Below are 70,193 nucleotides of genomic sequence, written 5' to 3' on the forward strand. Positions count from 1 at the left end.
TGTCGGGTTTTCCTCACCACCCTATCTGGATCGGCTCAACGTTGGTTTCAGAGGTTGCTGGACGGATCCATCACCAGCTTCAAGGACTTCCGGACGGCCTTCCTCCATCATTTTGCAAGCAGTCGGCGCTATCAAAAAACCAGCGTTAGTATGTTCGCCATCAAACAAGAAGCCCGTGAATCGCTCCGAGCTTACATCCAGCGATTCAACAAAGTGGCCATGGATATTCCAACGGCCACCTCGGAGACCATGATGAATGCCTTCACACAAGGCCTTATGGATGGGGATTTCTTCCGATCGCTCATTCGGAAGCCGCCCCGAGACTATGACCACACACTACACCGGGCCAACGAATACATCAACGTGGAGGAAGCGCAAGCGGCCAGGAAAAGTGAAACTCCAACCGAGCGGGCTCCTCCTGCCGAGCGGAAATAGCACGCTGCTCATCAGCCGCCCAGAGGACCGAGGGCCGAAGCAATCCGCTCCCCCCATGCCAGGTCTCATGTGCAAGAAGTAGATGCCGCCCGACCCAAGCCAAAGAAGAAATGAACCCCGATGTTCTGCTCCTTCCACCGGACGGATACGCACAACACAAGGGATTGTCGAAGTCTTCCCTTCGTGGCTCATCCCGTTCCCCGGAATGGCGACCGACGGTCTCCCTCAGTCGACAGGCGACAAAGAACTCATGAAGCCGACCGGACGCGAGCTGATAGGCGACAGCAACAGACTCCCGATCGACATCGCTCTCCAAGGCAGGAGAATCGTCGAACGTCAAGAGAACGGTCTCGACCATCCGCTCGGGAGGAAGAAAATAGAAGTAATACTTCCCGAGGCGAGATCAACATTATCGCTGGCGGGCCGACCGGAGGAGACTCCAACCGAGCAAGAAAGGCGAGCGTCCGGCAACTCCAGATCCATGCAGTCGGCTGTAGCCGAGAGCGGGCGAGTGGACCCGAAATTAGTTTTGGGCCTGGGGACTTGGAAGGAGTTGAAGTACCCCACGACGACGCTCTGCTCATCAAAGCGGTAATAGCCAACTACACTATTCACCGCATTTTTGTTGACACAGGAAGCTCGGTCAACATAATATTCAAAAAGGCGTTCGATCAACTATAAATTGACCGTGCCGAGCTGCTGCCCATGACAACCCCCTCTACGGGTTTACGAGCAATGAAGTCCTTCCGGTCGGACAAATCCGGATGGCTATTTCATTGGGAGAAGAGCCGCTCAGAAGGACGCGTACAGCAAACTTCGTGGTGGTCGACTCTCCCTCATCATACAACGTCATTCTGGGACGACCGGCGCTCGGCCGTCTCTACCTTCCACCAGAAGATCAAGTTCCCCGTCGAAGACAAAGTGGGAGAAGTACAGGGAGATCAACTGGCAGCTCGGCGATGCTACGTCGAAATGGTCCGAGCCGAAGCAAATTCCGCTCGGAAGTCGCCACGGATCGAGGTGAATGCTATAACTGAAAAACCTCCCTCTCTAGTTTATGAAGAAAAAGAGGAAGTGCAGATACACCCGGCCCGATCGGAGGCCACGACATTCATCGCATCCGACCTGGAGGCGAATCAGAAGGAGGAGGTGATCCAATGCCTCCAGAGAAACCATGATGTCTTCGTCTGGTCGACACATGAGCTGCCCGAAATTTCACCAAGTATAGCGCAGCATGAGCTACACGTCCGACCGGACGCACGACCAGTAAAGCAAAGAAAAAGGGACTTCAGCGCCGAGCAGAATTCCATCATCCGAGTGGAGGTGGAAAAACTCTTGGAGGCCGGCCATATCCGCGAGGTGTAGTTCCCGAGCTGGCTGGCGAACGTAGTATTAGTCTCCAAGCCGGGCAACAAGTGGAGAGTATGCATAGATTTTCGGGATCTCAACAAAGCTTGCCTGAAAGACTTTTATCCTCTGCCCCGGATAGATCAGCTAGTGAACTCTACGGCCGGCTACGAATTAATATGTATGCTCGACGCTTACCAAGGCTATCATCAAGTGCCGCTCGCCCGTGAAGATCAAGAAAAAGTCAGCTTCGTGACGGCCGACGGCACCTACTGCTATAATGTGATGCCGTTCGGATTAAAGAACGCGGGAGCCACTTATCAACGCTTGATGAACAAAGTGTTCAAAGAGCAGATCGGGCGAAATCTGGAAGTTTATGTGGACGACATTCTTATCAAGTCCGTCCGAGCGGCCGATCTCTTCAAAGACATGGAGGAAACCTTCCGAACGCTACGCAAATATGGAGTCAAGCTAAATCCCCAGAAGTGCTTGTTCGGAGCGAAAGGAGGGTGTTTCTTGGGGTACATAGTGACCGAGCGGGGCATCGAAGCAAATCCTAGCAAGGTGAAAGCTCTACAAGACATGTCGCCTCCAAGAAATACAAGGGAAGTGCAGCGTTTGACCGGTCGGATAACTGCTCTGTCCAGATTCATCTCCAAAACCGCCGACCGGAGCCTTCCTTTTTTCAAAATCTTGCGCAAGGCCAATAAGTTTCATTGGGACGAAAAATGCGATCGGGCGTTCGAAGATTTGAAGGCATATCTGAGCTCTCTCCCGGTATTAGCCAAGCCGACTGCGGGTGAGCCACTTTATATTTACTTGTCTTCAACCGAGCAAGCAATCGGCTCGGCACTGGTGAGGGCAAGCGGAGAGGAACCTGTTACACTGGGCTCGAGAAGTTGGCTTTCGCTCTGGTCCTCGCCGCTCGGCGCCTCCGCCCCTACTTCCTGGCGCATACCATCATTGTCAAAACCAATAGCCTGATCGGCCGTGTATTATTGAATCCAGAAGCGTCCGGGCGGCTCATCAAATGGACGACGGAGTTAAGCAAATTTGACATCCAGTACCAGCCCTGCTCGGCAATCAAAGCGCAGTCCTTGGCAGATTTTGTGACTGAGGTGCAGAATTCAGAGCCAGAAGCTATGTGGAAAATATTTGTGGACGGATCATCCACTCGGCTCGGAAGCGGGATTGGAATACTGTTGCTCTCCCCACAAGAAGAAAAGATGCACTTATCCGTCCGGCTGGATTATAAAGCTACAAACAACGAAGCAGAATATGAGGCCCTCATAGCTTCATTCGGATTCCCAGTTGGCTGCTCAGCAGCTCTCTGGCACCTTTGAAATCAATAGCACTCGGCTCAAGGTTTACGCTGAAGCCTTTGAGAAGCTCAAAGCCAATTTTAGAGAAGTCATTGTTCGGAAGATACCCCGATCGGAGAACCAAGCGGCCGATGAGTTGGCCAGACTTGCAAGCTCAATAAAGCCGGTCGCCATTCAGCAGCCGATTGAACAAGTATTGTTGGTAGCGCACGTCGACCGTATGGAAGGCCTTACATTTCCGAGCGACTGGAGGACACCCATCACGGAGTTTCTGCGCTCGGGCGCCACACCGTCCAATCAGAATGAAGCTCAGCTGCTAAGGAGGAGAGCCGGTCGGTCGACCGCTGTTGAAGTGCGTGAGCTCGGAGGACTCGGCTTACATCCTCCAAGAAGTACATCAAGGATCCTGCGGAGGACATCCGGGCGGACGATCGCTGGCTAAGAAGATCCTGTTGGCCGGGTACTTCTGGCCAACCTTACAAGCAGACGCCGCTCGAACCGTGTCGACGTGCCTTTCGTGCCAGAAATACCACAACTTCTATCACCGACCAGCAGAGGAAATGAAGGCATCAACAGTCTCATGTCCGTTCGACCAGTGGGGAATGGATATCGTTGGTCCATTTCCTATGGCGACCGGACAGCGGAAATTTCTACTAGTGGCGGTCGATTATTTTTCCAAGTGGGTGGAGGCCGAGCCGCTAGCCAGGATCACTGAACAAATGGTCAAAAAGTTCATATGGCAGCACATCATCTGTCGGTTCCGCATCCCTCGCCGACTGATTTCCGACAACGGACGGCAGTTCACAGGAAAATTGCTTGAAGATTGGTGCAAAAGCTATGGCATCGAGCAACACTTCACATCTGTAGCCTATCCCCAAAGCAACGGTCAAGCCGAAGTAGCCAATCGGGAAATTCTTCGCGTTCTGCGCGCTCGGCTCGACCATTTGGGAGGAAGTTGGGTGGATGAAGTGTCAGACGTCTTATGGGCCATCCGAATGACTCCAAAGGAAGGGACGGGCGTCACGCCTTTCCACCTGGTGTATGGCGGTGAAGCGGTCATTCCTGTTGAAGTCGGCGTCGAGTCCATCCGGATCCAGAGTTATGATGCTGACAACGCCGAACGGAGAAACATGGAGTTGGATTTGGTCGACGAGGAGCGAGCCAAGGTGTCCGTTCGGCTGATGGCGCACCGGCAGCGGATAAAGCAGAACTACAACCGCCCCATAATCCCCAGATCGTTCCAGGTCGACGACCTTGTCTGGAAGAAAGTCACGCCGGTCGGTGACGTCGGCAAGCTTGAAGCTCCGTGGGCGGGTCCCTTCAAAATCATCGAAAAGCTCCGCTTGGGTGCTTACTATTTGGAGGATGAAGACGGACGACAGCTGGACCGACCTTGGAGCGCAAATCATCTCCAGCCTTATCGAGCTGGGTGAAAGGTGCACTGATGTAATTCATTTTTGTATATATTCTAGTCGCCCATGTCCTTGTAATGCAAGAAGCAGAAATGAATTAAAAGGATGGCTAGTATGCCCGCCGAGCGGCTGTGTTAAAGATTAGCCGTTAAAGCCGTCGAGCTCCGACATTAAAAATCGAGAGACGAGCCGGCGTCTATAAGCCCTCCGAGCGGAAGACCGTCGAGCTCCGACGTTAAAAATCGAGAGACGAGCCGGCGTCTATAAACCCTCCGAGCGGAAGACCGTCGAGCTCCGACGTTAAAAATCGAGAGACGAGCCGGCGTCTATAAACCCTCCGAGCGGAAGACCGCCGAGCTCGTAAAAATCGAGACGAGCCGGCGTCTATAAACCCTCCGAGCGGAAGACCGTCGAGCTCCGACGTTAAAAATCGAGAGACGAGCCGGCGTCTATAAACCCTCCGAGCGGAAGACCGTCGAGCTCCGACGTTAAAAATCGAGAGACGAGCCGGCGTCTATAAACCCTCCGAGCGGAAGACCGTCGAGCTCCGACGTTAAAAATCGAGAGACGAGCCGGCGTCTGTAAATAATCCGAGCGGATTAAAGCATCTAATGTCCCGAGGCACGTGATTTCGATACCGTTCGATCGTCTCTATGCTCCGATTGGCCCAGTATCCAAAAGTACTTGGCATTTGGTAAACGAGCTCTACCATCAGAGAACACGGTATATTTCGCCGAGCGGGGAGATCACAACGATTACTTTGTTAAAATCCCTTGTGGGGGAGCACGAGAAGTAATAATGGGCGAGCGGATAAACACACATTTTGGTTATGAAAGGAGACAGCAAATACAAGGAAAACATTGCATTAAAGGTAAAACTTTAGGTCGAGCGGCCCAATTACAAAAAAGGATGATATCCAGGCGGGTGGCCGAATTACAGAAAACTACTCAATATAATCATAGAGGTCCCTGGGAATGTTATTCAGAAGCTCCACTTGATCGCCGGCCGGAATAGTAGTAGACTCCGGAAGAAGACCCTTAGACTTCAGATAAGTGGTGGTGGCGGTCATAGCCAAGTCGAAGGCTGTGTACATCCGCTCGCATATTTTCTCCGAGAATTCGGGCGAGCGGATGTAGCTCTGTCTTAAGGCAGTGATTCGACTCGGCTTGGCATCTTGATATTCTTTGAAAGTCGCCTAGGAGCTAGCAAGGGCCTCATTCAGACTCTGAAGCTTGTCTGCGTCGGCTGAGCGACCCACCTTCTCCCTGTCGAGCTGCTCTGTCAACTCCTTTATCTTCAGCTCCAGGCCCCGAGCCTCCACGTTCTTTTTCTCCAGATCGGAGATAGCTATATTTTTCCGAGTGGTGGCCAAGGTTATTTTTGTGTCGAGCGACTTGACTTGTCGCTCGGACTCGGCCAGGGCATGGGCCTGATCGGCTGTCTTCTTCTGCTCGGCCGCCAGCAGATTTTGAGTTTTCTTCAGCTCCTTTTGCAGCTCGGAATAGGAAGGGCCCTGAAGGCCGGACGGACCAACTGCGGCCTTCAGTTGTCGTAGCTCTTCATCCACCAAGGCCAAGCGGTTGGAAACCGCAATTTCCTCCACCCATCTCTGGCAAAAGAAAATTATAGTTGTTAGCGGCCGATCGGAAAGAATGCATACAAAACTTCGTAGAGAGCGAACTTACCCCCGTGGCCTCCCGCATGTGGCTATTGGCCAAGTTTCGGAGGGGGATCAGCGCTGTGCGTGCCCGAGCATCGGCCCACATCTCAGCTAGGGGCCCTTTCAAGGTAATGGTGTGCTCGGGCGCGGTTGGGCGGTCGGCCTCTGGCAGCAGCTCTTCAGTCGGTAGATGAAGAGTGACCCGAATCGTGCGGCCATGACCGGGGGTCGTCCGACCGGCGGTCGGAAGGGGATCAGAAGCCGGCGCAGAAAACTGGGAATGAATGGTCGAGCGCTGGACTGAGTGACGAGCGGGCGGGAGGGTGCTGATCGGAGTAGCCTCAACTGGAGCAGCTGGCTCGTCCCAGTCAGAAGGCGTCCGGTCGGACGAAATGGTTTCGGCCTCAGGCGCCTTGCCTCGAGCGATTGCGGTGGCCCGGTCGGAGGGTTGGACCGCGGAGGTAGCAGAGCGCAGCGGAGTCTCCACCCGGCGCCTCTTTTGTAGAGGCTGCTCCTCCTCCCGAGCGGAACCTTCCTCGGGGGCAGTTGGTTCTCCGGGGGGGTGGCTCCGCTGGCCACGTTCTGTTGAGAAGCTTGAGCGGCCGACTCAGCTTGAGTCCCGCTCTCTCCTTCATGGGAGCCGACCGGCTGAATACCCAGCGCTTCCATTTCCTTGGCGCCGCGGCCTCTAGCGCCGCCGCCTTTCTCTTCAGAACGCCGGCCATCACCGAATCCATGACGATGTCAGCTACAGGAGAAAGAAAAGAAATCAGTTAGCAATTAAAGCAAATGCCCAAGCAAAATTCTTACCGAATCCGGTCGGAAGAGGAGTTCGTATAGGACTCAGGCCGAAGATGTACATCACTCCTTCGTGAAGAAGCTTGTTGATGTCAAGTCGCAGACCGACTAGTATATTTGCAGCGTGGAGATAGTCCGGTCGGGTCTTGAATTTCTTCAGCTCGGGAGTGGGAGGTAGGCTAACCTGCCACTGGGTCGGGAAGTTGGCCCGATCGGGCATACGGATGTAGAAAAAATAATCCTTCCAATGTTTATTGGAAGTAGGTAGCTTGTTGAAGAAGACTAAGCCGGGTCGAGCTTGGAACATGAAGGTGCCCGACTCGGCTTGCTTAGGGTAGTAGAAATAAAAGAAGACCTCCGGTCGGAGGGGGATGTTGTGAATCTTGAACAAAACAACAACACCGCAGAGGAGACGAAAGGTGTTGGGTACTAGACTGCCGAGCGGCACACAAAAAAATTACAAACATCTACGATGAAAGGATGTACAGGGAACCGCAGACCGGCGGTAAATTGGTCGCGGAAGACACAGAAGGCTCCGCGCGGCGGCTTGTGCGGCCGAGCGGAAGGATCGGCTAAAAGAAGTTCAAAATCGTCGGGAATATCAAAATTATCAGTCAGGATATCAAAGTCACGCCGGTCGAAGCGTGACTGCATGGTGGTGTACCATGGCCCAAGGGACTGGTCTTCCGGATGAGAAGAACTAGCCATGGTCCGTTCGGAAGGAATCGAAAAGGCAAAAAGGCAAAAGGAGGAAGACAGCGAACGAAAAGATATCCCGAGGATGAAAATATGGAAAAGGAATGTAAGGAAAGCACCGGAAACAAGGAAAGATGGCCTTACGATGAGAAGGAGCGGAAAGAAGGCGCCGGAGGTCGTGGGAAAGCAGAAGCGGAATCGCCGGAGCTCCAAAGCGCTGGGGGCAGGGGTCGAAATCGCAAAGGAAGATGCGAGAGAGAAGGAAACGAAGGATTTATAGGGTGGAGTTCGGGCGGTCTCCATCGTCGGATCCAGGTCACGGGAATCAAAGCGTGCATCGAGCCGTCCATTTCGAATCGCTTCGATCACATCAAAGCACCATGCCACCGCCGCCGTACGATGATGGCATTGCGCCACGTGGCATTCGACCATTCGAAGCATTTAATGAACGCATGCTCAGCCTTAATGTCGAAGATTGGCGTAGATTACGAGGAGATCCGATGAAGGCCGATCGGAGGATACTAGCCGCCCGGACAGACTCGCAGTCCAGTCAGTCGGACTAATCGCCTCCTTCGACTAGACTTGAAGGGGAGGCAAGTGATCCGGCGATAAGAACAGGGGACCCTCGTTGTAAGGGGTCAATGCCACGTGGAAGTCAAAGAGCTGGGCGGTCCATCGAAGAAGGTCGGACCAGCTAGGCCGACCGGAGAAAGGGGGCTGACCGACTGGGCGGCCGCCCGGTGTTTAGCCGAGGGCAAAAGGCACCCCTATGGAAGTCGGGGTTCCGGCGCTCATTGGGCATGATCGTAAGGTCGAGCGGACAGCACGCTTGACCGAAGACATGAAGCATACTGCTAATAGTCGCCACAAAACACATTACCGATAATTTCCCAAGTGGACCATCATACATGACCGGTCGGACCGAAGGCGGACGTGGGTCGGTCGGACGTACGGCAAGAGTTCGGGGAAAAAGACAAAGGACATCTTCTGACAGATGACATGCTTCGTGATATGGGCATACTCCAAATCACGTGACGTGGGGTTCCGCTGTCCCATCGAGGACATGCTTGGACTGTAGCAGTATGGGTCAGGTAAGCTCACTGACAAGCTCTTACTGGGGTATGGGCCACGGACACGTGTACACCTAGATATGTGTGCACTCGCTTCTCCGCTGCCCTATATAAAGGCCCTCATCCTTCGCCGGAGGTACGCGTTCTAATATTTGGAGAGCCACATTTCACTGCTTGCTTGCCTGACTTGAGCGTCGGAGGGTCGCCGCCGGGAACCCCTTCCCGACCCGACTTTTGTGCAGGTTCGCCGGAGCTTCGTGCAGCCAGTCAAAGATCCACACCAGCAGCCGGGGAGCACCACGTGCCCAGCGTCCGTTGGTTCAGCATTCGGACAGGATCATGTACCAACAAGTCATGGTTGACTAGATGTTGGTTTAGGGGGCTTGGGACTTGGTTTGGGGCAAAAACCAAGATTTGGATTGATCAGCCGATTGATCCAACAGATCTGAATTGATCAACCGATTGATCCAGCAGATTTGGATTGATCAGCCGATTGATCCAGCAGATCTGGATCGATCAGTGGATCGATCCAATAGATCTGGATCGATCAGTGGATCGATCCAGCAGATCTGGATCGATCAGCCGATCGATCCGGTGAGTCCCCACGAACAGAACCCCTCTGGATCGATCGGTGGATCGATCCAGAGGTCCCAATCGATCAGTGGATCGATTGGGAGCTGCTGTTTATGCGCGATAAGCCCTGGATCGATCCACCGATCGATCCAGGCTATTCCAGAAAGCACAGAGGCGCTCTGGATCGATCCGTGGATCGATCCAAAGCCTCCCCGATCGATTGGGAGCAATCCAATCGATCGGGATCCGACCATTGGCGTCGATTTAAGCCGCAGGCGTTCATTTCCTTCTGTAGAACTTTACCGATTCATCTCAGATCTTCACCAGCGACTCCACAGAGCTCTCCACGCCAGTTTTTGAAGGATCTTGGAGTTTCTTCCAAGTCAAGAGGCGGCTCTATTGCAAGAAGAAGAAATCTAGGGTTAGGGTTTTTACTACATTTCTTGTAAGCTTTTGCTTATTCTTTACTACCCTTTCGTTCTTCTTGTATTGAGAGTCTTGTAGGGCTTCTCCGCCTTCGGTAGTTACCGAAAAGGAGTGTTTACATAGTGGAGGGTGTGTGAGTGTGTGGATCCTTGGACTAGTCACCTCCTTTGGAGGTGGATACCAAGTAAATCTACCTTGTTAGCGTTGTATGCATTTGTTTCTTATATTTCCGCTGCATATCTCTAAAGAAACGAGCAACGCCGACGACGAGCACATGAAGAGCTATTCACCCCCCCTCTAGCTACTTTTCGGTTCCAACAAGTGGTATCAGAGCAAGGTTGCTCTTCACCGGAATCATCGTCGGAAGGGGCAAACAAAACAAGCAAAGTTAGAGGGTGAAGAAGTTGGAGCAATTCTACAAGTCGAAGACTTCATCACAAGAAGCTCAACTTCAAATGGAATTCCGAGATGGAATCGGATTCGACACGAGGGTGTCTCCACCATACACATCTACAAGCTTCGATCTTTGGAAATCAAGGATCGAAAACTTCTTAATGGTGGAGATAGAGCAATGGTTTGCTCTCATGGAAGGTTTTGAAGCTCCCACAAATTCCAAGGGCAAAGTACTCAAGAGGAGCAAGTGGAGCCAAGACCAAATCCAAAGATGTGAGGCCAATGACAAAGTGATCAAGCTTTTGGTCAATTTATTGCCAAGCAACATCCTGGAGCAAATTGGAGAGTTTGAAGATGCCAAGGAGCTTTGGAGCAAATTGGCAAGGATTCATGAGATCCCCTCCACTGTACCAAATCAAGGAGAATCCAAAGAGGGCGACTCAATGGATCAAAACCAAGAAGAGGAGGACTCCGAGGTTGAGAGATGCTCAACCTCCGAAGAGGAGGTCCAAGAAGCTTCATCCTCAAAGGAGAGCAATCAAAAGAGCAAGGAAGGAGTATATTCCTTGTTTTATGTACAAGAGGATGAATATGAAGAAGAAGGTGAAGCCTCCACCTCTAGGATTGAGGGGGAGCAATCTTCATTGACACCGGAACAAGAGCAAGAAGAATCCTCCACATCCGGGTCAAGAGAAGAAGAGGATGAAGAAGCTTCCATCTCCACAAGTCAAGCAAAATCAAATGGAGGAATATCATCTTCGGATCAAGAGGAAGTTTCTACCTCCGGATCCAAAGGAGAAAGTGTCATCCCTACACAAAAAGGTATAAACATTTCAATTAATAATAAAAATCATATTATATGCTTTGAATGTAGGGAACATGGGCATTACAAGAGCAAATGCCCTAAATTGGCCAAGAAGAAGGGCCAAGTGGCATTAAAGGGCAAGGAGAAGCCCAAGGAGACCATCCCTGGAACAAAGAAGAGCAAGGAGCACATTGTGTGCTTCTCTTGCAATCAAAAGGGGCATTACCGAAGTCAATGCCCTAATGGGAAGAAGGTGGTCAAGGCTCATAGAGGAAGCTCAACTCAAGGGGGAGCCTCCAAGGTAAAAAAGAAGGTATCTTTTATTGAGCCTATTTCCTTGCAAAATGGTAAAAAGCATGATAGTTCTAATTTTTATCATTTTAATGCAATTTACCATAAGAATAGAAAGCATGAGGGCATTAAGGAAAAACATGTGGCCCTACATGCCAAGACTACCCAACCTAAGGTTAGGAAGATAGATAGACATTTGGGCAAGAACACTAAGGATAATAGATACAAGCCCAAGGATAAAAAAGCTCATGGATCAAATGAAAAATCAAATACTAAGGACTTCGTAAGGGAAAATCAAGTCTTGAGGTCAAGACTTGATAAATTAGAAAAGACCCTAAAAAGATTGGAAAATATCCTATTAGGGCGAAATGAGCAAAATCTAGGTTTAGGAAAACAAGGGTCATCCAAGGGTCATAGAGGTTTGGGATACAAACCTAAAATAAAAAAGGACGCACCTACTTACCATAGAGTTCCATATAGCTATGGAACCAACCCTAAGTTTAGAGGTCAAGTCAAGGATACAAGGGAAGTTATCCCTAGAAGTATCTTTGCAACGACAAACGTGACTAAGACTTCTAAGAAGTCTAACAAAGCTACTAAAAAGGTCACAAGGGAAGTAATCCCTAGGGTTGACCTAGAAATTGTGACCAAGGCTTCTAAAAAGCCAAACAAGGTCACTAGGAAGGTATTCAGGGAAGTTATCCCTAGTGAATACCTAGAGCATCCAAGGAGCACCAATAGGTTTTGGGTTCCTAGGAGCATCTTCTCTACCCCATAAATGGGTTAGAGAGTGTCAACTCTAAGAAGAAGGGTAGTCAACCCAACTTTGAAGAAACTGACACTCAAGGAGCATTTTCAAGGTTATTATTAACCTTTGAAAATGAAATGGGTCTATCATTTACTCTTTGAAAGAGTAAAATGTGCCAAATTTGAGAAGTATTGATTTTAATCCTAATTGGCACAATTTAGGAATCATAAGAACTACTAAGTTGGGGGTTTTTGGTATGTTCTTAGGAAAATAAAGGCAATTTGAGCCTTAATTAAGAGTGCTACTCTTGTGGAAAAATGAAATATGCCAACATTTAAGGAATAAGCTTAATTTCAATTGGCATAAGTGAATCAAGAGAATTAGAAATGCCAATTTAGGTTTTAGAAATTTCTTGAAGCACTTTTGGGCAATCTAGGTTTAAAATTTTAAGATTAGCTAAGGATTAAGGATACTTAGATAGATAATCTAGGTATTTTATTTATGCTAAACCTTGTCATGATTGTTTGCCTATGATATGCCATGACATCGTGTTTAGTTTTATATTTTTCATTCATGACTTATTATGAAAAATACAAAAATACCATGTCATGTCATACATACATCATGTAATTATAGGAATCTTTCTTTTGAAAGTTATTTCATTTTGATGTATGCCATAACATTATCATGCATTATGTTTAATTCTTTAAAAGCAAGGACAAATGACATTTATCAACAAGTGTTGTCAACAAGTGGCATTTATCAACAAGTGTTTTCAACAAGTTTTATTTTCTTTAAATTAAGAACAAATGGCATTAGTCCAACAAGTGACATTTGTTTAACAAGTGGAATAGACAAGTGGCAGTTGTTTAACAAGTGAATCAACAAGTAACATCCTTGGTGGATGTTTACCACTCAAAATGCCCAGATAGATATGCATGATCCCTAGATTAGGGCAAAATCAAATTTTACATCTCACAAAGACACATAAAATGACTTGTATGTGTTTTAGTGCACGTTAGATATAAGTGAGATGTTAGAAAGATGCATAAAACTCAAGATGTTGATTTAGTGCATTTTTTTGAGTTTTAGGTTCATCAAAACACATAGTTATGTGTTTTTCCATCATTGGGAAAGCTAATGTACAAGTCATGTGCATTAAGCCCAAGGAATGTGATGGGATATTGGTTTTAAAAATTATTTTAAAAGGCTTTTGGAAAACCTTGGTGAAGGCTATCTTTTGATAGTAATCACCATTGAATAGTTAGACACAAACTTAAAGAAAATACTAAAGTTTTTGCAAGTTCTCAAGTTTGTGTCAATCTTTGAAAATATGATGTATTTTCATAGAAAACTATTTTTCCATGATAAATTATATCCTAAATAATGTCTACACAAATTTTTACGATTTTTGGAATTTTGTAGAATTTTCTAGGGGTTTCTGAAATTGGCTGAAATTGAATTTCAGTAATTTCAGGCCTTCAATCGATCCGTGGATCGATTGGAGTGCCTCAATCGATCAGCCGATCGATTGAGAAGGCATTTCTCGCGAGCAGAAGCTCGCTGGATCGATCAGCCGATCGATCCAAGAAGACTGCATCGATCAGTGGATCGATTCAGCAGGGTTCAATCGATTGGAACTCAACTCCAATCGATCGAAGATGCTGATTTTGGCTGGGAAGGTCTGATTCCAGCATCTTTGAACCTATTTTAGTCTAGGTAACCATTCCAAACCCCTCAAAATACATTTGTATACATAAAAAGGGAGTTTTCATGTTGAAAACAAGGATGGATTGGTTAAGGAAGACTATGTTGAAGTTTAGGTTGAGGTTTGTTTCAAATTTTGAATATTTGAACCTCACAACTTCGAAATTTGGGTTTCCTAAAGGTTTAGGGATTCCAAGTCATTGTTGGTGCAATGGCAGAAGTTATCACCATGTCTTTAGGGGGAGGGATTCTTTAAAGACATGAAAATTATTTTTCATGAACTTTGGAAGGTGGTTAACCTTCCGTTAAGAACATGCTCAAGGTTGAGCGTTTGAACTTTAATGGGGAGTGGATATCCTCATTGTTCAAGTGGCTTTAAGTGGATAATGCTCTAGGATGAGCATTTGCCTACATTCGGGGAGAATGTAGGGTTAAGGATAATGAAGGGTATGGGACCTTCATTATCGTGTTGATCACAACGAGTGAAGTTGTGAACAATGATGAGCAACTCTTCAGGGGGAGAGTTTTCAACAAGTGAGTTTGTTGATGTGTGCCCAAAAATAGGGCATGGTTTGATGTGTGCCAATAGGGGGAGAATTTAAGGAAGTAAGTTAGGATTTCATTACCTAGAGGGAGTTTGCCCTCTTAGGGGGAGAATGAAGGGCTTAACTTATGGATTCATATATTAGCATGAAGGGAGTTGAGGCTATGGGAGTAGCCTAATTTCCTAACTTAACAAGAGGTATTGTCAAACATCAAAAAGGGAGAGATTGTTGGTGCAATATTCCCTAGGTCAAGGTTGACCTAGTTAACCAAGCCTGAGTCTTGGTTTGGGTTTCGATGTTTGACAATATATTGGGTTTAGATGATATTGACAATGCAGGTGCAGTTGTTCATTTGGGGAGATTGTTGATACAATTTCCGTTTGGTCAAAGTTGACCAGTTAAGATTGTGAAGGAAAGTCAAGTAGGTCAAGGTTGACTGGATACTTGACTGAAAGTCCTGGTGAGTGAAGCCAGGCAGAAGGAAGTCCTGGTGAGTGAAGCCAGGCAGAAGGAAGTCCTAGTGAGTGAAGCTAGGCAGAAGGAAAATCCTAGTGAGTGAAGCTAGGTGAAAGTCCTGGTGAGTGAAGCTAGGCAGGAGGAAAATCCTGGTGAGTGAAGCCAGGTGAAAGACCTAGTGACTGAAGCTAGGCAATTGGGAAAGTCCTGGTGAGTGAAGCCAGGCAGGAGAAATCCAGATGGGTCAAGGTTGACCAGACATCTGGTGAGAGTCCAAGTAGGTCAAAGGGATTGACCGGATACTTGGCAAGAAGAGAAAAGTCCAAGTAGGTCAGAGGGATTGACAGGATACTTGGCAAGAAGAGAAAAGTCCAAGTGGGTCAAAGGGATTGACCAGACACTTGGTGAGAGAGCCCTAGCTGGTCAAGGGTGACCGGATGCTAGGTCTTATGTACCAACAAGTCATGGTTGACTAGATGTTGGTTTAGAGGGCTTTGGACTTGGTTTTGGGCAAAAACCAAGATCTGGATTGATCAGCCGATTGATCCAGCAGATCTGAATTGATCAGCCGATTGATCCAGCAGATCTGGATCGATCGATGGATCGATCGATCCTGGATCGATCGATGGATCGATCCAGCGATCTGGATCGATCGGCCGATCGATCCGGTGACCGAACAGAACCCCTCTGGATCGATCGGTGGATCGATTCAGAGTCCCAATCGATCGATGGATCGATTGGGGGTTATTTATCGCGATAAGCCTGGATCGATCCACCGATCGATCCGGCTATTCGCGAAGGCGCCGGATCGATCCGTGGATCGATCCAAAGCCTCCCCGATCGATTGGGAGCAATCCAATCGATCGGGATCCGATCGTTGGCGTCGATTTAAGCCGCAGGCGTTCATTTCCTTCGGTAGAACTTCACCGATTCATCTCAGATCTTCACCAGCGACTCCACAGAGCTCTCCACGCCAGTTCTTGAAGGATCTTGGAGTTTCTTCCAAGTCAAGAGGCGGCTCTATTGCAAGAAGAAGAAATCTAGGGTTAGGGTTTTTACTGCATTTCTTGTAAGCTTTTGCTTATTCTTTACTACCCTTTCGTTCTTCTTGTATTGAGAGTCTTGTAGGGCTTCTCCGCCTTCGGTAGTTACCGAAAAGGAGTATTTACATAGTGGAGGGTGTGTGAGTGTGTGGATCCTTGGACTAGTCACCTCCTTTGGAGGTGGATACCAAGTAAATCTACCTTGTTAGCGTTGTATGCATTTGTTTCTTATATTTCCGCTGCATATCTCTGAAGAAACGAGCAACGCCGACGACGAGCACGCGAAGAGCTATTCACCCCCCCTCTAGCTACTTTTCGGTCCCAACAGGCACTACTACAGCTCGGATTAATCCCGAGCTTCCAACGCTCATGGCATATAGGGAGGAAATTTGCCGAGCGGGCGTCTCCCCGGTTATGTAGCTGGGGCATATGGCAGACCCGGTATGCATCAGGGCCGAGCGGACATCGCGCTCGGCCCGACCAGGCTGCCAGTTAGGATAGCAGGCGGCTCCCCCGCGCGGCCCCGGAAAGGGTCAAGGGGAGCAGTTGGCGATATCTTCTTGGAGAGCAGCGTCGCCAACAGGCGATAGGGTCGACAGCAGAGTCAGACAGAGAATCGTACGGTGGAAGTTTCCACTGTTGCGTCAGAGATATGCTCATACTATTGAGGTATGGTGTCAAGCACGCTTTTTTAACACACTCATTCCAAGTATGCTTCGAGGGGCGTGTACATCTCGGGGAGCGTGCACGCGCCTCTGGGAAGCCCTATATAAGGACCCCTAGGCTTCGACGGAGGTATGCTTGTTGGAGCAATCCCAATGGTCCGCGGGACCATGTGTTTTGGTGTTTGGGCAAAGGGTTTATGTTATGATTACCCTCGTTATTTGATATGTGTACTTGAGTTGTGCAGGACTGCAGGTGACACATGTGACTCAGGTTGACGGCTTCGGGTCCGGTGAAGGATGGGGCATCCGAGGGACCGTGGACTAGGCAGCAAGGACAAGGGCCGAGGGAAGCGACTTCGAGGCATACGCGAAGGATGTCATTGGGGACGAGCCGCGGGCTTGGATGCATCTGAGGGACGAAAGCCAAAGGAAGTATGCTTGAAGGCAAGAGGTCAAAGCTGCAAAGAAAGCGTCAAATGAGTCATAAGGGTGAGGGTACGAGTGCATGAGAGATTGTACTCGGAGTAAAATCCTAGTTTTAGGGGTTTACTGTAGAGGTAATGTAGAAGCTACTGTAGCGTACTGTAGCAGTTACTGTAGCGCACTGTAGCAGTCGACTGGTGATGGATCAGTCGACTGATGCATTGTAGGCAAGGACCAGTCGACTGGTAACGGGCAAATCAGGTTCTGATTTGTTCCAAGCTCTATAAGAAGGAGCTTGGTATGGCCGGCCAAGGTGACGAAATTAGACTTGGTTAAAGCCTAATTAGTAGTCACCAAAGTGCTCAAGGTTCTCTTGTGTCCAAGTGTTATTGGTTGGAGTTGTGGTGAAGTTTCTCCACCCACAAGGAGGTTGAGCTAGCCGGAGTTTGCCGGGGACTAATCCACCGACGGATTGAGGGATCGTCCACCTTACGGACACGCCGTGAAGTAGGAGCAAGTTATTTCCGAACTACGTAAACGAACGTGTTAGGGGTTTGCATTTCCATTCTTGTATTTAGTGTTTAGCTTTCTATTTGTGTTTGTTTGTATTCCGCTGCGCTAACATCATAGGAAGCAAGGATTTAGGGGTGCCGTCTATCCAACCCCCCTTCAAGCCGGCCACCGATCCTCCAACAATGCTTACATCTCTACTGTATCTACAATTCTCGCTTCTGCTCTTCTTCTTTCTTTTTTTCCTTTCTGCCGGAGATTTGACTTGAGCGTCGGAAGGTCATCGCCGGGAACCCCTCCTCGGCTCGGCACTGTGCTTGTAGGTCCACGGCGGCACGAGATCTACATTTTTGGAGTCTTCAATCCGTCAACCGGAGCGCCACATCCCCAGCGTCCATCGACTCACCACTCGGACAGGATGAGAATCTATTAATTTCAGCAGATTTTGTCTCAGGTTAATCAAATTACCAATTTTAATGACATTATTCATTTTCATTTGCTTGTTAGATTTGGTTGTCAAGTGATTTATTAATGTCAAAGACAACGGCGCATTAAATTTGATCAACTGCAATTCTAATTGTGTGTTAATTATGATTAGATATTCTAGAGATAAAACTTGGAATCCTATATAATTAGTTGATGTAACTACTATGTTAATTAACCACCTTCCAATTAATAATATCATTACATAAATTTAAACTCCTAATTATATATATAGAGAGATAGATAGATAGATATAGATAATGCAACACAAAATTATAATATAAATCTAAATAATTTGATTTTAAGTGCTACCAACCATAATAATTTATTAAAATTTTAAATTGACTGTTAATATGATGGTATATTTTATAAAATTATTCAAGGATATATATAAATGAGGTATATTTATAAAATCAATTTGAATAAAAAATTAACATACGGAAGTGTTTGACATATCCCTTCAGTTTTAAATTAATCTGTAAACCAAGAAAAAGGTTTAATATATATCTACATAATTACAAGTGGTGAGCATTTTATATATGTTTGTGCATAAAAATATAGCAATATCATTCTTCTTCATTGCTTGCTTAATTGAGAGATTATAAAACTAGCAGTATCACCCAAAAAATACAAATATATGATAATAATATGTAAATAAACTGAAAAATAATATATTTCTTACAATTTTTAAAAATTACAGGAAGGGATCTTATATTTTAATTAAGCAGCAGTAGTTAATATAATTCAAGGGCAGATTGATTATGTATTAACTAAGCAGCCGGCGCAGTGCCTAGGTTGTCGGAAAGAATCCTCAAGACTTGCACTTGCAGCCTCAGCCGCCGGATATAGTCCGCCGTGCGCAGGAGGAGCTGCGCCGCCGTCAGATCCCGGCCTCCGGGCACCAGCCTCTGCAGCTCCTTCACCCTCCTGCTCACCCTCGCCGGCGCCTCTTTAACTCGTCTGCCTCCGCAGCAGCTCTTCGCGGTTTGGTTCCGCCGTCCCCTCGCCGCCTCCTGCTGCCACCGGTGATCCCTTCGCGGCGAGTTCATCGCGGACTAGTGATCTGCAGTGGAGAAATTCGAAGAGGAGGAAGGAGAGGAGGTTGTTGAGTCGGCAAGGAGGAGATGAGTTTCTTATATAAGCAAGAGCCAGGGGCGAAGTAAATTTCCAATTCGCCCCCCATATTCTCAAAAATTAAATTTTCACCCGCAAAACTTTACCGATTGCCCTCCTAAAACCGAAGAGATTCAATACAATTGACATTTCTGAAACATCGCGGGGCGAACAGGAGCGTCCGCCGAAGGCCGATCCATTCATGGGGAGCATCTGTCGCGTTGCGGCGGTGGGGGCCACGGCATGGACGCCACGTCATGTCATGTGCACGTGTCTGACAGCGTTGTCGCACGTGTAGGACAGCGTGTGTGAATATATACTTGTTTATGGACACACACGAGGGTTTATTTAATCTAATTAAATGATTCAGAGTAAATATCAATTAAACCTGAATGCGAAATCTGACCTAATTGGGATGGTATAGAAAGAGCAATTCACCAATGTAATATTAATTAATCTAATAAAAAAAAGTGACTTGATTTGAACACTCATATTAATGGGTCAAATGGAGGATAAGAGCCGTGTAGTTGGAAAATTTAGATTTAATAGTGGATGATGGCCCTCCATGCATTCTAAGTAAGGACATATATTAATTAATCTATGTATTTATATATATAAAGTGTGCATGTGCTCGCATGTGCTACGGCCATTCCTCAACAGCTAAGCAAGAAAGGAGCAAGTCAATGATTAATAGCTAGGGTCGCGATTCAGATCGAGTCGTATCATTTTGACTCGTGATAGATTTAGTTTTGACTCTAAAATAACCATTTAATTAGTAATTAAATATTATAAATTTTTTATATGGGTCGATTTGAGCTTACGCTCATTAATTATATTTCTAAATGAATAACAAAAGCATAATAATTAATTAATTAATTGATCACCCACTTCAACTATATGAGATTCAAAGGCAATGAATCAAAGGTAATTAGGGTTGGTTGTCTACACTCTTAATGCACAGAGAACGTTGTCGCATAGCCTCATCGTTCCTCAGCGCACAACAAGTGACCGCATAAACGAGTATGAGGAAGCAAAGCAGTGCGATATTGGCGACGGTGAGCTTCCTCCATCCGCCCTTGAGCGTTATGATAACTCCAGTCTTGCACGAGTCGCACGCGTAGCAAAGCTTGTCCTCGTCGTTGCTCCACGCCGAGCAATCAGGCGGCGACGAAGCAGCGTCGAAGCTCGGGCTTACCCACGTTGTCGTGTTCACGTACATGAACTTGCAGTACCTCGGCGGCTTGCAACAACCGGACTAAAAAATATATAAAAAAATAAAAAATATTTAAAGTTGTGGTGGTGTTTTGCAAAATTGATAAAGGGTGAGTGAGGGTGATGTGGATGTTAATCATATATTAGCGGAGTCTGGGAGCAAAATGACATTATCTCAAATTTCGCGGAGGGATTGGTAAATGTTGATCGGACCTGAATCGGCGACAGCTTCTCGTAGAAGTCGACGTCGGTCGGGCTGGCCGTGACGCCGGTGGCGCGAAGGCACACGCCGCTCTCCTTCAGGCACGACTCGATCACGATCCAGTTCTTCCACTCGCGCACTATCTTCGCCAGCCAGTGCGGGAAGTCCGTCAGGCGGTGCTCCTTAAGGTGCCCCGCCGGCTGTAGATTCCGGCCCACGGCGCCCCTGTGCGTCACCACCAGCAACGCCACCGTGAGCGCCACTGCCGCCACGATCACCACGAAGAGCAGCGCGAGGTACGCCCACAGGAACGCTCGCCGCCGGAAGCAGGCGCCGACGAGGCCCAGCGCCGAGGCCACGAGCGTCGCCGCACCCAGAGCCAGCGCAAGCGGGAACAGGACCCGCTCGCACTCCGTCGTGGAGCCGCGCAGGCGGAGCCACAGCGCCACCCCGATCGCCGCCAGCGACGCCAGCAGCGTCAGGAGGTTGAGGGCGCCCACCACGCCGTTGCTGATCCTTGTCATTGCTGGAGTTGTCTCTGCCCTATCGTTTTGTCCATGGCAGGGGAGATGGAGATCGGCGGGGATTAAATGAATCGCTCGCCACAAATTCCATGAGAGGTGAGTTGGAATCGGTAGAGAAACGGAGGAAGAATGATTTGGAATCGGTTTTTCTTAGCCATGATCGGGTGAAAGATCGTCTCCTCTATAATTGGAAAAAAAAAGAAAGGTATTTTTCCTAATTTTATATAAAATATTTAATTAATAAAACTTGTCTGGTAATTCGATAATAAATTATTAATATTTTTGCAAAGAAAATGCGATGAAAAATAGCTGAAAATGATCACAATTACTCAATATGTACAATGTAACGGGCGGATCTGTACAATATAACGCACATCGTAACGGACTTGACCGTTCCAGTCCTGAGCATTTTATAACGACCGTTACAATGTTAAATATTCCTTTTTCTTCGAATCATCCAGAAACGGCAAGGCTTCGCGATGGCCGGCAGTAACACCGGAAGCGTCAAGGTCAGTGCCATTGATCTCGACTTACTGCTAGATCCCATCGTTTGTTCATTGTTCATCTCTCCGATGGTCGGTTGGATCACTTGCCTGCTTGATTGCCCTAGATCGCTGGAGGAATCGATCGGCTCCTTCCTTTGGATCTATCTTTTGATCTCGCACTGAGTTGGTAGTATGAATGTTCATAATCTCATTGTGGTTTTGATTTCCATCAAGTTTAGTTTGAAACATTGATCAGGTGTCTGACATGGAGAAAGTGATCTGTCAGTGTATTGATTTTGGCGGGTTTCTTCCAGAAAAATCTTGGATTAAAAGGACGAACCAAGTTCGATACAGAACAAAGTCTTGTCAAAAGGGCTGGGTAATTGGAAAGCAAAACTGGCAAATTTCTACTGGATCTATAGATAAACTCCTCTTGATTTCATGTTTATCCGAATTGATTATCATCAACTTGCTTGGATAATGGATAGTGCTCATATTTGAAGAATTTTGTCACTGTTAAGTGTTGCATTTGGGTACCTTATAGCCATAGCATCATATATAGTGGCATTAGTGAAGTATCATCACGAAGAATAGTTCAGAATCATGATTCACTGTTCATTTACTTGGTTATGTCGGCTGCTTTGCGTCACACAACAGCAAGGTCCAGATCGGCTTCAACGATATTACAGTCTTCTCATTGTCTTAACACTGTAATCCATGACTTTTTATATTTGTTTTTCTCTACTCTAAATAACCTGATGATAATGATAATTTTGTCTGATTAATTAGTTTCATAATCAAAATTTTAATTATCAATCTCGATTTTCAGAGGCATGTTCATCGTAGATGGTTTGTAACATTACTAATATTTTCCTGCTTGATCTGACTTTTTAAAGTCGGTATTATATATCATTCACCTTTCTTAATGAATATCGTCATGAGTTGTCACTACTACTACTATGCGGGATGAAACACAACCCCAATTTTTTAAATGATATCTTCTACATATCTTTGACTTAAACACGTTCTTTTTCATTTTCAGGCTGACCAAGATTCAGAGTACCCAACACAAAGCACTGCTGACATGACTGCATTTGTGAGTCTATCAGTTTGTCTGTCTTGAAATTTCACAGGGATTGTCGTCTTGCCGACAAACATAGTCATACGTTCCAATTTTGATAATGCAGCAAGTCAATCTCTATTAAACCTTTCTATTGAAATGGTTGTTTGAATTTAACTTCTTCATATACTATTAGTATAATTTACATAAACAAGGTACTTCATTAACCCATTTCTTTTGGTTGCAGGTCCAAAACCTTCTAGTGCAGATGGTATGATATTTTTTCTTCATTCAGCAATAGTTTTGCTCACTTAACAGTTATTTTTGTTCTATTATATTTGATGCTTAAAACGTAAATATCCTTTTGCAGCAAAGTAGGTTCCAGGCAACGTCTGAGGGCATCCTCTTGAAGAATATCCTTTCTGTACACGGGCAATAAGTATACTTTTAAGAAGCTCCTTTTTTGGCCTTTTGTAGAACTATTGAAGGCAAAAACACCATGAACATATAGTTTACACCAATACTCTCTTTATAATTTACATAGCTAAAATGCAAACCTATTGAATCGATTTTCAATTGCAAATTGATATCTATACGTCTAGATGGACTAAAGGAGTTGTTAGTATTAACCCTAAGAGCCAATTATGAGATGATTAGACTTATTGGGTTAATGAATACGGATTGATTGATTGTGTTAATGATTAATTCAATATACTAAAATCTAACCCATTAAAGATGATTAATGGAGATTAATTATGCATTGAAGAAGGAAGATCAGTTAGATTCAAATGGATTCAATCATTAGATTGAGTTCAATTCAAATTAGACTCATGGAATTAGTTCGGATTGATGAGGATCAATGAGTTAGACTCATTGGGTGAACTCGAATTCATCAAGGAAGAGGAAAGGTTAATTTTGAATTAATCATGCATTGGATTGGATGAAAACCAAAAGATTTAATTAGATAATTAATGTCAATTAAGACAATTGATTGAATAAATACAAAAGGGGGTTTTGATTCATTTGATGTATAACACTTGTGTTCTTCCTCCTGTTTGTCTCCTTCCTCTTTGGCCGAAACCTCCTTGTTTGGTTGCTAGCACAAACTTAGCTGGTTTTTCTTCTCCGAGTTTGTGAGTTCGTAAGACGGATGGAACATGTTTGTGTGGATACCAAAAGAGGCGTGAACACTTGATCGCGCTGAGATCCAACGAGGACAAAGTTGCTGTCGGGAGTTCGTGTTTACACAACAAAGGTATAACCCTTATCATAACTAGTATATGGTTTTCTTGGCATGGATCTTCTGGAACAATCTTGTATTTATTCCGCTGCGTTTGTATTGTTTTTGTGCTCAAGACCCTTACAGGAGCATAACCTGATGGAATTGAGACTTCTAAATTTAGTAGTACAATTTTCACCAGATTTCTGCTATATGTTGTTGGCATCCTGTGCTTTGTCTTTGATCTACTGCACCATCTGGTACATTTTATAACTGATAGGTCTTGTATACGATATAGGTTGACTCTACCTCTCTATTTAGGGGGTGTTTGGTTGATGAGTTTGGAAATCAGGGAATGGAATGATAGTAAAAGATAGTGTTTGGATTGTGTGTTTGGGAATGACATTTTGGGAATGATTACTAGATTTATGGGAATCAGCCAAACCCATATAACTTGATGGGTTTCATTTCCATTCCTATTCCCATTCCACCTTACTATCAAACCCATATCCATAGTGATTCTCATCATTTAACCAAACGTCCCCTAAACGCCCCCTTAATGACTAATCTTCGAATTTCTAACTTGATAACATAAATTTGGAAAGAAGATTACAGAACTGATAGAAACAACTTTACCTATCTATACCTGACATTATATTGTTCATGTATTATTTTATAAGGGCGGAGAAAGATTCTAATATAAATGTTGTAACAAGCTTCCTACTTAGAATATTTCGATTTTATGAATCAAAATTTTTTGTTTTACCTATACACAATACAAAATTTTTAGTTAATGTTTTTTTTACCACTACTTATTTTCATCTCCAATTGTGTTCCTCTCTTTAACATCAGTACACTAGATGAAATGGGAAGCAAGATTGACGAACTGGAGCAGAGCATCAATGATCTCAAAGCTGAGATTGGGGTGGAGGATCAGCCAAACCTCGTGATACTGCATGAGGTAATCAGTCAAATCCCGAAGTGTTTAAAGAGTTGATTTTGTGATTAAATATGGCCTATTGCGCCTGATATAGATTTTTTGAATCCTTTTACGGGTGTTTCTGAAAGAATAATATAATCATTTCTTTATCAATTAATTTAATTACATTATGGTTTTCTTACGACTATAATTCTAAGTTCCAGAAATTGGATTTTAAAATAAATAAATAAATAAAATAATAATAAAGAAAAAAAATCGTTATGTACTTCCTTTCCAAAGTCCACTCCCTCCAGTCCATCTCCCTCGTCCAAGTCGTAGATTCTCGGCAATAACGACGTTGGTGTTCCTGGCGGGGCCGCAGGGGAAGGTTCTGGCTGGGAGGGTGGTGGGGCTACTCACGGACGGCGGCTAGTACGGTGGCGTTCTCCGGTGTCACCTTCCATCGCCTGGCGGTGGAAGACAGCATCTCAGTGGAGGCCAAGCAGCGGAGGTCCGACGTCATGCCGCTCCGACGTCTATGATGCCGGCCATTGATTGGCCGCCCACTGCTGCCGCCGCCGCCGCTTAACTGTGAGTAGCAGGATTAAATTCTCCCCAAATTAATCGTAATTTTCCTTAAATATATTTTTTCGATCGGGATGATATTTTTCATCGAGTAAGAAATATAATGAATAAAGAGTAAAAAAAAATTCCATTCTAAATTTAACTAAATCAAGAATATGCAGTTCATAAATGGCCTCCAGCTAATTCATGGCGCGGAGAATGTGGCCTCGATGTTAACGACGACTTTCTTCTTCGGCCACATCCACAAATCTTGGAACCAGTTCTTCCGTTGGTATTATAAAGCGACCTCGCTACACCATGAGCACCCAATGAAATGAGGCCACGAAGCCAAAACTCGACTCTGAGCGGTTATTATTTCGTTCTTGTTGTCTCGATGAAAACAGTAGATCTTCCTTCTGTGCCACCGCTGGAGCTGTTAAAAAAAGCCCCGTCCATTGGATTTCTTCGTCGACGAAGCGCTCTTTCTTCTATTTAGTTCGTTCTCCTCCGCGAGCGTTTCGCGATCGCTGCGATTGGCGCTGGATCTTCTCCTCCCATGGCTTCTTTGCTTGGGGTCCCTCTCGATTTCCCGGCAGTGGATTCTTCGTCTTCCTCCTCTTCTTCGGAATTTTCCTATCGGTTCAGCGAGACCAGGAAGGTGAGGCCTTTTAGCTGTCCTCGGTGTGCTTTCTCGTCTTCGATGGTTTCTTTGCGGTTTTGTTTTGAAATTGAGTGGTTTCCGTTTCAGATCGGAGGTTCGCTGCTGAATTTGGGTACAGTGAACGCTGCGCGACTGAGAATCCGGCTGTCCATCGAGTAAGATCATCCTTTTGAACTATTGCGGCAATTTGATCGATGCGATGAAAGTTGTCATCATTTTTTGTTGATTTGGCGATCTTCTTCGTCTTATTAATCTTGGCGAGAAGAACACTGCGATTTCCAAATTCTTTCATTGTGCTTTGGATTCGCAAACTCTTCGGCTGTTGAATCTGAACCCAATTTGGAAAAATGGTAGCGACGATGACGTCATTCCACCCTTTTATTTTGTTATTATGCCTGCAACCTGTTAGATCATATGCCTGCCTGAACTCTACAGGTCTTATGATGTCTATTATCATAGAAGATTACGATTGACCCAAGCAAAATGCATCCTTCGCTCCTTTAGCAATGGATAAATACATATATCTTCTCATTCATTCAGTTTTACTGGATCATGATAATCGACTCACATCTTATTTACAGGGAAAAACACATTTCGATCAGGAAAGTTTCCAAAGATCATATTCAATTGCCTAGAGAACATACAGAAAATGAAAGACATGTCGGATCAGATCCATTTAAAGAATTGGAATTCAGATTCAGGGGTTTCAAACAACAGAATTACGTGTCAGTAGAAATTCATACATAGTTTCTCGATCCAATTTTTAGTTTGGGCAACTAATGATGTTATGCAATGAATAGGGAGAACCTCGGTCACTATCAAAATCTAGCTGAAGGCCAATCACCTAAGGTTCTTGCAATATATTCACTTCGGTTGAAATGTTTTATTCTACTACGATCTAGCATAGGGTATTGATCGATCGGTAGTTTTCCATGCAGTTCATGGTAATTGCTTGTGCCGACTCGAGAGTCTGCCCCTCAAACATATTGGGGTTTCAGCCCGGCGAAGCATTCACGGTCAGAAATGTGGCAAATTTAGTTCCTCCCTTTCAGGTAAACCACACAAATGATTTCGATACACAGATTTTCGGAACTTCTAACCTATCATTTTTTGGTTTGCAGCATGGTGGTTCAGAAACTAGTGCAGCCCTTGAGTTTGCTGTGAACTCTCTTGAGGTAAGTAAATTCCATAAAGCAGATTCAAATGCTATTTAACACAGAAAGTTTGCTGTAAACTAACTCTTATCGATATGTTTAAAAGGTTGCCAATATATTAGTCGTGGGGCACAGTCGTTGCGGAGGCATTCAGGCTCTCATGAGAATGAAAGATGATTCCGACTCTAGGTAAGTCATGACTCTTATGTAATTCATGTTCACCGAGTGAATGCAGACGACATGCTGATCCAATTTACCATTACGTATTCTGATCGATATTCAAAAGCTTTATCAAAGATTGGGTGTCTGTGGGAAAGAGTGCGAGGTTAAGCACCAAGGCTGCTGCTGGAAATTTGAGCTTTGAAGCCCAGTGCAGACACTGTGAAAAGGTAACTTACATTGGCATAGTAAGTAGTTATTACATTCGGGTGCGTTTCATCCATCTGTTTACCGCAGGAATCAGTCAATGGCTCATTGCTGAACTTGTTAACTTACCCATGGATTGAGAAAAGAGTGAGTGAAGGAGCACTATCCCTTCACGGTGGCTACTATGACTTCATCAACTGCACCTTTGAGAAATGGACTCTTGTGTATAGAGAAGGCCTGGAGGGAGGCAGCAAGTATGCGATTAAAAATCGCTCCTTATGGTCTTGAACACAAGGATTCTTCTTCTTTTTGCTGTAAAACTTGGAGTTCTATCAGCCATTTTCTACTCCACGCAGGGTGTATAAGAAAGATAAACAGTGTGTGATGTGGTTTAGATTATTGTTCTCAGTATTTGTATGAGTTGAGGTGTGTATGGTCTGACACAATAAACGCCTTTTTGTTCATCTAACAACGAGTTGGTGTGATCGAGTTTATGTAGATATCTGCAATCAGTTGGAGAAATGGATACTCACAAGTAGAGAACAAACACAGCAGAATCACTATGTTGAATCTAAGGGGAAAAGGTCTAATGTCATTTTTCTTGAACAAACATGAAAGAAAGGGAGACAAGATCAAAACTTTAAATTAAGCAAAGTAGCTATTACCTCTAACAAAGTTGCTAGGAAGTCGCAATTGTCCATGATTCTGGCGAACACAATCGGAGATAATTTCTGTACATGATTCCGAGATCTGAATGTGGATTCAACAGGTTTCGGTGTTTATGTCGATGGCGACCGATCGCGCCTTGAGCCTCTCGGAGCTCCTCGTTCCGATCTCTGATGACGAGGCCTTCTTCGGCGTGCTTTCCCCAACTCTCTTCTTCGCCCTGGCTTCCTTTCTGGAAACTAAAGGCGTCGCCTTTACAGGGGTAATGGCCGCCCCCCCTTTTTTCCTGAGGTTGGAGGTTGAAGGAGTGGACTAAAAGGGAAGATTCGACGGAAGGGTTTCCATTCGGCGCCGAATTTCGGCGGGACGAAGCCGAGGGTAACGAATCCCCATGAGCAATAGTACATGTCGGTGTCCGGAACTATAGGCGGCTCGGCTTGCAAAGGAGTGGCGCTGAATGTCAGCCGGCAGTTAGGGCACTGGAGGTTCTTGCCTTTGTATTCGCTGCCATACTGGTGCAGATGGAAGCAGGACGGGCACGCCGCCCAGATCGTCGAAGCAGGACGAGCTGGGGGAGGCGGTGTTGGCTGGGCCACTGCAGCAGTGGCTGCAGCGGCCGCAACGGCGATGTCGAGTTCGGAGTGGAAAAGGGCTTTTTTGCTGGGATCCGAGAGGACGGCCAGGCGTCTGACACGAGCTTGGAGGCAAAGGATGCCCCATCGAGGTGGTTGCGATCAGGCCAGAGAAGGAGCGCAAGCCGGCTGTACTGGCGGAGGACAGTGGAGGGCTGCCGGTCAAGGGGCGTGGAAGAATCAAGTTGCAGCACAGCATACCAGTCCACATGGTTGTTGACGCGGACCCGGGAGGCGAGGAGGACGTCAGCGACCGCGATGACCTGATCGGCCGCGCCACCGCCGATGAACGGATCCGCCTCCGCCGCGTGCTCCGCAAAACGTTACACCCGATGAGATCCCAGGCACTCAGTAGCCTCTCGGAGATCTCGAGCCACCGGGCAGCCTCCTCACGGCCACCTCCGCCGACGCTCATGGCAAACCTTCTCGCCGGAAGTTCCACGGCGGAATCCGAGATTTCCCAGAGGAAGAGAAACCCCAAAACTCCATGACTCGATTCTTTACCAACTGAAATGACGAAAATAGGTAAGAGGGCCAAACGTTATGCTCAACTTACTCGGATGACGAAAATAGGTGAGAGGGCCAAACGTTATGCTCAACTTACTCGGAAGTAGGGGTGTAAACGAATCGAATCGAGCCGAATATGCTGAAAAACTTAAGGCTCGAATTCGGCTCGAAATAGGTATATTCGAGTTCGAGCTCGATTCGAAGCTCGAAAAAATTAAAATGTTTGGTTCGAGTTCGGTTCGAATTAGGATTCGGGTTCGAGTTCGGCTCGAAATATTCGAACATGTTCGCGAACTATTCGAATTATTACTCGAAAATAAGTTCGAAAGGCTCGAAATTTATTTATTTAATATATATTTAACTTATATTAATAAATATTAAGGCTCGTGAGTGGCTCGCGAGCGGCTCGAACAATATAATTTGGGCTCGAGTTCGGCTCGAAAAAAAGTTCGAACATGTTCGAGTTCGGCTCGAATTCGATAAATTCGAATACGAATCGAATATTTTTCGAGCCGGCTCGAAAAGCTCGCGAGCCGGCTCGATTCGTTTGCAGCCGGCTCGAAAAGCTCGCGAGCCGGCTCGATTTTTAAATAATGATTTTTAATGTTTGTATTTATTTAAGTTTTACTTACATATTCTAAAATAATTATGAGATGAGTTAATATTTAAGTATTTACTAAGTTCCGCCTCTGAGTTGCTGTTCGCCCTTCGTCCTATCCGCTGCCTCCGCTCATCGTCGGCGTCTTGCGACCCTCTTTCGGGCCTTCTCGATCCAGTCTCACCTCCCTCTGGTACGCCCTCTCGTATGTTGGCCGCCCAATTAGCTTCATCATTCTTTGATGCACGGGTTTCCCTGATAAAGGTTTCCAACATAGACGTAAAACTAGGGCAAAGCAGTTGCTTGCTTTACATGGTTTTTTACTGACGAGGATTTTGAGATCTAGGTTTTTTCTGGCTTAGTTTTTCCTTCCTGCTCCTATTCGAACCAGACGTTTTCGTTCTTGCTTAGATTTTTGCCATGTTGTTTCCTATCTTCCCATTTTGCATATTATCCTTATAAGAAGAATTAAAACAATATACGTAAAGATTTGTAAGATTATCAACTAACATGGTCAATTACGTCAGTTCATGCTCAGAAGACAAGTTCAATCAATAGTGATAGCATACAACAATATAATAAGCGCCTATTTTGCATGTCGGATTATCAAAAGAAATTGCAGACAATTTTAGGTCTTATCTGACATATATATTGAATATCTCTTAATAGCCTTAGTTTGTTTTGTCTTTTGCATCTCAAATTGTTCTTTGTCAAGTGGTGATTGGAATCAATTTGCTTCATACCAATGGCGAGACAACTCTCAACCAAAATCCTGAGGGCCACAGCAAGTTCTGTTTCCAATGCAAAGGTTAGTAACATGAATTACAATAATAATACGTCTATACTCAGAACCCAATGGTCATATGTTTTTTAATGGAATCCAGATTTTGGTCTTTCACAAGTAGAATAAGCATCGAGTAACAAAACAACTACTTTATTTTTCATCCAAATAATTTTTTCCTTCCAATCAGATACATCCCAGTTGCAGTTCTGGAAAAAGAAATGTATTTATTTCTGAATATGTGATTCCAAGATGAAGACATTATCTAGCTATAACACATACTCAACAAGGATAATTGTTTCTTCTATGTACTCATTCTATATAAGGTGGATTTACATACTCTTATACTACTGAATGATGATCATCCCGATTTAGAACTAGACTCATGGCAAGCTTCTATTTTCGATAGTTCCTGCAGATCATGCAATGTCAGGATTATCATCCAAAGCATTACCTGTTTTCATCTGGATCTAGTGTAATAACAGAACTCTCCAATTTTAATTCTACTATTTTATGTGGAATGGTGAATTTATTCACAAAGTTCTTTGTTTTCCCTTCTCATAATTTCTTGTTCACAGAGCTTAGCGTTATTAGTTATTTGCAATTTATTATAGAGAAATAACCATGTAAATGTTTGACAATCAATGGATCAATGTCATTTCATTGTCAGTTTGTAAAAGATTGATTCCCTTTGCATATTTATTTTTGTTTTTTATATCAGTCAGCAACTGATATTGAGATAATTCAGATTTACAGTTCACTTTTGCAGCTTTCTTTTAGTGTGCATTCAGATTTACAGTTTCACTATGCAGTTTTCTTTTAGTCTGTATCACATTTTAAGGAAGATATTGGGATTCTCATTAAGTAGTTCACTATTTTAATATTCAGGTTGGATTTGGTCCATTCTCTATGCAATATATGAATTACTCAACCAAGCAAAGTGGTGATTCTGATGTTGCCACCTCTATTACATACCCATCAAAGATAACTACCGATCGCAACACACATGAAGACTTTCAGCCAACGAACAAAAGTACCGGCTCTTTATTGGATATTGTAGACAAGGTATTTGGGTCTGTTAGGTGTTTTATTAACAGAGATTCAACTCAGCCCTTTCTTTCATTTTGTATATATATAATTTTTTTACAAACTCTTGCAGGATGTGAAAGAAAACCCAGTCCTGATCTATATGAAAGGTCTTCCAGGTGCACCTCGATGTGGATTCAGTGCCCTGGCTGTGAAGGTTCTACGGCAATACGGTAAGGACTTAATATCGTTGCAGTTGAGTTATAAATGAGAAAATGAGGTTTCTACTCTTTTTAGTTTGCGACTGCATTTTACCTGCTTTGAATTGATGTTCCAGATGTTCCTATTAAGGCAATAGATATTTTGGGAGATCTTAAGCTCCAAGAAAGTGTGAAGGCTTACACGTAAGTTCTCAGCATTCTAATTTCAGTAGATCTTCCCATATGGATACTTATCTTGTGCATTTGATGTCTCTCATTGTTTTCCATCCCCTCTTTTCTGGATTGTGTTGTTATGATATTGGAACAAACGACGAGTTATCATTTGTTCTTTCATAGCAATTATTCCCGTTAGTGTTCCTAATTTGTATCCTCAATGCTAGTGTTAAACTCGATTATGTGAATTTTACAGAAGGTTTCAAATACTACTATAACTATTATTCAATTTAGAAGTTTTAGAACTTATTACTCAGCAACAGCACCATTTAACTGGTAGCATTCTTGACATGCACATAATACTTGTGTTCAGATTTCATAGATTAGTGAACAATGAAGTTAGGACCGCATAACTAATACCAAATAGTTTTTTTTTTTAGGGGATCGAACCCATGTTGATTACCCAAAACCACAAAGTCTCAATCATGGTTAGTGCACAAATATTTCACAAACACCCTAAACACATTTAAGTTGATTCTTCCTTCACACTAAATGCAATTTTAGTTGATTGTCATATCACACTGAACACAATTATGTTGATTATCACTTTGTTTATGCAGTAATGACCAAGAAAATCAATCCACTCCACTATATAGGGTATCATATTTGCTATTTTTGAATAATGTCCAAGCTTCTCGACTATATTCATTGAAAGAGAACTGAGAATAAGAGCATTAGGAACTGCTACTATATACTTTCTCTTTTTCTTCTGCAGCAATTGGCCCACATTTCCTCAAGTATTTATAAAACGAGAGTTTGTTGGGGGACCAGACATGTTGCTCAATATGCATCAGGTGAATGTTTATTATCATACATTTGAACCTAAACTATTCTTCTTTCCTCTTCTTTTGCTGAGTTTCATCATCCATTTTCAGAACGGTGAACTCAAAGATTTGCTGGTGGGCATCAATCCTGATGGCGCAACCAAGTTAGGCTGATGGGAGAATAGAACTGAGTTTTTTGATAGAGAATCCTACTCGAGTCCTTAAAAGTTTTTTTTTTTCTAAACTATTTTCACTAGAGGTTGCAATTGTCTGGACATTTCCGCCTGAAGTTGGGATTGCTGTTTTATAAAGTTTGTTTTGCAAAATATTTTTCTATGCACATGTTTTTGAATAGGTATAGTTATATATAATCTTTATAAATTTTTAAATAATGAATTTAAAACCTAATTTAAACCATATCACCATTAAAATATTCAAGAAGTTCAAATTGGATTGGATCTCTAATCCAAATCACACAAGGTAGCCACTATAAACTAGAGGTTAGAAAAACAAAGATATGATTCAAGAATATGAAAAATACAAATTGGAGTTTGAAGTAGAGGAAGACGTCTATCAAACAACGAACAATATCAGAGAGGAAAAAGGTCGAAGAAAGACAATTTCTGAAACCCTAATCTCGAATTTCAGCAGTTGGTCGACGTTTAAAACAAGAGCAGAAATCCATAATAGAAATCAAACAGGATGAATAACAAAAAGGGTATTGTCGATTCCAAGAAAGATCTATTTTTTTACCATGTGAATCACAGAAAAATGATTAACGATGAAACAAAGAGAAGAGACGGATCGAAAAAGGGCATTACTCTGTGATGCGGTCGGTACCGCTGCTGCTTTGAGGAGGCGATGTCGAGGAGAGATCGGAGTTTAGCGAAGGCCGTGTCGAGGAGAGCTGCTGCTGCTGCGAGGACAGATGGTCAGCGCCAAATGGAGCGAGCGGAAGACGTCGCCGACATTCCCAGAGGCGAGGGCAGAGCACGCCACTTTGTTCGCCTCGTCGGAGATCCGCTTGTCGTATACCGGAGCTGCCTCCGCCGCCCGATCCCGCTCATCTAGGGTCTTTTCCGCCGCTTCTCCCTGGGAAGAGGGAAAGGCATGATGGATGGCTAGAGATGCGGAGCGGGCGTATTCGAAGGAGGCGACGGCGGCGTCGATGTCCGCCATGAGGTCCTCCGGCGTGGGAGGGAAACGCTTGACCCCGTCACAGAAGCTCCTTGCGCACGTGCGTTCCTCCTCTCACTCGTCGCCGTCGCCGTCGCCGTCGTCGCACCCCCACGAGGAGCCCATCGTCGTAGCCTCGTTCACACGTTTCCAACACTGAGACGCCAAAGAGTCAACATAACCCGCGATACACGAAAACGATGATAGGGAACATTTCCTTTGAGCCCTTGTCTTTTAATTATTTTTTAAACGTGCCCTTCGTGATTTCGAAGCATCACACTAAATGAAATAAACAAATCAATTATCCATTTCTAATTCAAGAAAAAAAAATCGGCGATCATCATCGTCTTCGTCGTTCAAGAACACGTCCCACAGTTGCTCCACTTGCCGATCCACCGCCAGTGGCGGCTGATTATTGTATACCGACGGCAGCGTCTGAGAAGTGGCATTTAGCGGCGCAGCGCAGGAGGAGGGCGGCGGTTGTGGGAAATTGAGCTTGGCGCGCGGGCCGCGGAACTCGAAGGCAGCGCGGTCGTAGGCGCGGGCGGCTTCCTCGGCGGTGTCGAAGGTACCGAGCCACTTGCGCGCCGACTGCCAGGGATCACGGATCTCCGCCGCCCATTTGCCCCAAGGCCGCTGCCGTACGCCGCGGTACTTGTTCTTCCTCTCTCTTTTTTTCCTCCTCGTTTTCGGCGCCTTCGCCGCCGTAGGTTCCCCGCCTCTCGTCGTCGCCTCCGCGTCGAAGAACTCGCAGCCGAGGCAACCGTCGATGCGGCAGAGGAGGCAGGGAGGGACTAGGGCGATGAGGTCTGGGGGTGAGGTGGTAGCGCCGGAGATGACGTAGGCGAGGGCGGAGATGAGAATGGAGGTCTCTTGCTCCGAGGAGAAGCAGGAGGAGGATATCGGCGGCATTGCTGGTGGCGGGAAGTGAAAGAGGCAGAGTATATAAAGGTTGTGGCGGGCAGTGAGACGGTTGACCCGCGGATAGATGAGAAATGTTCGTCTGACAGCTGTCGCTCAGGGATACAAAAAAACGCGGTCAAAGAGAAGATTAAAAATATATGTAATTTATTTTATCAGTAAATTAAAATAAATAATTTCTGATTTTTCTAAAAATAAAACTGGAATATTAGAGCCTATTATTTTCAGTGATTATGGGGGGAATCAGGAAATACTCCTTTGGGTTGGTTGATTTGAAAAATCTATTTCCTATTTTTCAATTTTAAATGAAAGAAAAAAATTAAGTAAAAAGAAAGAAAAAAACTAATTCAAAATATTTATCAACAATTTTCTTTCCAATTTTATTTTGGATAAAATATAATTTATGTACTATCATACCAGACATAACCACAACCTCATGTAATGTCGTCCGCTTCTATGGTATATGTACATATATATATAATTATCTAAACTCTTCTATTGCTCCGTAATTCTATTAGTCCCGATACAACCAGCTAAAGGGGAATGAATAGCCAACAAGTTAGATCAAACAATTTTTTTTACTTTTTATCTTAGCAAAGATAAATACAAGTTAACTAAACAACAAATAATTAAACATAAAATAAAATAAGAAAGAGGCACAAAACTTTAAATTAGTTGCAATTGGAGAGGCCAAGGCAAGAATCAACTCACTAGTAGTTCTCCTTCGATAAAGGTGGAATAACCTCTTACAGACGATGAAAGCACAAAATTACAAAGCAGAATTAATGAGGTGAAAGTATAGAGTTCTTAAACAAGTGTTGTATTGAACTCCTATGACTAAGGCTCTATTTATATCTCTCTGGTCGAAATAGTTGTTTTGATGATGTGGCTCATCCGGGAGCCTAGACGTGATCCGGACACCCCTAGCAGTGCAAGTTTTATTGGTTTCACAATAGCTTGGGGATAAAATTTTATTCTTGCCCGGGCGCTTGGATCGGTCCGGGTGTCTAGACTGTGTACTCTCAAAGAGGAGGCGCTTGTCCAATACCAAGGTGGTCTGTGCGCCCGGACCCTGCGACTGGAGTCCGGGTGCCAGTGTACTCTTCTATATCCTCTTGTCTTTCAGATGCACCAAGGTCGTCGGCTCGCTTTCCGTGTCATCTTTCTTGTCCGTTGTATTTTCTGCTCAACTTCTTGTGTTCCTAAGTCTCTGCATACTTAGACACAAGGTATCAAATACACAGAACATTACTTAACTTGATTAATTATATCAAAACCAAGTACTTACAAATTCTTATTTCTCCCTAACCCTTATGTTAACTTGAGTGTTAGGATCTAGATGAGCTCCTTTACCATTATGTCATCTACAACCTTCTCTATAACAATTGTTTTTCACTGGCTCACTGGATCATAATATTAGACTAGAATAAATTAACATAGTCAGTAAAAACTCTCTGAATTGAGATGTTGAAATAGTAAACCGGGAGCAAGGATGAATTGAAAACTAGAAACTATTATTCAGGTTAATATTGACTATGGTGTATCTTAGCTAATCACATGAGGTATTCGGGTTGAAACTTAGCGCGCCCGAGCATATTTTTTTCTATATCTTGGTCACCTGTACTAATGGCTAGTAGCCACACGTGATTACCCCAGGGTGTAACGTAGATTGTGGGTGCATGACATCTCTAGCGTAATGGTCAAGGGTCGATTCTCAGGAACTGATGACCTGGGGTTTACCCCACCATCTGCCTATGGCATGTGTACCTATATTTACCTCCCTCCATATCCGTGGGGGCGACACTAGGGGGCCGCTAAGGTAGCGGATCTACCTTTTTTAGTAGTCACCCATGATTTACATCCTTCATGTTGACCTAGGGACGGATTGGTGGGGGCGTTGGAAGCGAACGAATCGCCTTTTTGCCACATGTGGGATCCAGTTGCATGAAAGAATTTTAAATGTGGGTCCATATAGACCGATTGATATAGAATTTATTTTTTATTTTTTCCCGGGGTTGCGCGGTAGGGTATTCAGGTTGTCACCTAGGTACCCGCGGTTTGATTTCCAGCTATAATGAATTTATAGGAAATTTTTATCCAAATGAAATGCGCTATTGGTGTAGATTGCACTAACGATCTAACTCAGATTTTGATGAATGATAAGTGAGCTAAGTTAGGTGTTTTGTGATCTAACTGCTTTATCGAGTGTGCAGGAATTGACGAGTCCGAAGGACCGGACACCAGGCTAAAATCCAACTAGGTCTACGGGATTGGATAGCTGGTGCAGAGTCCAGATAGGTCAACAGGCCGACCGGATAGCTAGCAGGAAGTCCGGTTGGGTCCGCAGGACCGGACAACTAGCATGAAGACCTGGTGGAACGGTTGACCGAATTAGGCAGGAACGGTTGACCGAACAGCTGGATCGATCGACCGATTAGCGTCGAGTTAAACCCTGATCTTGAGATCAGTGGATCTGGATCAGGTCTAGATCGGCTATATAAAGGGCCTCAACCAGCACTTCGAAGACATAAAAAAATAGAACTTGATACTAAGCTTCTACAATTCTTCTGCTGCTTCGACTATGATCTGCTGTTGCTACACTATTACCCCACGATATTCGACCACTGCCAGCATACCAACATCAACACACGAGTCTGTTCAGATTCCTATATTCTAAAGTGTTGGTAACAAATTTTTATTTACTGTTTACCCGTAATACTTGTAAAAAAGAAGTGTAGGTTGTTACACTGTCCTACTTTCATCTTGTATTCGATAACATCTTTCGGGGGTACCGGAATAGGTGTTTAGTGGATTACCTATCGATAGGTCCACGAGACTTGGGTCTTGGGTAGGAGTCGTCGCATACTTTGAACCAAGTAAGCCAACAGTGTTTACATACTTCCTTGTGTGTCTTTTCTGCTTCGTTGTCTAACTTAGTTTTTCTCTCCGTATTTTGATCATAGTTCTAAAAAGAAAAGATAAGTTTTTCAAAACCACGTGATTCCCCCCCCCCCCCCCCCCCCCCCAATGTGTGACTCGATCCAACAAGTGGTATCAGATTAAGGTTCTGCGAATTGGTACAACCACCAACAAGTCGAGGGAATCATTTTATTTTGGATTTTGGATTTTGAAACTCATTTGAATTGGTAAAATTTACCTTTTCAAATAAATATTTTTTGTACGCCTTTATTAGAAGTTGGTGCAACACCACTCGAGTCATCTATAGTTATTTTTTTCTCAAGCACTGTTAATCCAAAACCAAGTCTTGGTGCCTCCCTCTAGTTTTCTTTTTCAGCAAGGTTCATAGCCCAAAACGAGGGATACAACACCGTTCGTCCACCACTCTTCAACAGGGACGATTTCCCATACTGGAAGAAGCGGATGGAAGTGTACATGAAGACCGACTTCGACTAATGTTTCAGCGTCACCAAAGGGTACAAAGCGTCAGTTGACAACGCTGGAATTCCAATGGACCATAAGAATTGGAATCCAGAAATGAAGAAGAAGACCTAGATCGACTTCAAGGCCCTCAACACAATCCAGTGTGAGTTAACAAAGGAGAAGTTGAACCGCATCAGTCAACACGAAGACGCTAAGGAGCTATGGGACAAGCTCATAGAACTATAAGAAGGGACATTACAAGAATGACTGTCCAAATCTAAAGAAAAAAAGCCCTCAAAGCAACGTAAGATGAATCATTTACGGATGAATCGGACAACGATGAACCAAAACACACCAACTATCTCGTGCTAATGGCATATAGACCAGGATCGAAAAGCGAATCAGAAGACGAGTCTGAATCCGAATCGAGCCATGAGTCCGCACTCATTTCTGAAGGTTCCGATGAGGTACAATTTACTTTAAGTAAGAATTTTTTTAAAATAATTGCATGTTTACATAAGAGATTAACATTGTATGAAAATTAAGTAAATGAACTAAATTTAGAAAATAAAACACTTAACAAACAATTAAAATCAATCTCAAGTTCTCAACGACCGAGCCAATTCAATCTAAAACTCCAATTCAAGTTGCAACACTTGAAAAGGAGAATTTTAGTTGAAAAGGAGAAGTAGTTGAACTGAAATAACTACTAGAAAAATTCACAATTCGATCCAAGTACCTTGATATGATACTTGGATCACAAAGAGCGATGTACAATAAATCCAAACTCGGATATGAGTCAAACTCAACTAATAAAACATTTATATCTCTAATCACTCAAAATAAAAATCAAACTAAGGCATGAGTTCCGAAAACGTACTTAACCACCCAAGTAGGACTCAACCTATACTATGTACCAAAAAATAACATTCACTACATAAAGCAAAATAAACCAAATAACTCACTCTCAATTCCGAAAATTAAAACTTTAAACCAAAATAATAAAATCAAATCTAATAAACCTAAATAAAGTCAACCTAAACTCAATTTATTATAACTATGGAACAAATTGACATAAACTTAAATTAAATAAAAATAAAACTAAATCAAACCAAAACTATAACCAAGTCTATTATAACTATAAAACAAATCGACACAAACCCAAAACCTAAAACTCAAGTCCAATAATTCAAGGGGAGACTCCAAATAGTTGGCATCTCCAAAATTAATAAGCATACCCGAATGGGTAATTAGGACTAGTTTAAAAAAAAACAAAAGTTTTGTTGGATAGTGACACACGTGAGGGAGGGGGGGGGGGTGAATCACGCGGTTTTTAAAACACTTCTTTTTCGATTTTTGAAAACATGAGTACGCAACGGAAAGTAAATAAGAAAGCACCAGAAAAAACACGAGCGGTTTTTTACTTGGTTCGGAGCCTTCGATGACTCCTACTCCAAGGCCCAGGTCCCGCGAACCTATCGATGGGTAATCCACTAAAAACCTCTTCTGGTACCCCTGGAAGAGAGAATTGATTACAAAAGGTTAGGTCAAGTGCAACACACTGCACTTGCCTTTTTATAGTAATTAAGTACAAAGAAAAAAGTTACCAACACTTTCTATGGATTGAAATGAGAGATCTTATTGTGTTGATGTCTATTTGCCGAGCGCAACCAGAACTCCTCGGATCAGTCGTCGGGCTCAGCAACTTCGTAGTAGAGTTGTACTAGTAATCGGGAACAGTCGGAAGCTTGAAAGAAGGCGCAGTAGCTCGTATGTAGTTATTGTTCCAAAGCCTCCTCGAAACTTCCTTATAAAGGGCTTGGAAGGCATCTTCCAAAGGCCTTGAATGTGCCTCCAATGGGATAGAATTGTTGGTTAGTCCTAGGAACATCGTATCGATTTCACTGTATAAAAATTTTGTACAAGTGTCAAACATTTCCTAAATAACCTATTGTGTTCTTTAGAAGTTAAATTAGGAATCGCAGACGGAACTTAACATCATTGATTCTAAATTTAACTTATCTGTTATTAATGGTTTAGATTTGGATCGCAAGCGAAACTTAACACTATTGATCCAAATCCACCTATGTTATAAATTCCATTAAATATTAATTTCCAAAATTGACTTCCAGGACTGCATGACGAGGCACATGACCTTCTTGGGTATGGGAGCATCCACCACCGCCTAAACAAAGCCTTTTAAGGAAGCTAATATTTAATTTCCTTATATAACTCTAGGTTTAACTAAAAGGAACAATCGAATCACAAATTCGAAAAACAAAACAAAGAAAACACAACTTCGAAACAAATCCGAAAAACTAGAATCTAATGTCTCTTGTGTTTGGAATTCTTACAAAGAAAAATAACTAACATGATGCGGAAAACAATTGCTAATTATACCTTCTCTTTGTATGCTAATAACCTCGAGATCTTCTGCCATATTCCTCGCCTCGCCTTGGACGTCGTGTGGGCGACGATCCTCCAAGATGAACACCACCCAAAACCTTCTTCCTCCTCCTCTAGAATTCGGCTACCACCACCACCAAGGAGCAAAAGAGAGCAAGGGGAAAAGAGAGGGAGAGAGGGCCTACCACCAAGAGGAACTCCACCAAGAGAATAAGAATTGTTATTTCATGTGGCCTCTCCTCCCCTTCTTTTATAATACTTGCCCAAGGCAAATAAGGAAAGATTTTTTACAAAAATTAAAATTTTTCTCTTGTTTTTCCTTTTCCCCTTTTATTTATCATTTTCTTTCCTCTTGATTGAATCAATCATCAAACCTTGATTGGTTTGATTTGGCCGACCCCTTGCTTGGGCACCAAGCAAGGGTGGCCGACCACTATAAGGAAAGAAATAAATCTCTTGTAAAAATTTTAAAAGCAAAAGAAGGAATGCTCTTATAAAATTTTACAAGCTCTCTTTTGATTTCCTAAAGTGGAAGTTAAAAAAGAAAAGTTTTAAAAATTAAAACCATGTTTTAAAATTTAAAACTTCTCTTCTAAAAAATTTCCTTTTTTAACATGGTTACAAAAATTAAAAATTTTAATTTTAAAACTTCTCTTCCTTTTTTCTTAAAACCATGAGGATGGTTAAAAAAGGAAAGCTTTAAAATTTTTAAACTTTCTTTTAAACCATGTGGCCTAATTCAAATAAGGAAAGTTTTACAAATTTAAAATCTCTCTTTTACAACTTGTAGATTTCTACAAAGAGAAGATTTTAAAAATTCAAAACACCCCTCCTATTTGAATTAATCATGGTCGATCCCTTCTTGCTTGGTCACCAAGCAAAAGGGTCGGCCCCCATAGAGGAGGATGTGGCCGACTCTTGCTTGGTCACCAAGCATTAGGTCGGCCCCCTTCTTGGACACCATGATGGACTATTATTTGGATGAACTTGAGGCTTTAATGAGGCTACAACAGGGACCTAGAGGAAAAATTAGTTTTGACCTTCCGATGAGCTTGAGTATCCCGTGTTCGCCCTGAACACACAACTCAAGTTCATCAACAAGAACTCATTCCACTAGAGAGTTATTGTTGTACTATCGCACCAACCCCAAATTACATTATGGGCTCCTTCTTATCATGAGTGTGTTAGTCTCACTGTGTTTAAGATAACGAATGTTCATTAATTTAATGAGTTACTAACAACTCATTTAATTAATATCTATCTCCGAGAGTAGTACCACTCAACTTCATTATCATGTCAGACTAAGTCCACCTGCAGGGTTTAACATGACAATCCTTATGAGCTCCTCTTGGGGACATTCTCAACCTAGATAACTAGGACACAGTTTCCTTCTATAATCAACAACACACATTATAAGTAATATCATTTCCCAACTTATCGGGCCTATTGATTTATCGAGCTAAACCTCACCCTTTGATAAGTCAAAGAAATAAATATTAAATATATGTGCTTGTTATTATATTAGGATTAAGAGCAAACACTTCCATAATAACTAAGGACTTGTTCTTTTATTAAGTCAGTATAAAAAGAACTTGCCTTAATTGGTCCTACTCAATACACTTAGAGTGTATCAGTGTAATTTATTAGTTAAGATAAACTAATACTTAACTACACTACGACTATACCAACGGTTTGTTCCTTTCCATCTTAGTCGCGAGCACCTGCTTATAATTTATAAAGAACCGACAACATGATCTTTTGTGTGTGACACTACACACCATGTTATCTACTATATAAATTAATTGAACAATTACATTTAACAAATAAATGTAGATATTGACCAATGTGATTCTTTTATTTCAAAATAAACGTTTACAAAAGCTAGACTTTTAGTATACACTCTAACAAGAATCTATCCTGACATCGCTGCACCTTATCTGCGAACTGGTCAAATTTTATCCGTGGAAGGAGCCTTCCATAGCTATGGAAGGCGCCTTCCATGAATAGTATCAAGGCGCCTTCCATAGTCATGGAAGGCGCCTTCAGATACTGTTCACCCAAAGGCAGCTTTGCTCCTTTGCTTACTTTCTTGCCCTGCAACAAATGTGTTAGTACAAAATACCCTGCAAGACAAGTGTTAGTATAATATAAAAAATAGAATAATTAGTTCCTATCCTCTCAGGACCAAGAACTAGTCAATGTCTCAGTTTAGAGATCCTAAATGGATTTAAACTAGACTGACGCCTACTATCCCTCAATTGGGACGCGCCCTCATAGTCACTCTCTTCCAGTGACTTACCTTTACTTACCTTTTGCCAGACATCCGGTAAGCTCGTTGACCAGTCTGGACTTCGTGCCAGCTATCCGGTCAGCCCGTCGACTTAGCTGGGCTTCGTGCGAGCTATCCGGTCAGCCCATTGACTTAGTTGGGCTTCGTGCCAACTATCCAGTCTGCCTGTCAATCTAGCTGGGCTTCGTGCCAGATATCCGATCAGCCCGTCGACCTATCTAGACTTCTTGCCAGCTATCCAATTGGCTCGTCGACCTAATTGGGTTTCGCACCAGCAGTCCGATCGACCCGTCAACCTAGCTGGACTTTTCTTGTACACTTAGTCAAAGTGTTAAATCACAACAAAACTAACTTAACCTACTTTGTCATTCATCAAAATATGAGTTAGACCATTAGTGCTAACCGCACCAACAAGTTTAACTTGACCAACAATACTAGTGAAGTTTCAGATGATAGTAAGTTATAGAAACTTTGTCTATGCATGTCTAGGAATATATGACTTCGACCTGGTGCATTTGGCTTAGTGGAACTAACTGAAGCTACCCGTTACGAATCCTAACCAGTTAAACCAAAGTTTTATACTAAGTTTAGTGGATATGACTATTTGGAAAATTTTGAAAGCATCGTTACTCTAATGATGTCCAGGTGACTCACCATAGCTTAGAAGTTTATCCAAAGAATGTCTATTTGTTGAATCCAAAGCTAAACTTGAATTTAATACAAAGTTAAACTCAACCCTAAAATTTAATCTAATTCATCTCATAAAATTATAGGATACCTTGATTAAAAACATAGATCGGATAAAATGACTAAGGATTAAATTAAATTAAAATAAATTAAAATAAATTAAAATAAATTAAATGAAATTAGATTTTAATCAAAACTTAAATTTAAAATAAAAATTAAATTAAATCTAAATTAAATCAAATCAAAATTAAATTAAATTAGAAACATAGTTATGACATAGAAGAATGTCTCACACGAACTTTAGAAACCTAACAAAATTAAATGGTTTAGTTAGATGTTTACCGAAATTATCTAATTTAGACTCAACAATTTGTATTGCCTGTCAATAAAGAAAGCAAACCAAATCAACCCACAAATCTGTTGGTTAAACCTAGGAAAACGTACCGGTTCCACTGTACAAAAATTTTTGTACAAGTGTCGAACCTTTTCTTAAATAACCTATTGTGTTCTTTAGAAGTTAAATTAGGAATCACAGACGGAACTTAACATCATTGATTCCAAATTTAATTTATCTGTTCTTAATGGTTTAGATTTGAATCGCAAGCGGAACTTAACACTATTGATTCAAATCTACCTAGATTATTAATTCCATAAATATTAATTTCCAAAATTGGCTTCCAGGACTGCATGGCGAGGCACATGACCTTCTTGGATATGGGAGCAACCACCACCGCCTAGGCAAAGCCTTTTAAGGAAAGCTAATATTTATTTCCTTAAATAACTCTAGGTTAACCGAAAAGAACAATCGAATCATAAATTCGAAAAAGAAGAAAACACAAAATCAAAAAATAAATTCGATTAAACTAGATCTAATTGCCTCTTGTATTTAGAATTCATACAAAGGAAAATAACTAGCATGATGTGGGAAAAAAATACTAGTTATACCTTCTCTTTGTAAACTAATGACCTCGAGATCTTCTACCGTATTCCTCGTCTCGCCTTGGACGTCGGGTGGGCAACGATCCTCCAAGATGAACACCACCCAAAAGAGTCCTTCCTCTTCCTCTAGAATTCGGCCACCACCACCACCAAGGAGAAGAGGGCAAAGGGAAAGGGAGAAAGGAGAGGGCCGATCACCAAGAGATCACCCAAGCAAAAAAATAAGAGTTGTGTCTCATGAAGCCCCCTCACCCGTCTTTTATATTACTTGCCCAAGGCAAATAAGGAAAACCCTTTTACAAAAAATAAAATCATCCAAGAGTTTTTCCTTTTCCCTTTTTATTTTTCCTTTTTCCTTTTTATTTTTCCTTTTCTTTCCTCTTGATTGAATCAATCACCAATCAATGGTTGAAATCAATCCTATTTGGTTTAGGATTAAACTTGGCCGGCCCCTTGCTTGGACACCAAGCAAGGTGGCCGGCCACCATGTTTTAGGAAAGGAATAATAATTTTTTAAAAAAATTTTACAAGAGAAAAACTCTCATAAAATTTTACAAGCTCTCTTTCCTAAAGTAGGAGTTAAAAAAGGAAAATTTCTAAAAATTAAAACCATATTTTAAATTTAAAAACTCTCTTATAAAATTTCCTTTTTTAAAATGGTGATAGAAAATTTAAATTTTAAAACTTCTTTTCCTTTTTTTCTTAAACCATGAGGATGGTTAAAAAAGGAACGTTTTAAAATCTTTTAAACTCTCTATTTAAACATGTGGCCTAATTCAAATAAGGAAAGTTTTAAAAATTAAAATCTCCCTTTTAAAACTTATAGTTTTCTACAAAGAGAAGATTTTAAAAATTCAAAACAACCCTCCCTTTTTGAATTATTGTGGTCGACCCCTACAAGCTTGGTCACCAAGCTATAGGGCCGACCCCTACAAGAGGATGTGGCCGGCCATTGCTTGGTCACCAAGCAATGGTCCGACCCCCTTCTTGGACACCAAGAAGAGCCTTACATTTGGATGGACTTGAGGCTATAATGAGGCTACGATAGGGACCTAGAGGAGAAATTGGTTTTGGCCTTCCGATGAGCTTGAGTATCCCGTGTTCGCCCCGAACACACAACTCAAGTTCATCGATAATAACTCATTCCACTAGAAAGTTATTACCGCACTACCGCACCAATCCCAAATTACATTATGGGCTCCTTCTTATCATGAGTATGTTAGTCTCCCTGTGTTTAAGATTACGAATGTCCACTAATTAAGTAAGTTACTGACAACTCACTTAATTAATATCTAGCTCCAAGAGTAGTACCACTCAACTTTATTGTCATGTCGGACTAGATCCACCTGCAGGGTTTAACATGACAATCCTTATGAGCTCCTCTTGGGGACATTCTCAACCTAGATAACTAGGACACAGTTTCCTTCTATAATCAACAACACACACTATAAGTAATATAATTTCCCAACTTATCGGGCCTATTGATTTATCGAGCTAAACCTCACCCTTTGATAAGTCAAAGAAATAAATATTAAATATATGTGCTTGTTATTATATTAGGATTAAGAGCACACACTTCCATAATAACTAAGGACTTGTTCTTTTATTAAGTCAGTATAAAAAGAACTTGCCTTAATTGGTCCTACTCAATACACTTAGAGTGTATCAGTGTAATTTATTAGTTAAGATAAACTAATACTTAATTACACTACGACTATACTGATGATTTGTTCCTTTCTATCTTAGTCGCGAGCAACTGTTTATAATTTATAAAGAGCCGACAACATGATCTTCTGAGTGTGACACCACACTCTATGTTATCTACTATATAAATTAATTGAACAATTACATTTATCAAATAAATGTAGAAATTGACCAATGCGATTCTTTTATTTCAACAAATAAATGTTTACAAAAGCTAGACTTTTAGTATACACTCTAACAAAATCAACTAATCAAACTCAAACTAATTCAATACTAGAATTATTGCACCTAGACTTATTTGACTCCCATGGAATCAAATCCATGAATGAGAGTCTCTATTGCCTAGTAATAATAGATGATTACTCGAGATTTTCCTGGGTACAATTCTTAAAAAAAAAAGATGAAATGTTTGAAGTGTTTAGTAATTTTTGTAAACAAACTGAAAATTAGAAACACCAACAAATCAAACAAATTAGAAGTGATAATAGAGGTGAATTTAAGAATCATAACTTTAATCTATTTTGCCTTGAAAATGGTTATCATCATTAATTTTCATGCCCTAAAACACCCCAACAAAATGGAGTAGTAGAAAGAAAGAATAGAACTCTGTTGGATCGAGACCGCTAGAGGGGGGGTGAATAGCGCTCGTGACTATAATCGTTCAATTATCGGAATCGTAAAACGTAAGAGTTAATGCAGCGGAATAAAATGACACAGAGAGACAAGGGATTTTTACTTCGTTCGGAGCCTGTGACGACTCCTACTCGAAGGCCCGCGATCCTTGATCGCTTTTCGTGGGCAACAACTATAAGCTCGACAAGAGTACAAGTATTACAGTTAAGTATTAAAAAGAATACAGTTATACCGACGACAATATCGTAATCTGAAGATTCAGAGCTCCGGGTCGTCGATGTCTCGCAACAGCACTTCGGAATCGTCTCGTGAGCAGCTTGTAGCAGTAAGATCACTTGAAAGTTGTTTTTTGAAGCTGCTGGTCGAGACCCCTTATAAAGGGGGTTCAAGGCGCCTTATACTGTTCACCAAGGCGCCTTGAACGAGATGAGTCACCCGCGTGGATCAGCACTGACCTGGTCGAACTCTATCTGGTTCAAGGCACCTTCAGCCTATCCAGGGCGCCTTCAACCTCCGGTCCAAGGTGCCTTGAACTCCATTCAAGGCGCCTCCAGTCTGCTGCGCTGGCCTTTTCCTAACTCGCACCCGAGGCGCCTCCAAGCTCCATGGAGGCGCCTCGGCACTGTTCATCCGAGGTCTTTTTTATACTTTGGTCCCTGCAAGATATGTTAATCCCAAAAATACCCTGCAGCACAAAGTTAGCACAAAACAATGATATAACTGAAATATTTAACAGTCTCTTGACTGTCCGATTCGACTTCGTGTTTCCTACCGAAACCCTAGGTCGACACGCCTACTATTCCCTCTACGGGAACGCGTCCTCACCTACTCCACTCGGAGATTTACTTGTTGCAGTCGATCCTCCGGATCGATCGGACTTTTGCTCGACTCGATGCTTCGGACTTTCTTTGGACATCCGCCTTCCGGCTAGTCCACTTTCACCAGTTCGCGACACGGGACTTTTCACCTAGGGTTACCACCCCGAGGACCTTTACCACCCCCTGCCAAGACTTTCCGCATAGGGTTACCACCCCCTATGACCTAGGGTTACCACCCCCTAGGGTTTTTCCCTTTGCCTAACCGCAGCTAGGACTTTTCTCCACCTAGGGTTACCACCCCCTAGGACCTAGGGTTACCACCCCCTAGGGTTTTCCCTTTGCCTAACCGCAGCTAGGACTTTTCTCCACCTAGGGTTACCACCCCCTAGGGTTTTCACCTGCCTAACCGCAGTTAGGACTTTCCTGAAACACTCAACAAAGCTGTCAGATCACAAAACTCCTTAACTTTGAATCCTTTGCCATTATCAAAACTCGGGTTTGATCGTCGGATGCTTCCCGCACCAACAAACTCTACTTGAAGCGTCCAGGACAATGCTAAATGAATATCAACTTCCAAAATACTTTTAGGCAGAAGCTGTTATTACAACATGATATGTACAAAATAGAACCACAATAAATAAAAATCATAAAAAGACTTCATTTGATCTCTATTATAATAATATACCCAATATCAAATACTTTAAAGTATTCGAATGCCCAGTTTATATATTAAAGACAAGAGAACACTTAAATTTACCTCAAAAATAAAAAATGGAATTTTTGTGAGTTACTCATTAAATAGTAGAGGATACAAAGTATATAACAAAAATACACTAAGAATCGAAGAAACTACAAATGTAAAATTTGAAGAATCTAACCTGAACCTAGAACAAACTCATGTTTAACCAATTGACTTTGTTAGAAGTAGCACTAATCTAGGGGGAGCAAGTGAAGAAGAAGAACATCAACCTCAAGAACATCAAACTAGAACCATAAGGATTAACACAAACCATCCACTTGACCAAGTAATTGGTGACCCAGACCTAAGAGTTCAAACTAGATCAGCCTTTAGAAACCTAAATCAAATAGCTTTAATCTCTAACATCAAACCTAAAATAATAGAAGAATCATTAAGTGATCCAGATTGGATCTTAGCCATGTATAAGGAACTAGCCCAATTTGAAAGAAATGAGGTATGAGATTTAGTTCCATTACCAGAAAATAAAAGGATAATCGAAACCAAATGGGTCTTTAGAAACAAACTAAATGAAAAAGGAGAAATTGTTAGAAATAAGGCCAGATTAGTAGCAAAATGATTCAGCCAAATTGAGGGATTTCGATGAAATCTATGCATTAGTTGCTAGACTTGAATCAATGCAGCCCATAAGAGATTCAAATTATATCAAATGGATGTTAACTCAGCCTTTCTAAATGGACTGATTAAGGAAGAGGTGTATGTAGGTCAACCCCCCAGGTTTGAAAACTTAGAATACTCTAAGCATGTGTTTAAATTAAAGAAAGCCCTGTATGGCCTAAAACAGGCCCCCACAGCTTGGTATGAAAGGTTGACCACATACTCTCAATCTCAAAAAGCTTCAAACAAGGTTAAATAGACCCAACCCTTTTTTGTAAAAGGTTAATCAAGATCTATTTATAACTCAAGTCTATGTGGACGCTATAATTTTAGATCAACTAACTTAAAACTGTTATAAGAATTCATAACGTTAATGGAACATGAGTTTGAAATGAGTCTAGTAGGACAACTAATATTCTCCCTAGGTCTACAAATCAAACAAGCAAATGAAGGTAACTATGTTAATCAGCAAAAATATACACTTGAATTACTTAAGAACTTTGGAATGGAAAACTCTAAAGAAATTAAAACTCCAATGGCTACCAATACAACCTTAGATAGTGACCCAAATGGAAAACCTATAGACCTCAAATATTATAGAAGTGTCATAGAAAGCCTACTGTACCTAACTGCAAGTCGGCCAGATATCCTATTTGTAGTTAGTATGTGTGCTAGGTACCAGACTTGTGCCATGGAATCACACTTGGGTAATGTTAAAAGAATTTTTTAGATATTTAAAGGGTACGTCCAACGTAGGACGTGGTACCCTAGGATAGCAAATTTTAAGCTTATAGGGTATTCTGACTCAGATCATGTCGGTTGTAAACTCGATAGGAAAAGTACAAGCGATGATTGTCAATTACTTGGATCATCACTTGTCAACAAGTTTAGTAGAAAGTAACACTATGTTACTTTATCTACTATTGAGGTAGAATATATAGCAATAGGAGAATGTGTTACACAACTCCTATGGATGATGCACACCCTAAAAGACTTCCATCTAAACTTTAAAAATACAAAAGTGTTCATTGATAATATTAGCTCAATCAACTTAATAAAAAAATCTAATGTATCATTCAAGAACTAAACACCATTTTATCAGAGATCATGTCACTAAGGGAGATATTGAACTCAAATGTATTAAGTCCAAATCTAACTTAGCTGACATATTTACCAAACTACTCCCTGAGAATGAATTTAGCAACTTGCGACGATAACTAGGAATGCGTTTTATAGAATAGGACTTCTCTTCAAATAATTTCTTAAAATGGTTTGAAAATTCTAAGGAAAAATCTTTACTTTTATCTTCAAAATTTCCATTTCCTTAGCCTTTCAAAATTGATTTCAGCCTTAGTCTAGGTCAAATCCATAGAAAGCATGTTCCTATAGATATAGGACTTTAGCATTTCACAAACACATTAAGTTTATCTTGATTGTGTATTCACAAACTTAGACTGGCGTAAGATGCGTAGGCACTTTGTCTGGACTTAAAATGCTTATATATGTGCATCAACACAAGTCTCAGCGAGAAATACCAAATTACAGTGATCAAGTTAAATAATCCATCTTAGTTATATACTAATTGGACTTGATCCGGTAGTAAGAGCGGGCCCCCCCCTTCTCTGGCAAAGTCAACGCCAAGTGGAAGTCACCGGAACAGCCGCCCACCCAGAGGAGAGTGTGGTCCGACCGGACGGACGGCCATAGATGGTCGGTCCGACTGGACTGCCGGCCGGCCGATGGAATCGAGTACCCGGAAGGGTCCGGCCGGTTTGCACTTATAGTTGGTAGGCACCCTGTCAAATCGGGGTTCCGACGCTCAGTTAAAAAGGTCATAGACCGAGCTGACCTTTTGACCGATCACAGTCATAAAGCACCCCTGTTTGTTAGTCTCCACAAAGCACAAGTAAACCACTGCGGATGTCCGGTCGGATGTTTAGGTATCTTTCCGCTCGGACTACAAGTTTGGAGCAAAGGAAAGGGCCAGAGGATTTCTTTCTCTGACAACCTGTAGGTTTCACGTGTGTGTCATGCTCCAAATCTTGTGACAGGGGATTCTGCTGTCCCATCGAGGGCATGCTTTGACTGTAGCGATATGGGTCAGGTAAACTTTCTGACAGCCGCGTACCTAGGAAAGGACAGGTAAGCTTTCTGACAGCCGCATACCTAGGATAGGACAGGGGACACTTATGCACCTTGGTACGCGTGCCCAAACCTTTCACAGCTCTATATAAAGAACCTCAGGTTTCATCGACAAAGGATTTGGGGTATGTACTCTGAGACTTCTGGAGCCACCTTGTTCATCGTGATTTACCTGACTTGAGCGTCGGAGGGTCGTCGCTGGGAATCCCCTTCCCGGCTCGACTTCTGTGCAGGATAGCCGGAGCATCTCGACACTAGTTGGAGACCTACATCAGCGAGCCTTGGAGCGTCACGTGCCCAGCGTCTGTTGACTTCTGGTTCGGACAGGATCAAATTGGCGCCGTCTGTGGGAACGCTCCTGCATCCGAGCATAGACAATGGACGAGGCTGGACGACAGCACACGGTGACGCTTTCAAGGGAGGAACTCGACGCTCTGGTCGAGATAAGGGCCGCCAAACTCGTTGAGCAAAAGCAAAAAGCATCCGCCGAGCGGGCGGAGCAACAAGCAACGTCCGCGTCGGGGGGCCGAGCGGAAGCACCTCCAGCCACCGTCGCATTCCACCGGGCCTTATTTCGCACCCCTGGCGCCACGCCAGCCCGAAGAGATATAGGATCTTCCTCAGATGAAATGCCAAGGCGGGATGACAGGAAGGGGAAAGCTCCCCGGACGGACTCATCTCCCGAGCGGACCAACCGCCAATTTTCGGAAGCCATTCTGCGAGATCCTCTGCCCAAGCACTACGTGCCCCCTACGATCGGCGAGTATAATGGAACAACGGACCCGGATGATCATTTGGGTAAGTTTGATAATACCGCCACGCTCCACCAATACACTGATGGAGTGAAGTGCCGAGTCTTCCTTACCACGCTCTCGGGATCGGCCCAGCGGTGGTTCCGTAGACTGCCGGACGGATCTATCACAAGCTTCAAGGACTTCCGAACGGCCTTCCTCCACCACTTCGCCAGCAGTCGGCGTTATCAGAAAACAAGCGTTAGCTTGTTCGCCATCAAGCAAGAACCAAAAGAATCGCTTCGAGCTTACATCCAGCGATTCAACCAAGTGGCGATGGACATCCCAACAGCCACATCGGAAACGATGATGAACGCCTTCACACAAGGCCTTGTTGATGGGGACTTCTTCAGGTCGCTCATCCGAAAGCCGCCCCGAGACTATGATCACATGCTACATCGGGCCAACGAATACATAAACGTGGAAGAAGCGCAAGCCGCTCGGAAAAAAGAAGCTCCAACCGAGCGTGCACTTGTTCATGCCGAGCGGAAGCAGCACTCCGCTCAGCAACCACCTAGAGGACCAAGGGCTGAAGCAATTCGATCTCCCCACACCAGATCGCACGTGCAAGAAGTGGCCGCCGCCCGGCCAAAGAAGAGGTGGACCCCAATGTTCTGCAAATTCCACCAAACGGATACGCACAACACGAGGGATTGCCGAAGCCTTCCCTTTGTGTCCAATCCTGTTCCCCGGAGAACCGAACGACGGTCTCCTCCCCTCAACACGAGGCAAAGGACCCAGGAAGCCGACCGGGCCCGCATAGAGAGGCGACATCACCATACGTCCGATCGGCATAGATCCCCAAGACAGGACAGTCGCCGGACGTCCAGGGAACGGTCCCGACCATCCACTCGGGAGGAAGAAAACAGGAGCAATACTTCCGGGCGAAATTGTTGGTGGGCCGACCGGAGGAGACTCCAACCGAGCAAGAAAGGCGGGCGTCGGCAGCTGCAGATCCATGTAGTCGGTTGTAGCCAAGAGCGGGCAAGTGGACCGGAAATCACTTTCGGGCCCGGAGACTTGGAAGGAGTAGAAGTACCCCACGACGACGCGCTGCTCATTAAAGCGGTAATAGCAAATTACACCATTCACCGCATATTTGTTGACACAGGGAGCTCGGTCAACATACTATTCAAGAAGGCGTTCGATCAGCTGCAAATTGATCGAGCCGAGCGGCTTCCAATGACGACCCGCTCTACGGGTTTACGGGCAATGAAGTACAGGTCCGGTTGGCCACCTCACTGGGAGAAGAACCGCTCAGGAGGACCAGGACAACAAACTTCGTGGTGGTTGACTCTACCTCATCCTACAACGTCATTTTGGGACGACCGGCGCTCGGCGAATTCCGAGCGGTTGTCTCAACCTTCCACCAGAAGATAAAATTTCCCGTGGAGGACAAAGTTGGAGAAGTGCGGGGAGATCAACTAGCAGCTCGGCGTTGCTATATAGAGATGATCCGAGCAGAAGCTTCTTCCGCTCGGAAGGTCCCCCGAATCGAGGTACACGCCATAACCGAGAAACCTCCTGCTTTAATTTATGATGAAAAGGAGGAAGTTCAGATCCATCCGACCCGATCGGAGGCCACCACTTTCATCGCCTCAGATCTAGAGGAAAAACAGAAGAAGAAGCTGATCCAATGCCTCCAGCAAAATCATGATGTCTTTGTTTGGTCGACACACGAGTTGCCCGGAATTTCGCCTAGCCTAGCGCAACATGAGTTGCATGTCCGACCTGACGCTCGGCCAGTAAAGCAGAAAAAAAGAGATTTTAGCGCCGAGCAGAATGCCATAATCCGGGCGGAAGTAGAGAAACTTCTGGAGGCCGGCCACATACGCGAGGTGCAGTTCCCGAGCTGGCTAGCCAACGTGGTATTGGTCTCCAAGCCGGGCGGCAAGTGGCGAGTTTGCATTGACTTTCGGGACTTAAACAAAGCATGTCCCAAAGATTTTTATCCTCTGCCCCGGATAGATCAGCTGGTGGACTCTACGGCCGGCTGTGAGTTAATTTGCATGCTCGACGCCTACCAGGGCTATCACCAGGTACCGCTCGCCCGCGAAGATCAAGAAAAGGTGAGCTTCGTAACGGCTGACGGCACATATTGCTACAATGTGATGCCGTTCGGATTGAAGAATGCCGGGGCCACCTATCAGCGCTTGATGAACAAGGTATTCAAGGAGCAGATCGGGCGGAACCTGGAAGTTTACGTGGACGACATTCTTATCAAATCCGTCCGAGCGGCCGATCTTTTCAAGGATATGGAAGAAACCTTCCGAACACTGCGCAAATATGGAGTCAAGCTAAATCCCCAGAAATGCCTGTTTGGAGCTAAAGGAGGGCGTTTCTTGGGGTATATAGTGACCGAGCGGGGGATCGAAGCAAATCCCAACAAGGTGAAAGCTCTGCAAGACATGCTTCCTCCCAGAAACACAAGGGAAGTGCAACGGTTGACCGGTCGGATAACTGCTTTGTCCAGATTCATCTCCAAAACTGCCGACCGGAACCTGCCATTCTTCAAGATCCTACGCAGAGCTACTAAGTTCCAGTGGAACGAAGAGTGTGACCGAGCATTTGAAGAGTTGAAAACATATCTGAATTCCCTGCCTGTACTGGCCAAGCCGATCGGAGGTGAGTCACTGTATATGTATTTGTCGTCAACTGAGCATGCTGTAGGCTCAGCACTTGTGAGGGCGAGCGGCGAAGAGCAGCCGGTGTATTTTCTGAGCCATATTTTGAAAGATGCTGAATCTCGCTACACCGGGCTCGAGAAGTTGGCCTTGGCATTGGTTCTAGCCGCTCGGCGACTTCGACCGTATTTCTTGGCCCACACAATCATTGTCCGGACGAACAGTCCACTCGGAAGAGTCCTGTTGAATCCAGAAGCGTCCGGACGGCTTATCAAGTGGACGACAGAATTAAGCGAGTTCGACATCCAGTACCAGCCCCGCTCGGCGATTAAAGCCCAATCCTTGGCTGATTTTGTGACCGAAGTGCAGAGGCCCGAGCCGGAAGCTCTGTGGAAGATATATGTGGATGGGTCTTCCACTCGACTCGGAGGCGGAATTGGGATATTACTTATCTCACCGCAAGAAGAAAAGATGCACCTATCCGTCCGGCTGGACTACAAGGCCACCAACAATGAGGCAGAGTATGAGGCCCTTATAGCCGGATTACAGGCGGCACGACATGTGGGGGCCGGTCGGGTAACTCTCTATTCGGATTCACAGTTGGCCGCTCAGCAACTTTCCGGCACCTTTGAAATCAACTGTGTTCGGCTTAAACTCTACGCTGAGGCCTTTGAAAAACTCAAAGCTACTTTCCGAGAAGTGCTTATCCAGAAGATTCCCCGAACGGAGAACCAAGCGGCCGATGAGTTGGCCAAACTCGCGAGCTCAATAACGCCGGTCGCCATTCAGCAGCCAATTGAAAAAACGCTGATGGTGGCGCATGTCGACCGGATGCAAGGCCTCGCGTTTCCAAGTGACTGGAGGACACCTATTATAGAATTCCTCCGTTCGGGCACCACACCATCCGATGAATATGCAGCCCGGCTCCTCAGAAGAAGAGCCGGTCGGTTTACACTCATCGGAGATCAGCTTTACAAGAAAGCTTTCTCGCGTCCTCTGCTAAAATGTGTAAGCTCGGAGGACTCAGCTTACATCCTCCAGGAAGTACATCAAGGATCATGTGGAGGTCATCCGGGCGGACGCTCGTTAGCCAAGAAGATCCTCTTGGCCGGATACTTTTGGCCAACTTTACAAGCAGATGTCGCTCGGACAGTATCTACATGCCTTTCATGCAAGTATCACAACTTCTCCCACCGACCGGCAGAGGAGATGAAGGCATCAACCATCTCATGTCCGTTCGATCGGTGGGGAATGGATATTGTGGGTCCATTTCCGATGGCGACCGGGCAGAAATTTTACTAGTGGCGGTAGATTATTTCTCCAAGTGGGTGGAGAGCCGCTGGCAAAGATCATCGAGCAAATGGTTAAAAAATTCATCTGGCAGCACATCATTTGTCGGTTCGGCATCCCTCGCCGACTGGTGTCCGACAACGGGCGGCAGTTCACAGGGAAGATGTTGGAGGATTGGTGCCAAAGCTACGGCATCGAGCAACATTTCACGTCCGTGGCCTATCCTCAGAGCAACGGTCAAGCTGAAGTCGCCAACCGGGAAATTCTTCGTATTCTGCGCGCTCGGCTCGACCATTTGGGAGGGAGTTGGCCGGATGAAGTGCCGAGCGTCTTGTGGGCTATCCGAACGACGCCAAAAGAAGGGACGGGAGTCACACCGTTCCATTTGGTATATGGCGGTGAGGCTGTCATACCGGTCGAAGTCGGCGTTGAGTCAACCAGGATCCAGAACTATGATGATGACAACACCGAACGAAGAAACATAGAGCTGGACTTGGTAGAAGAGGAGAGGGCAAAGGCGTCCGTTCGGCTGATGGCGTACCGTCAGCGGATGAAGCAAAACTACAACCGGCGCGTAATTCCCAGGTCGTTCCAAGTCGGCGATCTCGTCTGGAAGAAAGTCAAGCCGGTCGGCGACGTCGGCAAGCTTGAAGCGCCATGGGCGGCCCTTTCAAAATCATCGAGAAGCTCGCTCGGTAGCGTATTATCGGAGGATGAGGACGGACGGCTAGATAGAGTGGAGCGAACCACCTCCGACCTTCCGGCGGTGAAAGGTGTATCACTGTAAATCACCACTGTATTTCATTTTCAACTAAATATTTGAAATGCGAGATGAAAAGTCAAAGGAGGCGAATATAAGGCATTATCATCGAAGGCCCCCGAGCCGATCGGTAGGGAGGTTTATGTGGTTAGACTCGTAAGCAAATAACCCGTGCCGTTCGGAGTTAAATTGGTCAAGCCGAGCGCTCGAAGATCGAAGGCCCGTACCCTTCGAGCGGAGGTTTATTATCCGAGCCAAAATACTCGATGAAGTAGATCCTGAGCCGTGCGGCCGGAGGGCATTATCCAAGCGGGGGAAAGGCGAAAGCAACTCCGAACGGAAGTGTCAAAATTAGCCTTGACGACCGTCTAGCCCAGACGTTAAACCGCAGAGCCGCGCCGAATATCCGCGCCCACGAGCACCGTCGTTAAAGATCAAGAGACGAGCCGGCGTCTATAAACCCTCCGGGAAGACCGACGAGCACCGTCGTTATCAAGAGCGAGCCGGCGTCTATAAACCCTCCGGCGGAAGACCGACGAGCCGTCGTTAAAGATCAAGAGACGAGCCGGCGTCTATAAACCCTCGGCGGAAGACCGACGAGCACCGTCGTTAAAGATCAAGAGGCGAGCCGGCCTATAAACCCTCCGGCGGAAGACCGACGAGCACCGTCGTTAAAGATCAAGAGACGAGCCGGCGTCTATAAACCCCGGGCGGAAGACCGACGAGCACCGTTGTTAAAGATCAAGAGACGAGCCGGCTCGTCTATAAACCCTCCGGCGGAAGACCGGCGAGCACCGCGTTAAAGATCAAGAGGCGAGCCGTCTATAAACCCTCCGGCGGAAGACCGGCGAGCACCGTCGTTAAAGATCAAGAGACGAGCGGTCTATAAACCCTCCGGCGGAAGACCGACGAGCACCGTCGTTAAAGATCAAGAGACGAGCCGGCGTCTATAAACCCTCCGGCGGAAGACCGGCGAGCACCGTCGTTAAAGATCAAGAGGCGAGCCGGGCGTCTATAAACCCTCCGGCGGAAGACCGACGAGCACCGTCGTTAAACATCAAGAGACGAGCCGGCCTATAAACCTCCGCGCCGACGAGCTCGTCGTTAAAGATCGAGAGCCGCGCCGACCGGCTATAAATATCCGCAAGCGGAAGCCCGTCTAGACCGAGCCGCGCGACCGGCTATAAATATCCGCCCGACGAGCTCCGTCGTTAAAATCAAGAGGCGAGCCGGCGTCTATAAATAATCGAGCGGAATATCGTCGACACTGCGATTATCCGTATTCCCCGCCGATTGTCAGACCGAAGCTATTTTCCGATCGGACTCGAGGTATAAAAGGTTCGGATCGGCTTATAGCGAGCGATTCTGGCTAGCAGCCCAGATTGATATTCGGCCGGACGGAAGAGCTGGGGAAAACACTTCATTCTGGAAGAATGCACCTCGAATGCCCAAGGTATGATGTGATAGAAGACGAGCGGACCGTACAAGTGTTAGCCAGGGAACAGTGCAAAAAGATAGAGTACACGAAAGGAAAGCATTTCATTAAAATTAGGACCTTAGGTCGAGTGGCCTAAGTACAAAAAGGTTCATGTTCAGCCGAGCGGCGAAATTACAAAAATTACTCGATGTAATCGTAGAGGTCCCTCGGAATGTTGCTCAGGAGCTCCACTTGATCGCCGGCTGGAATATTGGTGGACTCCGGAAGAAGGCCCTTCGACTTCAGATAGGTCATAGTGGCCGTAATTGCCAGGTCGAAAGCCGAGTACATCCGCTCGCAAATTTTCTCCGAGAACTCGGGCGATCGGATGTAACTTTGTCGGAGAGCGGCGACTCGGCTCGGCTCGGCATCCTGGTATTCCTTGAAGGTTGCACGGGAGCTTGTCGGGCCTCATTCAGACGTTCAATCTCCTCCGATCGGCCGTAGGCGGCTGCCTTCTCCGATCAAGCTCGCTCCGGCTCCCTTTATCTTCAACTCGGGCCCGGGCCTCCACGTTTTCTTCCGGATCGGAGATGGCTGTGTTCTTCAGTGGTGGCGAGTTATCTTTGTGTCAGCGACTTGACCCGCTCGGACTCGGCTAGGCGTGGGCCGATCATTGTTTTCCGCTCTGCACCTAGCGGTTTGAGTTTTCTTGACTCTTTTGCATGAGTAGGAAGGTCCTGGGAGCCGCTTCGGACCACTGCTGATTGCCTTATCTCCTCGTCCGCCATGGCAGACGGTTTGGTTGAAACGCTATCTCTTCCACCCACCAAGCGAGAAGGCGCATTGTTAGAAGCCGAGCGGAAATATTTTAGGTAAAACAAAAACAAAAACAACGAAGAACTTACCGTGGCACGCTTGCATGTGGTTGGCTAAGATTCGAGAGAGGATCGCTACCGGCGTCGGCCCACATCTCGGCGAGGGCCCTTTCAAAGTAACGGTGTCGGCACGGCCGTCCGGTCACCGGCGAACTCTTGATCGAAGATGAAGAGTAACCCGTGTCGGCCGCTGTGCCGGGATCGCCGGCCGGGATCGGTGCGCCGAAGACCGCGAATGGATGGTCGAACGTTGGACCGAGCAGCGGGGAGAGTGTCGGCGGAGTGGCCTCGGCCGAGCGATCGGCTCGTCGTCGAAAAGGCGTCCGGCGAGATGAAATGGTCTCGACGGTGCCTTCCTTTCGCAATGAGGCGGCCGGTCGGAGGTTGGACCATGGAGGTAGCCGAGCGTGCGGGTCTCCACTCGGCGTCTCTTTTGCGTGGTGATCCTCCTCCGACGGACCCTTCCTCGGGGCCGTTGGTTCCCTGGAGGGGTAGCGCCACTTGTCCACATCTGTTGAGAGGCTCGAGCGGCCGATTCGGTGCCGCTCTCTCCTTCGTGAGAACCGTGGGTGAATACCAGCGCCCATTTCTTTGTCACATACCAATCCGCTTCTCTTTAGAGCAGGCCATCAAGTCCATGGCGATGTCGTATGAAGAGAAAAGAAATCGTTAACAATTAAAGCAAGTGCCAAAGCAAAGTTCTTACCGAAGCCGGTCGGAAGTGGGGTCCGTATAGGACTCAGCTCAAAAATGTACATCACTCCCTCGTGAAGAAGCTTGTTGATGTCAAGTCGTAGACCGGCTAGTACATTTGCGGCGTGAAGATAGTCCGGTCGGGTCTTGAATTTCTTCGATTCGGGAGGGAGGTAGACTGACTTGCCACTGGGTCGGAAAGTTTGGCTGACCGGGCATGCGGAGGTAGAAATAATAGTCCTTCCAATGTTTATTGGAAGTGGGTAGTTTATTGAAGAAGACCAAACCGGGCCGAGCTTGGAACATAAAGGTGCCGGCTCGGCTTGCTTAGGATAATAGAAATAAAAGAAGACCTCCGGTCGGAGGGGAATGTTGTGAATCTTGAACAAAACGACAACGCCGCAGAGGAGACGGAAGGTGTTTGGTACTAAACTTCCGAGCGGCACGCCAAAATAATTGCAGACGTCTGCTATAAAAGGATGGACGGGGAACCGCAGACCGGCGGTAAATTGGTCGCGAAAGACACAGAAACCACCGCGCGGCGGTCTGTGTGGCCGAGCGGCAGGACCAGCTAGGCGAACTTCGATATCCTCGGGGATTTCGAAATTGTCAGCCAAAATATCAAAATCCCGTTGTTCGAAGCGAGATCGCATGGTAGTATACCATGGGCCTAAGGATTGTTCTTCGGGATGAGAAGAACTGGCCATGATCGGGGCAGAAGAAATCAAAAAGGAAGTTCCAAAGACGAAGGAATGGAATTTCAAAGACTCGAGCTAGGGGAAGAAATACGGATTAGATACCGGAAAGGAAGGAGGATAGATCTAAAACCTTACTGAGGGGAGATGAATCGAGGAAAGGCGCCGGAGAGCGTCAGAAGGCAGCAACAAGATCGCCGGAGCTCCACAGCGCAGAGAGCAACAGTAGAGGTAACGGAGGCGTGTGAAGGCGAGAAGGAAACGAAGAATTTATAGGGTGAGGGCCGGTCGGCCTCCACCGTCGGATCCAGGTCACGGGAATCAATGCATACATCTAGCCGTTTATTTCGAATTGCTTCGGTCACATCAAAATATCATGCAACCGCCTCCGTACTCTGATGGCATTGCTCCACGTGGCAGTCAATCATTCGGAGCATTTAATGAAGGTATGATCGACATTGATGTCGAAGATTGGCGCAGAACGCAAGGAGATCCGGCGAAAGCCATCATTGATTCATTCAAGGATACCTCTGCCGCTGACCGGGCGGAGGAGATTAGCATGGAAGAGCCGTTCGGCTAGACTCACAGTCCAGGACTATGCGCCTCCTTCGACTAGACTTGAAGGGAAGGCAAGTGATCCGGTAGTAAGAGCGGGCCCCCCCCTTCTCTGGCAAAGTCAACGCCAAGTGGAAGTCACCGGAACAGCCGCCCACCCAGAGGAGAGTGTGGTCCGACCGGACGGACGGCCATAGATGGCCGGTCCGACTGGACTGCCGGCCGGCCGATGGAATCGAGTACCCGGAAGGGTCCGGCCGGTTTGCACTTATAGTTGGTAGGCACCCTGTCAAATCGGGGTTCCGACGCTCAGTTAAAAAGGTCATGGACCGAGCTGACCTTTTGACCGATCACAGTCATAAAGCACCCCTGTTTGTTAGTCTCCACAAAGCACAAGTAAACCACTGCGGATGTCCGGTCGGATGTTTAGGTATCTTTCCGCTCGGACTACAAGTTTGGAGCAAAGGAAAGGGCCAGAGGATTTCTTTCTCTGACAACCTGTAGGTTTCACGTGTGTGTCATGCTCCAAATCTTGTGACAGGGGATTCTGCTGTCCCATCGAGGGCATGCTTTGACTGTAGCGATATGGGTCAGGTAAACTTTCTGACAGCCGCGTACCTAGGAAAGGACAGGTAAGCTTTCTGACAGCCGCATACCTAGGATAGGACAGGGGACACTTATGCACCTTGGTACGCGTGCCCAAACCTTTCACAGCTCTATATAAAGAACCTCAGGTTTCATCGACAAAGGATTCTGGGATGTACTCTGAGACTTCTGGAGCCACCTTGTTCATCGTGATTTACCTGACTTGAGCGTCGGAGGGTCGTCGCTGGGAATCCCCTTCCCGGCTCGACTTCTGTGCAGGATAGCCGGAGCATCTCGACACTAGTTGGAGACCTACATCAGCGAGCCTTGGAGCGTCACGTGCCCAGCGTCTGTTGACTTCTGGTTCGGACAGGATCAGGACTCATATACTTAACTTGACTAACCAAGTGAACACTATTATCTTCTGATAGTTAGTTAGTAACTACTTGTTAGATATTTAAGGACAATTTTTCTAAATGAATATTTTCAAATACATACCAGGTCCAGGGGAGGAAAAAATTAAATACTTAAAAAAAAACCTTCTGAAACTTTATTCTTAAAATATTTCCAAGACTGTTTTTGTTTAAACATTTTAAAAATCGTTTTTCAAAACTAACACTCTTTCAAATATCCATTGTAGAAAATTTTTATACTTTGAAAAACATTCTTAACCATACTTTGAAAACTTATTTTGTTTCCAAATTACTTTGTAAACTTTGTAATATTAATTTGACAAGCTATTTTCAAAAGTTTATGTTGCAAAATCACTTTTAAAATTTATTTGACAAGCTATTTTTTCTTGTAAAAAATTCTGCTACTTTTTCAAAATGTATGTTTTACAAATTTACCTACAAGTATTTTGAAAACTATTTTAACCATATTTTGAAAGACGTTTTAAGCACACATTTTAAAAAGGTTTTAACAGGTTGTGTACAACTCTTGCAAAAGTATTTTAAACCACATTTTACTTTCACAAACCTTTTAAAAACTTTGTTCGAAAATCATCTTTTCATATTTCTGAAAAATTATTTTACTTAGCATTTTTTTTAATTTATGAAAAACCTTTGACTCCTTCTCTTGATAATCCTGAAAGTTTTTTAGGAAAAACTCTTGACTATTTCCCTAATTATTTTACTTAGCACATTTTTTTTAGCTGTTGATTCATTTTTCTTCTCATTTTTTTTTTTTATGAATGTCAAAAGGATAGAGTTAGGGTTTAAGTTAGAAAACAAATGAAAATCAGACTATCAGAATAACTTAACTCTAAAAATAATAAAGAGAACAACACTAGCGATCTCATTTTTTTTTTTTTTTTTGCTTCTCTTAGAATCATTTTGTGTATACTTGTCATATATTTTTCCTAACTTAATCCAGGTTGTCATTGCATCAAAAAAGAGGAAATTGTTGGTGCGGTTTGCACTAACGATATAACTCAAGTTTTAATGAATGTCAAGTGAGTTAAATTAGTTGTTTTGTGATCTAACTACTTTATCGAGTGTACAGGAATTGATGAGTCCAAAGGACCGAACACGAGGCTGAAATTCAGTTAGGTCCGCGAGACCGGATAGCTAGTGTGAAGTCCAGATAGGTCAACGGACCGATTGGATATCTAGCAAGAAGTCCGTTTGGGTCCGCAGGACCGGACAACCGGTAGAAGTCCAGTTGGGTTCGCGGGACCGGACAACTGACATGAAGACCTGGTGGGTCAAGAGGCTAGTCAACCAACAACAAATTGGTTCCCCGAAGAGGGAACAGTAGGCGTCGGTCCGACCTAGAGTTTCAGTGAAACTTAAAGTCAAGTCAGGACAGTCCGAAGGCTGTCAAAACTTATCTTTACATGTTTTATTATTTGTTATTCTAACTCTGTTTTGCAAGAAGACTAACATTTGTGCAAGTTAGAATTTTACCGGAATCGGTCGACCGAACGCCCGAATTAGTCAACTGAACCTCGGAGATCAGATTAGTTGCAGCTAAGACGCGACCAAGGGATCAGTCGATTGAACCTCGGGATCGATCGACCGAATAGTGGATATGCGGTGACCGAGATCATGCCGGATTGATTGGATCAAACCAAATAAGCTAGCAAGGAGAGCAGGATTAGTCGATCGAATGGAGGGATCGGTTGATCGAACGAAGACTTATTCGAAGCTGAATCTGGACGGGAAGACGGACTGAATTAGGCAAGAATGGTCACCAAATAGATGGATCGGTCGACCGATCAGTGTCAAGTCAAACCCTGATTCCGAGATCAGTGGATATCGATCAGGTCTAGCTCGGCTATATAAAAGGCCTCGGCCAGTACTTCCATGACACGAAAAAGAATATAACTTGATATCGAGCTTCTACAATTCTTTTGCTGCTTCGACTACGATCTAATGTTGCTGCACTACTACCTCGCGATATCCGACCACTGTTGGCAGACCAACACCAACACACGAGCATGTTCAAATTCCTATCTTCTAAAGTGTTGGTAACGAATTTTTATTTACTGTTTACCTATCATACTTACAAAAAGGAAGTGTAGGTTGTTACACTATCCTATTTTTTATCTTGTATTCGATGATCTCTTCCAGTGGTACCGGAAGAGGCATTAGTGGATTACCCATCGATAAATCTACGAGATCTGGGTCTTGGAGTGGAAGTCGCCGCAGGCTTCGAACCAAGTAAACCGATTGCATTTGTGTACTTCCTTGTGTGTCTTTTCTGCTTCGTTGTCTAACTTAGTTTTCTGTTGCGTATTTTAATCTTAGTTTTAAAAAGAAAAGATAAGGGTGCGTTTGGTTTACTCATGTTCCATTTTTATTTTCTAGAAAATAGAAAATAACTTTTCATCCTTCTCTATTTTTCCAGAAAATATTATCTATTTTTTTTAGAAAATAAACATGGAAAATATAAACCAAACATCATTTTTCAGAAACATGCGTTTTTCAAAAAATGAAAATGAAAAACATACAAACCAAACACACTCTAAGGGTGCGTTTGGTTTGCACCGTTTTCATTTTCATTTTCTGAAAAACGCGCGTTTTCTAGAAAACAGAAAACGACTTTTTGTCATTCTCTGTTTTTCTAGAAAACGATAGCCAATTTTTTAGAAAACGCGCGCGGAAAATGCAAACCAAACACCATTTTCCAGAAAACGCGCGTTTTCCAGAAAATGAAAATGGAAAACGCGCGTACCAAATGCCCCCTAAGTTTTTCAAAACCACGTAATTAATCTCCCCTCTTCACGTGACTCGATCCAATACGCGCAACTAAAGGATATTCGACTTTTTAGATGTCTATTATGAATATTTTCTGATTTATTTTGATGACTCATAAGAAAATTACATGGGACCCAGAACTAAGACTAAATAAATTTATCATTTTTATACAGAATAGCATGTTAAAAACGAAAATCTGCCCGGTAAATCAATACTTGGCTCCGCCGGAACCGTCGAGCGTCCAAGTCCGCAAGCGATGTGGCTAAGGGCGAAATCACCCTGGTCCAAAGAGAGAACTGTCAAGGGCATTACTCTGTGATGCGGTCGCTACCGCTGTTGCTGCGAGGAGGCGAGGTCAAAGAGAGATCGTAGTTCATCGAGGGCGGAGGTTTTGTCCGGAGGGCAGCTGGTCAGAGCCAAGTGGAGCGACCGGATGCATGGCGTCGCCCACTTTCCCAGAGACGAGGGCAGAGAACGCCGCCTTGTACGCCTCGTCGGCGACCTGCTTGTCGTAGACCGGAGCTGCTTCCGCGGTCCAATCCCGCTCATCTAGGGTCTTTTCCGCCGCCTCTCTCTTGGAATAGGGAAAAGGCGAGGTGGACAGCTAGGGATGCGGAAGGAGGCGACGCAGCGTCGATGTCCGCCACGAGGACTTCGGGTCCCCTTCAAAGACGCTCCATGCGCACGTGCGTTCCTCCTCCCTCTCGTCGCAGTCGCCATCGCCGCCGCCGCCGCCGCCCCACAAGCAAGGCCACAAGGAGCTCATCGTCGTGGCCCCGTTCACACGTTTCCAACGCTGAGCCCGAAAGAGTCAACACAACACGCGATATAATAAGACTGTGAATCTGTGATAGGGCACATTTCCTTTAAGCCCTCGTTTTGTAATCATTTTTTAAACGTACCCTCCATGATTTCGAAGCATCACGGTTGATGAAATAAACAAATCAATTATCCATTTCTAATTCAAAAAAAAAAAAACGACGATCATCATCGTCTTCGTCGATCAAGAACACGTCCCACAGTTGCTCCACTTGCCGATCCGCCTCCAGCGGCGGCTGATTATTGTTCACCGACGGCGGCGTCTGAGAAGTTGCATTTAGCGGCGCAGCGCAGGAGGAGGGCGGCGGCGGTGGGAAATTGAGCTTGGCGCGCGGGCCGCGGAACTCGAAGGCGGCGCAGTCGTAGGCGCGGGCGGCCTCCTCGGCAGTGTCGAAGGTGCCGAGCCACTTGCGCGCTGCCTTCCAGGGATCACGGATCTCCGCCGCCCATTTGCCCCAAGGCCGCTGCCGTACGCCGCGGTACTTGTTCTTCCTCTCTCTTTTTTTCCTCCTCCTTTTCGGCGCCTTCGCCGCAGTAGGTTCCCCGCCTCTCGTCGTCGCCTCCGCGTCGAAGAACTCGCAGCCGAGGCAACCGTCGATGCGGCAGAGGAGGCAGGGAGGGACTAGGGCGATGAGGTCTGGGGGTGAGGTGGTAGCGCCGGAGATGACGTAGGCGAGGGCGGAGATGGGAATGGAGGTCTCTTGCTCCGAGGAGAAGCAGGAGGAGGATATCGGCGGCATTGCTGGTGGCGGGAAGTGAAAGAGGCAGAGTATATAAAGGTTGTGGCGGGAAGTGAGACGGTTGACCCGCGGACGGATGAGAAATGTTCGTCTGACAGCTGTCGCTCAGGGATGAAAAAAACGCGGTCAAAGAGAAGATTCAAAATAGAATATATGTAATTTATTTTATCAGTAAATTTAAACAAATAATTTCCGATCTTTCTAAAAATAAAACTGGAATATTAAAATATTTTTTTAAAAAAAAATTCAAAAAATTATCAACATTTTTTTGTTCAATTTTCTTTTGAATAAAATATTATTTATGTACGATTCATGGCACGCAGTGAATGTATTTTTACTTAGAAAATAAAAATATAGGAATATTATTAGGTGTTTAAATAAAAAAAGTGCGTTTAAGAACTTTAAAAGGCAATGACATGGCATCATGGTCCAAGCATTGGAAGAAGACAGAAGTCAAATACTCCTTCAGCATCAATGAACCCTATCATTTCTATCAGTTCGGTTGGCTCAATTGCCACACATGGTACGCCTGCCTAATTGATAATCGACTCACATGATTTGCTAGGGCAATTTGGTTGTTTTGCTTCCTTTGGTAGTTTGGCACACTAACTTATCATATCTAGCTTAGTCATAGACTTTGAAATTGCCATGTAGTGTTGTTTTGTAAAGATGGGATGCCTCCTTCTAGCATAGAGGCAACTTACTTTGGAGGAAATATGACTTCCTCTAAAAGGACTATATGCTTGCCCCTTTTCCTGCCTAACTTCGATCTATCACAGTTCCTTGTTAACTCTACTCTTCAATTTCCCTTTCCCCTTCCCTCCTCTCCTCCGGTAAACTAAGCCTTACAACTAACAAGAACCCTATCAAATAAATGCATATAAAAATTGTAAGAGAAAATTTGAGGTATATTTAGTTGAGTGTAGTATCTGCCTCAACCTTGATCCAAAATTGTTGGAGAGAAACTGTGAAAACAAGTGATATGGAGTAGGAAAAAAGTATGAATTAAACTACTAAGCCTTGCATATTATTCCAACTTTATAAAGTATGATAACTTCAGGATGTAAATCATCTGCAGCAATTATGGATATGAGCAGAAATAAGAGGTTCAAGTAACAAACACCAGTGTCGCCAGTCTAGATCTCGATTAGATCACTAATAAATTAGGTATTCTTCTGCAATTATGGTTCACAAAGATGTACACCGTACACTGTGAGCACAAAGTTCTTTTACTCCTGCGATAGTCCAATCTTTGTCATTATCAATGGTAGGAGCATCCTAGGTGGAACTGCTGTCTGAAAACACAAAAGAAAATGAAAATTCAGTAACAATATCCTGGAACTCTAAACACTTTAATATTGGCAAATGCATTCACAAGAAGCATTCAAGATTTACTTATCTTTGACAGCAGGGTTCTCAGTATGGTCTTTTGTACTGTTCGTCGCTTGGGCATCGCTTTGTCCTTCATGTTTGATGTTGTCAAAGTTCTGATCAGAGACTTCTGTAGGAAATTGTGTTTATATTAGTTTTGCAAAATATTCTGTCTCTTCTGTGCAGAAAATGGAGGTTCTAATACGATGAAGTTTGTTTTTGTTTCATAGTAGGATTTTGACATAGTTGATGCTAAGCAATGCACTCAGACTGTTACCAAACCTGCGCCATTAACGACAGGGAAATTTCTAAATGCTTCTATCAATTCCATATCAAGAAATGCGCTTATTAGATAAACAAGTTAGCCGCAGAAAAAAGATCATTCGGTATCCAAGGGAAACTCTTGAAAAATTGACTAGCATCAGTGGAATATCTTCTATCATGTGGTGTCAAAAACCAACTGCTATATAGAATGAGCAAGGTTTCATATTTTCAGTACAATTTCGCTGGTATCGTAATATATTGAGTCTTCACTATCTTATCAGGTTCATCTTTAAGTTATGTGTACATGGTAAAGAATCATGTGATCAGTAGCATATCAAAAAATAGAATAAAATAAAATAAAAATTCAAAGTCATGAATAGAACAATCTCAAAACTGCCATAACTAGTTTGAAATAAAACCTTCATGATGCTGACGTGGAATGTGAGAAGAGTCGGCCTGTTTGTGATTTGGGCTTGTATTGCTTGAGGGCATTGCGAGATTTATGACCACATTAGAATCTACTCGATTCAATGTACCTCTAGAAGTAAAACGCTGAATCCATGGATCCTTAAACAATTGCTTAATCTCTTTCTTCATCTCAAATTGTGCCCTTTTACTTGCAAAGTTCTGTGATCTTCTACCGGGAAACTCAAACTACACAGTTTAACCAAAAAGTAAAATATCCCTCATGAATTATCTGTGAACAAGAAATTTCACTTCCAAACCTGGCAAGTCAAGTGGAAGAAGTTGGTAATCGAACCCAACTTCCTTGTCGGCTTTGGTGCCACTAGTGGTAGGGAACCAAGCAGATCACTTGATGCTTTCTCGCTGTTGCACAATTGATCAAGGAAAGATGTTTCCAGGGTTCTCAAATATAGTGTATGTTTCTCATTGGTCCACTTTTCCTACAAACAAACACAACTTCATCAAAGAATTGTAAAACGACGCGATTTGGAAAATTGGATGATATCTGAATTAGACATAAAGCCTACAAATACAAGTTTTACATCCATCATAATGAGAAGGAAATAGGTGTAAATACACCAAGATGGTAGATATTATCTATGTACGTAGCTGTGAAAATCTCCCATATGTGTTAACAGGATGTTCTGTCAGAAACATTGACATTCAAAAGGAGAAGAAGGGGACGAAGAAGAAGGTCATATAATCAAAGAATAATATGTTGAAGAAAATTCCTCTACCCAAGATCATCACGTAAGACATTGAACAAGATAAATATAATTTGCAAAAACAAACACGTAACTCTGTTCTCCATTGCTTGGTCTTCATTTTCCTCTTCTCTCTTTTGCTAACCTTCTAAGGGTTTAGAACACAACAAATGAGAGGCTATATGGTTGTAAATTCCCAAACAACATGAAGATTCTAAATGACTCGGTCCGATCTAGGGTTCCTCTGAGAAAAATGGTTCGATCAAATCCTTCGAAGGATTCACAGCCCTAAACTGCTACCGCTATCGGCAGACAGATTCTAAAACACAGGCATAAATTCCAGATCAAACATGAAATTCACCAGAGCAAGATTAGCCATTCGAGTGTCAACTGATTCGAACAAGGAACAAATCTCGAAACGGGGAGAGGAGGAAGGAAGTTGGAAGAAAGCTTACGCTTTTGATGCTCTCAAGGCTGCTGCCGGTGTCCTCCCTGGATCCATCTGGCTTCACGGCGGAACCCTCCGTCGGAACCGCTTCGCCTTCCATTGTAAATTATCCACAGTGGTTTGGAGGAGAAAGATGAAAAGGAGGAGGAAGAGGAAGAGGAAGAGGAGGAGGAGGAGGAGGAGGAGATGGGAGTGGAGAAAAAAGGACGAGGAAGAAGAAGAGGAAGGTAAAGGAAAAGAGCGAGGCCGAACTCCGAGTTGGCGGACCTTTTGAACACGTGGCTAAACCGTGTCATGGCCCACTTAAGGATGCAAAATATCAGGAAGTCATAAATTATTAGGTCATCCCAACCGTTCATCAAATAAAAATTATTTATTCGATTTTTTTATTCAAATAAAAAATGTCAAAATCATTGGCCAAACCGGTGGAAACTTTCGTAATCTCATTGTATGGACAATAGACGGGTTTCTTTCTGAATAGCGGGTTGGTTGACTCCAACATCTTTTCCATATAATTATACACCGTAGGCGACAACATACGTAATCATCTGACGCGACTAAACATAATTTATTTTTAATCTCTATTCCTCTTCGCACAGATTTATTCATTCTCATTCTCTTCCTTCGCTTCCTTCGCTGGTCTCTCTCTCCTAAAATAAAAATCCTAAATCTTCTTCATCATTCATCCACTTCCCATCTTAGATATAGAACGTCTTATTTAACTCTCAACTCGCAACAAATGAATTAA

At 44.2% G+C, this 70,193-nt stretch overlaps 6 protein-coding genes and 1 pseudogene across 8 annotated transcripts; 2 read left to right on the plus strand and 5 right to left on the minus strand.

Moving 5' to 3' along the window:
- Positions 1 to 19,819: 19,819 nt before the first annotated feature.
- On the minus strand, positions 19,820 to 20,859 carry LOC122050280 (tetraspanin-8-like). Its single transcript, XM_042611200.1, has 2 exons — positions 20,347 to 20,859; positions 19,820 to 20,176 (listed from the first exon to the last, which is right to left on the minus strand). The coding sequence occupies exons 1-2, from the start codon at positions 20,857 to 20,859 to the stop codon at positions 19,850 to 19,852; spliced, it is 840 nt and encodes a 279-aa protein (XP_042467134.1). The 3' UTR covers positions 19,820 to 19,849.
- Positions 20,860 to 25,452: 4,593 nt separating this feature from the next.
- Positions 25,453 to 27,759, plus strand: LOC122051522 (beta carbonic anhydrase 5, chloroplastic-like). Its single transcript, XM_042612701.1, has 9 exons — positions 25,453 to 25,764; positions 25,855 to 25,922; positions 26,349 to 26,492; positions 26,568 to 26,616; positions 26,706 to 26,819; positions 26,889 to 26,942; positions 27,028 to 27,110; positions 27,208 to 27,310; positions 27,378 to 27,759. The coding sequence occupies exons 1-9, from the start codon at positions 25,663 to 25,665 to the stop codon at positions 27,573 to 27,575; spliced, it is 915 nt and encodes a 304-aa protein (XP_042468635.1). The 5' UTR covers positions 25,453 to 25,662; the 3' UTR covers positions 27,576 to 27,759.
- Positions 27,760 to 27,823: 64 nt separating this feature from the next.
- On the minus strand, positions 27,824 to 29,290 carry LOC122051523 (annotated as a pseudogene).
- Positions 29,291 to 29,712: 422 nt separating this feature from the next.
- On the plus strand, positions 29,713 to 33,037 carry LOC122051527 (monothiol glutaredoxin-S4, mitochondrial-like). 3 transcript variants are annotated; one of them, XM_042612705.1, is made up of 7 exons: positions 29,713 to 29,883; positions 30,406 to 30,498; positions 31,360 to 31,536; positions 31,631 to 31,730; positions 31,835 to 31,901; positions 32,647 to 32,725; positions 32,807 to 33,037. In XM_042612705.1, the coding sequence occupies exons 2-7, from the start codon at positions 30,436 to 30,438 to the stop codon at positions 32,867 to 32,869; spliced, it is 549 nt and encodes a 182-aa protein (XP_042468639.1). In that variant the 5' UTR covers positions 29,713 to 29,883; positions 30,406 to 30,435; the 3' UTR covers positions 32,870 to 33,037. The 3 variants fall into 3 exon arrangements, with proteins under 3 accessions (XP_042468639.1, XP_042468638.1, XP_042468640.1); XM_042612704.1 differs by having other exon boundaries at positions 29,714 to 29,883; positions 30,366 to 30,498; XM_042612706.1 differs by lacking the exon at positions 29,713 to 29,883 and adding an exon at positions 30,018 to 30,036.
- A 1,035-nt stretch (positions 33,038 to 34,072) lies between these two features.
- LOC122051524 (ethylene-responsive transcription factor ERF109-like) lies at positions 34,073 to 34,784 on the minus strand. The gene has a single exon (XM_042612702.1). It carries the CDS (start codon positions 34,781 to 34,783, stop codon positions 34,169 to 34,171), a length of 615 nt encoding a protein of 204 aa, XP_042468636.1. The 5' UTR covers position 34,784; the 3' UTR covers positions 34,073 to 34,168.
- A 30,661-nt stretch (positions 34,785 to 65,445) lies between these two features.
- On the minus strand, positions 65,446 to 66,215 carry LOC122051525 (ethylene-responsive transcription factor ERF071-like). The gene has a single exon (XM_042612703.1). It carries the CDS (start codon positions 66,191 to 66,193, stop codon positions 65,579 to 65,581), a length of 615 nt encoding a protein of 204 aa, XP_042468637.1. The 5' UTR covers positions 66,194 to 66,215; the 3' UTR covers positions 65,446 to 65,578.
- Positions 66,216 to 67,071: 856 nt separating this feature from the next.
- On the minus strand, positions 67,072 to 69,681 carry LOC122053622. Its single transcript, XM_042615637.1, has 5 exons — positions 69,453 to 69,681; positions 68,554 to 68,733; positions 68,248 to 68,482; positions 67,593 to 67,694; positions 67,072 to 67,488 (listed from the first exon to the last, which is right to left on the minus strand). Exons 1-5 carry the CDS (start codon positions 69,543 to 69,545, stop codon positions 67,472 to 67,474), a joined length of 627 nt encoding a protein of 208 aa, XP_042471571.1. The 5' UTR covers positions 69,546 to 69,681; the 3' UTR covers positions 67,072 to 67,471.
- Between the last annotated feature and the right edge of the window lie 512 nt (positions 69,682 to 70,193).

Source organism: Zingiber officinale, chromosome 3A (genome assembly GCF_018446385.1).
Source record: "Zingiber officinale cultivar Zhangliang chromosome 3A, Zo_v1.1, whole genome shotgun sequence".
In the NCBI taxonomy this organism is placed as follows: domain Eukaryota; kingdom Viridiplantae; phylum Streptophyta; class Magnoliopsida; order Zingiberales; family Zingiberaceae; genus Zingiber; species Zingiber officinale.

Excerpts from the sequence above, each read along its gene's own strand:
- LOC122050280 (XM_042611200.1), bottom strand. The coding sequence starts at position 20,859 with ATGACAAGGATCAGCAACGGCGTGGTGGGCGCCCTCAACCTCCTGACG. Across the intron at positions 20,177-20,346 it reads AGAAGCTGTCGCCGATTCAG|TCCGGTTGTTGCAAGCCGCC; the intron begins GTCCGATCAACA and ends TATATTTTTTAG.
- LOC122051522 (XM_042612701.1), top strand. The coding sequence starts at position 25,663 with ATGGCTTCTTTGCTTGGGGTCCCTCTCGATTTCCCGGCAGTGGATTCT. Across the intron at positions 27,111-27,207 it reads AAAGATGATTCCGACTCTAG|CTTTATCAAAGATTGGGTGT; the intron begins GTAAGTCATGAC and ends GATATTCAAAAG. Across the intron at positions 27,311-27,377 it reads AGTGCAGACACTGTGAAAAG|GAATCAGTCAATGGCTCATT; the intron begins GTAACTTACATT and ends TGTTTACCGCAG.
- LOC122051527 (XM_042612705.1), top strand. The coding sequence starts at position 30,436 with ATGGCGAGACAACTCTCAACCAAAATCCTGAGGGCCACAGCAAGTTCT. Across the intron at positions 31,731-31,834 it reads GAAGGTTCTACGGCAATACG|ATGTTCCTATTAAGGCAATA; the intron begins GTAAGGACTTAA and ends TTGATGTTCCAG. Across the intron at positions 32,726-32,806 it reads TGTTGCTCAATATGCATCAG|AACGGTGAACTCAAAGATTT; the intron begins GTGAATGTTTAT and ends ATCCATTTTCAG.
- LOC122051524 (XM_042612702.1), bottom strand. The coding sequence starts at position 34,783 with ATGCCGCCGATATCCTCCTCCTGCTTCTCCTCGGAGCAAGAGACCTCC.
- LOC122051525 (XM_042612703.1), bottom strand. The coding sequence starts at position 66,193 with ATGCCGCCGATATCCTCCTCCTGCTTCTCCTCGGAGCAAGAGACCTCC.
- LOC122053622 (XM_042615637.1), bottom strand. The coding sequence starts at position 69,545 with ATGGAAGGCGAAGCGGTTCCGACGGAGGGTTCCGCCGTGAAGCCAGAT. Across the intron at positions 68,734-69,452 it reads GCCTTGAGAGCATCAAAAGC|GAAAAGTGGACCAATGAGAA; the intron begins GTAAGCTTTCTT and ends GTTTGTTTGTAG. Across the intron at positions 68,483-68,553 it reads TCTTCCACTTGACTTGCCAG|TTTGAGTTTCCCGGTAGAAG; the intron begins GTTTGGAAGTGA and ends TAAACTGTGTAG.